Genomic DNA, 72089 nt, shown 5'->3' with positions numbered 1-72089 from the left:
TATGCTTACATTGCCATGCTATGCTCATAGACGTGGATTGGATTTTTGAGAGTATTCATGACAGATGTGAGATTGTTAATTAATGGTTTACTTAAGGTGGAAACTTAAACACACATCTGGGTGGATTGAGGCACCTGGTTATTCCAGGATTGCCTGTCTAGGCACCTGGGTAGACCAGGGTTGCCTGTGTTTTTTATGGACCGCCACCCAGGCTCAAAGGGATCATGAGATTTTTCATACTAGAAACTTCCATGTGCAGCCACAAGCTATTATGGGCTCTAGCATAGTTGATTAAGTCGTGCGAACTCTTATAGGGTAGACTAGCAGATGTAGGGGAAAGTAGGTGTAACGGTCTATCCATCGTAAGGTGCTAGCGCTTCTGAAAGACTATGTCTCGGTCATTCGTCTTCTCAAACACCATGTAGTGCGAGAAATCAAACGGAGGCGATCGAGTCTTGTGGGGAAAAGTGCGCAAACCTCTGCAGAGTGTATAAACAATCATGGTTAGCCGTGTCCCCGGTTATGGACATCTTGAGTATCTAGTACTTGGATTATCATGTGAATCTCATCATGTTACTTTAAATTAAGTTTGTTGGGTTTAATGATGATGCTTAATTGGGATTGATAATGCTGTCAACCATTCTCAATGTTCAACAACCACCATGATAGTTAATTAAAATGTATTCTTTTGCAGTAGGGAAAAATTGGCTTTACGCAAAACTATAACCATAGAGCTTTTCCACCAGCCAAATATGCATGTAGTGATAGCCTTTATTCATCATTCTCTATGGTGTGAATTTGCCAGTACATTCAATGTACTGACCCTTTGTGGCTGCAACGTCTCATGTTGCAGGATTTCTTACGACGAGTAAGTGATACGTTAGGGTTATGATTTCTACACTCAACTTTGTTGTTGGTGTTGATGGGAATCCACAACCTTGTTACTTCCGCTATTTTGGATTGAGGTGATAGTATTTACGTTACTTTATACATGTGATTTAACTCTGTTATAAATCCTCGAGTACTGTGTGTCAGCATACCGATCCAGGGATGACACTTAAGCACAGAGACTTGACCCATTCGGGTCGGGTCGCTACAAGATGGTATCAGAGCACATGTTGACTGTAGGACGTGACCCTAGAAACTGGAAAGCCCATAGGAAAGATTTTCTCTAAAACTTTACTTTTCAAAAGATCTTTTACCTCTCTTCTCTTCTGAGCTTATTCAAAAATTCCCTTTTAGTGAGACCATATCCCTTTTCCCTTTGGATCACTCGAAGATTCGACGGGTGAGACCACTCCAAGAAGTACAAGATATCGGACAACTAAGACCACTTTGGAATGAAGAGGATTTTACCATACATCATGATAAAGGAAGACTACAATAGCTGAAGACTCTGAAGACTAGGAGAATTGGAGGCTCCGAAGAATTTCCAGATTTGTGTGACCTAGGAAGGCTACCCTTATGGAACTTGGCAGACTATGGAAGTTGTCAATACCCGAGGTCAAGGTGTATCGGAGAAAGACCGGAGCATGTAGAGTTAAGAACTCAAAGTTTTGTCAAGAAAACCCTAAGGCAGGAGATATCAACTATGGAAGATAGCTCATGGCAATGACAAGGGCAAAAACACGGTTATCCATGATGTTATTGCCCGCTTATGCTATTGTCACCATGCTGATTTAAGCATGCATATGCATGGAAGGATTTGATGGTAGAAGGCTGATGGAGCATCTATCAGCAAGAGGTGAAGTTTTAACCTTAGCTAAGTGTATCACCAGAATCTGGAGTAGTACATCAAGAAGTTTAGGGTTGATCTGTAGGAAGCTATATTTTGACAAGGAAGCGTTTCGTGAAGAACCCAGGACCCAAAAGTTGAAAGTAGCCAAGCTAGAGGAGCAAAACCTTGAGATACCGAAGATTCGTCAGGAACTGAAGGACAGTAGGACCATGGTTCACGCCAAGGATGTTGAAACCCAGAAGTTTGGAATACAACTCCAGAAAATATTAAAGGACGTCATGATAGACCTTGCGTCAACAGAGTTGATCTGGCAAAAGAACTTGAGAAGACAAGCATGATCGGAAGAAGCCATTGGAGGCATGAACAAGACTTGAAGAGTTAGACGACGTTGAAGATTTATTGACCTTTAGAAGACCAAACCCCTGTTATATACCTACGTTAGATGCGATGTTTGTGAGCTGTCATTTGTTTGATGTTTTTCCCGACAACCACAAATAAAATTTGTCTTTTCAAAACTTTTGTTTGTATTGTGTGTGCCCCTCTCTATCTCTCTTATCTCACCCCAAACCCATGGACCCAATAGAGGATGAATGAAGATGAGCTTGTATTTTCTGGACCGATGAGTCAGTTGGAGACGGACCGATGGATTCAGAACATGGAGGATCACATGAAGAATAACCCTGTAGTCGGAAAGGATATGACCCAGCATGCTCTTCAGTGCTTTGAAAGAGGTGCTGCTACTTGGTGGAGGATGTACCAAACCATCAATGGATGGCAAGGAGTAACCACTTGGAAAGAATTTAAGTTGACTCTACCAAAGTCTCGGCTTGTGTCCCAGAAGTTGAAGCCTTATGGAAAGGACATGAAGAAACCTTGTGCATGCAAGATTTGTGGAGAAATCGGACACACCCATAAAGAACACAAAGATGAATGCCCTAATTGTGAAGGAAGTCACCCAGTTGAAGAATGCTCAACTAGGCAGATTACTTGTTTCTTGTGTGAAGGGACTACCCACTATCCTGCTCAGTGTCACATTTACCCCATGGTACAACGAACCATCCAGCAGAAGAAAGAAGAAATGAAAGGAGCCCTCATTAAAATTTTAGAAGAACCCGTGATGAAGGAAGATGTGGAGGACACACCTAAAGAAGACCTGAGAAAACCCTGCACTAAGTCTTGCTATTCATGTGGAGAAGAAGGACACATCTCCCAAAATTGTTTGAATTGGGATCTAGTAGAATTCCCGACAGAGGAAGTAGAATATGACCCACAGGAAATAGAAGCCCTGATTGGAATGGATAAGTCCAGGAAGAGAAGCAGAGTGGATTCCAGGAAGGATTTGAGTCATATCACATGTTATAGGTGCAAGGAGTCAGGGCACTACCTCAACAGTTGCCCAAAAAGGAAACCTCGATACTTGCCAGCAGTAATATGTTTTAGTTGTAATGGAGCAGGACACTTTGCCAGAGAATGCCCCAAGGAGAAGGAGACTTGTGCTAGATAGTTGAGTTTGCAACAAAAGAAATGGAGTAGTAGAAGTGAGAACATTTTCTTTGAGGTGTTGAGTTGAGACATGTAATGGAAAAGCGAGAGATTGTAATCAATTGAGAGTGAATAAAGTTAGCATCGTTGGTACTGATATGGATTTTATGAGTTATTACTCTATGAAGAAGGAATTTGACCATTTCTGAGGATATGAGAAATATGGCCTAGGGAAGATTTGTGCATTTTAAGGGTGGTAGTACCCTGTAAGAACCATTGACCCATGTAAAAGGTAAGGATATTCCACTGAGTGGATTTCAGACAAAAATGAATACGAGTTTTGTCTCGATAAGTGTGATACCCCAAGAGTGTGTGGGATGAAATTGGAGACCGTCAGTTGTTTGGACCAAATGTGATCAAAGGAGTTAGAAGAGAATGTTAAGTTGATTCGAGATAGACTGAAGGTAGCTCAGTCCAGGCAGAAGAGTTATGCAGACAAAATATAAACGCAAGGAGGTAGTCTATGAAATTGGAGACAGAGCATGTCTTCGTGTGTCCCCTTTGCGAGGAGTTAAACAATTTGGAGTTAAGGGAAAGTTAGCCCCGAGATTTGTAGGACCATACCGACTCTTGGAGCGTATGGGAGAAGTGGCCAACAAGTTGGAGTCACCCGAAGGACTGTCAAGAGTTCATGATGTGTTTCACGTTTCCCAGTTGAAGAAGTGTCATGCAGAGATGGCCAATATTCCCCTGTAAGGACGCTTGACTCTGGAAAGGATAATGATGTTCCACGAAGTGGAATATGGACTCCATAAGTATAAGTTTTTATCTCGGTATGTGGGATATCCCACGAGGATGACGAGATAAATTACTATTGGATATAAAGGAGGTATGATGTCGGAAATATGGATCAATGGAAACTCCATGATGAGCCTGAGTAATCATGTCCTAGTTTGGCGCCAATAGAAGGAAGGAAGACAATACAATTGGATGGATTTAAGAATACTAGGAAGTTGGAAGTTGGAATAATGATCAGTTGCCCGATGATGAGTTCAAGGATTTCAAGTAATGAGATGGGCCATAACCCACAGGCCCCAGGACCTGCCAAGAAGCGAGCACATTCTTGCTGAAGGAAAACCCTCGAGGAAGATACGACGTTTATCGACATACGATCTTATAGGAATCATGCAAAACCTGAGAGTTGTGAAGGAATGATAGATGGTTGTTTGGCTTGCAGAATCTATGGATTTATCCGAACTTGGTTCGTCGATGCTTGTGAGGATGACCGAGTGTTAGAATGCGAGATTCACTAAAGCATATACAGGGTAATGATTTGGGTGCGGGATGGATTGATCACCATACCGACTTACTCTTATTGTTCGCCTTGCTATATGGGATGGTAAATCTGAGTAACTTACCTATAGTAGAGAGACGAAGGTATTAAACCTTGATTGAACCTTAGAATGGTATAGCAATTTTTCCCTTGTACACGGCAATTGTTGCCAACCATAGGTTATACGGTGAGGTTCAACCCAGACCCATTTCCTGTAGGAGAAACCATAATTGGATGACCACCATGAGATATCGATAGTTGTTTAGTTTTGACGCCAGACCCGTCAGCTAAGAAGACCCAGTCATGGAAGAACCTTAGCAAGATGAAAGGACAGAAAAATTGTGGTAAAGGTTATGCCACTACCGGAAGAGCCCGGATAAGGAATTATCCTGAAGATCTAAGAAGACCGACACTGTTAACAATATGGATGAAGTATATGAGTTTCGATGGAACCGTAACGATGTTTCTAAGGGTGGTAGCACCCCAGACCCCGGTGATGATTAATGGATTTTGAGGAGACCCCCAAACCCTAACGTTTTTCTTGCTAGCCTCTCCGAATCTCGAGGACGAGATTCATTTTAAGGGTGGTAGGTTTGTAACATCCCAAAATTCTAAATTTTGGAATGTTATATTAAATAGATAGATTTTATTGATTGTTTGATTGATTGACTGAAAGTGAGTGAATTCGAACTTTTTGAAAGTTAAATGAGAGGGAATAAAAGGACTTTCACAAACTTTCATATTGCTTTTTGATCTCCGTGAATTCAAATTCTTTTCACCACGAAACCCTGGAGAGAAGATGACATGACTTATTCCATTTATTTAAATGACAAGGGGTGTTGAAAATATTTGAATTTCATTTGGACAATATTTCAATTCTGAAACTTTATGCAACTTAATGATTTTCAAGAGAGGAGATAAAATGACTTCTCCAAATTATATGAAATATGAGTTGGGAGTTTCAAAGAAACTCAAATTTAAAATCCAGTTGAAATTATTTTTCAATTTGGGTTATTTGAGTTTTATTCAAATTATTTTTCCCCAAAAATAAAATATATGGAAAATAGGGTAACATGATTCCCTACAATAGAAAATTGGAGGAAAATTAAATTGAAATCATTTTGGTATTTTTAAAATGATTTTTATTGGATTTCATTGGACCTGTAGCACTCTTTGATTTATCTGATTTGTGTGGATTTTATTTGGCACATTAAAAATGTCCATGCTGTAGAAAATCTTTTTCTGAAAATTTTGATATATTATATGCCCATATAATATTTTATTCATTTTTCTTTTATTATTTTTCTTTGTCTGAAAATGTTTTTTTAATTCTTTCCCCGACTGGGCCGGCCCAGCCCAGCAGCGCCGCCCTCCTCCTCCCGTGCGCGTCACGGACTCACCGGAGTCCGGTGCTCCCACGGCGCCCGTCGCCCCCTCGCCAAGTCAGCCGCCCCGCCCCTCCATAAATAGCGCGCCCCGCTGCCGCGCCGCTCTCGCCTCGCCTCGCCTCTCTGCCGCACCGCACCGCCGCCCTTGCGCCGCGTCCCGCTGCTGCCGGCGAGATCTGCCGCCGCCGCCCTGCTCTGTCCCGTCACCGTTGACCGCCGCCGACGCCGCCATTCTCCTCGCCTCGCCGCGCCGCCCCTCCCCGACCCCTTGGCCGCCCTCCTGGACGACCGGAGCCGCCGCCCCGGCCGGACCCGAGCCGCCGCCGCCGTCCTGTCTCGCCGGAGAACGCCATCGCCGCCACCGATTTTCTCTCCGAAAACCGCCAACCCGTCGCGAACCGGTATAAACCGAGTTAACCTACCCCGGTTTTTCTTCGGTTTTTTTATAGATCGGTTTTTTAGAACGGTTTTTTTATATTAGGTTAGTTATTTTGCGAGCGTTCGTTAGCTAGAGTTCGGTAGCGAACGATTTTTGTTCGTCAGCGATCGGTAACGAACGTTCACTATTTAGTTTTTTTCTTTTATTTCTTTAGTTTTCTGTCCAGGGACCTATTTGTAGTAGTTTCTTTCAAAGATTAGTCCATGTACTTCAAACGACCACATCTTTTCACTCGTTAGTCCAAATCCAACGAAACCAACGCTCACGTCTTCATTATGATCCCCTCTATCCATTAAAACAACTCAAACATGTTTTTGAAAGTTTTAAAATTTGAATTAGACCAGATTTGTATTCAAACTTCTTTTGAGCATAACTTGAGTTTCGTAGCTCCGTTTGAGTTGATTCTTTTTGCAAATTGACGCTCTTGACCTAAACTTTCTGATAAGGCCAAATTCACATAATTTTGGTACTGTTAGAAATTGTTTTATGTTGCAAGATTTATTTGCTTGGTTTTGAAGTTTTCCGAATTATCTTCTTCGATCTTTCTGATACTTTGAGTGATTGCTTATGTGTGGTTACTATTGCTTGCTTACGATAGATTGACTGGAGTGTGACGAGTAGAACTATCAAGAGTTTTGAGTGCGAATCATCTTCATCAACATTGCAGGAAAGTTCACACTTTGATCATATCCCTTTCATACCCAGTTTTATGCATTAGTTTCAACCTCAAACATTGCATGAGTAGGATTGATAACATGTGGGTATTGGGAAGTAGTTGATGAGGTAGGAACCTATTACCTGTTTATTATCAAACCCTTGGGAGTTACTATTATGTTATGCTTACATTGCCATGCTATGCTCGTAGACGTGGATTGGGTTTTTGAGAGTATTCATGACATATGTGAGATTGCTAATTAATGGTTTACTTAAGGTGGCAACTTAAACACAAATCTGGGTGGATTGAGGCACCTGGTTATTCCAGGATTGCCTGTCTAGGCACCTGGGTAGACCAGGATTGCCTGTGTTTTTTTATGGACCGCCACCCAGGCTCAAAGGGATCATGAGATTTTTCATACTAGAAACTTCCGTGTGCAGCCACAAGCTATTATGGGCTCTAACATAGTTGATTAAGTCATGCGAACTCTTATAGGGTAGACTAGCAGATGTAGGGGAAAGTAGGTGTAACGGTCTACCCATCGTAAGGTGCTAGCGCTTCTGAAAGACTATGTCTTGGTCATCCATCTTCTCATACACCATGTAGTGCAAGAAATCAAACGGAGGCGATCGAGTCTTGTGGGGAAAAGTGCGCAAACCTCTGCAGAGTGTATAAACTAATCATGGTTAGCCGTGTCCCTGGTTATGGACATCTTGAGTATCTAGTACTTGGATTATCATGTGAATCTCATCATGTTACTTTAAATTAAGTTTGTTGGGTTTAATGATGATGCTTAATTGGGATTGAGAATGCTGTCAACCATTCTCAATGTTCAACAACCACCATGATAGTTAATTAAAATGTATTCTTTTGCAGTAGGGAAAAATTGGCTTTACGCAAAACTATAACCATAGAGCTTTTCCACCAGCCAAATATGCATGTAGTGATAGCCTTTATTCATCATTCTCTATGGTGTGAATTTGCCAGTACATTCAATGTACTGACCCTTTGTGGCTGCAACGTCTCATGTTGCAGGATTTCTTACGACGAGTAAGTGATACGTTAGGGTTATGATTTCTACACTCAACTTTGCCGTTGGTGTTGATGGGAATCCACAACCTTGTTACTTCCGCTATTTTGGATTGAGGTGATAGTATTTACGTTACTTTATACATGTGATTTACCTCTGTTATAAATCCTCGAGTACTGTGTGTCAGCATACCGATCCAGGGATGACACTTAAGCACAGAGACTTGACCCATTCGGGTCGGGTCACTACAAGATGGTATCAGAGCACATGTTGACTGTAGGACGTGACCCTAGAAACTGGCAAGCCCATAGGAAAGATTTTCTCTAAAACTTTACTTTTCAAAAGATCTTTTACCTCTCTTCTCTTCTGAGCTTATTCAAAAATTCTCTTTTAGTGAGACCATATCACTTTTTCCCTTTAATGTTCTACCGACGCAGGGCTTCGCCTAAGCACCGCTACAGTATTATCGAGGTGGACTATGGTGGAGGGAGGCACCGCACATGGCTAAGAGACGATCAACTTGATCAACTTGTGTGTCTAGAGGTGCCCCTGCCCCTGTATATAAAGGAGCAAGGGGGAGGCGGCCGACCTAGGAGGAGGGCGCGCCAAGGGGGGAGTCCTACTCCCACCGGGAGTAGGACTCCTCCTTCCCTTGTTGGAGTAGGAGAGAAGGAAAGAGGGGGAGAGGAACAAGGAAAAGGGGGCTGCACCCCTTGTCCAATTCGGACCAGAGGGGGGGGGGCGTGCGCCTCCTTCCTTTTGGCCTCTCTCCTCTATTCCCGTATGGCCGAAAGGCCCATATACTCCCCGGCGAATTCCCGTAACTCTCCTGTACTCCGAAAAATACCCGAATCACTCGGAACCTTTCCGATGTCCGAATATAGTCGTCCAATATATCGATCTTTACGTCTCGACCATTTCGAGACTCCTCGTCATGTCCCCGATCTCATCTGGGACTCCGAACTCCTTCGGTACATCAAAACTCATAAACTCATAATATAACTGTCATCGAAACCTTAAGCGTGCGGACCCTACGGGTTCAAGAACAATGTAGACATGACCGAGACACGTCTCCGGTCAATAACCAATAGTGGAACCTGGATGCTCATATTGGCTCCCACATATTCTATGAAGATCTTTATCGGTCAAACCGCATAACAACATACGTTGTTCCCTTTGTCATCGGTATGTTACTTGCCTGAGATTCGATCATCGTATCTCAATACCTAGTTCAATCTTGTTACCGGCAAGTCTCTTTATTCGTTCCGTAACACATCATCCCGCAACTAACTCATTAGTTGCAATGCTTGCAAGGCTTTACGTGATGTGCATTACTGAGAGGGCCCAGAGATACCTCTCCGACAATCGGAGTGACAAATCCTAATCTCGAAATACGCCAACCCAACAAGTACCTTCGGAGACACCTGTAGAGCACCTTTATAATCACCCAGTTACGTTGTGACGTTTGGTAGCACACAAAGTGTTCCTCCGGTAAACGGGAGTTGCATAATCTCATAGTCATAGGAACATGTATAAGTCATGAAGAAAGCAATAGCAACAAACTAAACAATCAAGTGCGAAGCTAACGAAATGGGTCAAGTCAATCACATCATTCTCCTAATGATGTGATCCCGTTAATCAAATGACAACTCATGTCTATGGTTAGGAAACATAACCATCTTTGATCAACGAGCTAGTCAAGTAGAGGCATACTAGTGACACTCTGTTTGTCTATGTATTCACACATGTATTATGTTTCCGGTTAATACAATTCTAGCATGAATAATAAACATTTATCATGATATAAGGAAATAAATAATAACTTTATTATTGCCTCTAGGGCATATTTCCTTCACACTTCACCTGACCTTGAAAGATACATTGGGCTTTGCTATGGAAGCGTTTTCTGGACGCTATCTTGGGCTACCGATAGTGGTTGGCAGGACCATAGTGGCATGTTTGACCACATTGGTGAACGTAGCAGAAGAAAAATGGGTGGATGGTTAGAAAGAAACCTTTGCATGTGTAGCAAGGGAAGTGCTATTAAAGTCTAATATCTAGGTCATCCTAACCTTCAGCATGAGCTATTTTCTTTTGGCAAAGAAGGTTTGTAAGGGTTTAACATCAAGCATGGCAAAATATTGGTGGGGGAGCTCTCTTGACAAATGATCTTTGCACTGGCTATCGTGGGAGAAGCTTACTGTACCTAAGATCAAGGGGGGATGGGTTTCAGAGACTTCCAATGCTTCAACGTAGCCATGTTGGGGAAACATGGATGGCGCCTACTCACTCATCCTACCTCCCTGTGCGCTCGAGTTCTGAAGGGAAAATACTTCCCGCACACTAATTTTCTTCATGCTACGGTTCCTGCTCGGCCTTCTACTACATAGCGGGCGATAACAGCAGGAAAGTAAGCTTTACATATGGGTTTGATCCACCGAGTTGGAGATGGCACATCAATATCAACATGGATAGATCCATGGATCCCAGGTACCAGTTCCATGAAACTAATGGGGCACACTAGCTCTGCCCAATTAGACAAGGTCTCGGACCTCATTGACGACTATACTAGAAATTGGAATGTGGATCTTATTCGACAAAATTTTCTACAGCCGGATATGGAGGCAATTCTTAATTTCCCCCTAAACCCAACTGGTGGAGAAGACACTTTAGCATGGTCTTTGGAAAAGTCTGAAAATTATACTGTAAAATCTGCATATCGTTCTCTCATGACTCGCAACGAGCTTGGCTCTTTAGAGGAAGGGGCGACTATGAACACTTCATCGTCAAACAAGCAGTTGTGGTCAGCGCTTTGGAAACTCCATGTGATTCCAAAGGTACGAGTGTTCTGGTGGAGAGTACTTTGCGATATCTTACCAGATGCAGTAACACTCAACTATAGGCATATCAAGCCCATTGGCAGGTGTGATATTTGCCGGGCTATGAACGAAGATCCGATGCATGCTTTGGTTCATTGTACACATGCAAAGAGCTTCTAGGCGGCGGCCAGAGACCACTTTGATCTTTGATTACCAACATTGCGTTCGGATACATGGGCTAGAGACATCTTGCTGAACTCTATGTTCTCTGATGATGATAGACGCAAGATAATCACCATCGAGCACTCGATTTAGTCCTCTCGAAACAGATGGACACACGACGATGAGGGTTACAATCCTATGCAGACAATAAAATGGGTCCATGAGACTCTATCTTTGCTGGAACTCCCATTGAAATGGAGAAGGGGCTTGCCAGGCCAGTGCTGGAGGCTGCCAGAGCCGGGCGGTGACCATCAATACTGATGGTACGATAGCTATGGATGTTCCAAGGGGTGGGGCGGGCGGGGTCGCTTGGTCTCATCTCGCTTTTCTGGGAGCTTGGAGCAAGCCCCTTCAAGGGGTCTCAGATGCTTTCACGGCTGAATTACTTGCTTTCAGAGAAGGTGTGATCTTTGCCCAGCTACGGGGCTTTTCACATGTCGTGATCGAGGTATACTGCATGGAGCTTGTCGACCTCTGGAATTCGCGCAGCAACACACGATCGGTTGCCACACCTATCTTGAAAATTTGGAGGAGTTAGTAGCTAGTTTTGTTTCGTTTTCAGTTACCCATGTTGGGATAGCCTGTAATATTCCCGCTGATCGGTGTGCTAAGCTAGCTTGTACACCAGATGAGACTGATAGTTGGATCTATGCAAGTCTAGATTTCCTAGTAGAGTGCCTTTGAGCAAATTGTAACCGCTTGATTCTGAAGTAAGAAACTCCCTAGTTTGATGAAAAAAGAGCCTCCGATCCCATGATAGTATACAAGCGTGATGATGCGGATCATCCTACGGTCATCTCCATGGACCTACCCACGTCTCCTACAACACCATGTGGACCAATGACTAGAGCTCGAGCAAGGGCTATTGAAACTAAGGTGAACTCGTTCCTCTCCGAACTTACACTTTCTTCATATGAAGCATGGCTACTACCTCAAGCGGAAACCCTATGTGTGATCAGGTACCTAGAGGATAGCCACGGAGCAACTACACCCAACGACAAAGATGGAGAGGACACCAAGTATGAGGACCAAGACAAGAAGCTGCCAGACGTCTATAGCCTCTGGACGACTGGACCATGTCGGATGTCCGATGCCTGGAGCCAGCGAGTCCTACAGCGGCCCGGCGACCGACATGGACTGGACATCCATCAACCCCTATTGCCCGGACGACCGAGCCCCTCCAGACATCCGGTGCCACCCAACAGAATGGAAACTAATAGAAGTCTGAGCCCTCTGGACGACTGAGCCCCGGATGACCGATGCCCTCCAGACATCCGAGGGCGCCTGACCAGCACAGAATCACCGAACGACCGGACCCTCGCGAGCCTCTGAACGTACGGAACCCGTCGGACGTCCAACACCTGTCTGCGCACAGTGACTAGGGCCGAGGCCCATGTACCCATGCTTCCCTCTAGACTATATATACTCCTCCTCCTCCCTCTTTCTAGGGTTAGCATTGGTTTAGCTCATACTAGAGATAGAGCATTGCTCATCCACTTGATACTACTCCCTTTGGAGACTGAGGCCTCCTAGGAGAAGATCCCCCAAGTGGATTCAAGACCCTCTTGTGGGAAGACCCCCTAGTGGATTCAAGACCTCCTTCTAGGAGAAGAACTTGCTACCATTTGTATCCCCCTTTGTTGGATCTGAATCATGTATCTCTCTTTGTTTTCATGGATCTAGCACATGTGTGATCGTTTCTCGTTGATTTGAGTGATTCCTCTTGTTTCCCCTTGTGTGTTCATCGTGTTCTGCGGGAATCCCCTTCCAAATCGTGAAAGATCGGCCCGTGGGGTTCCACCCTACATCGTCCTGGTATCATGAGCCAAGGTTGATCACGAATTTGGAGTCCCTACCCCGTTTTCTAGCCTAATTTTGTGTGTTTTGTCCATTTTCAAAAATCCCCACAAAAATAGCCCTCCCAATTTTTTTTGTGATTTGTTGGTATGATGAAGTTTCGTTGGATCTGATCCATGGGTTTGCTTTGCCACGAGTGGATCTAGCCTTCCCCCGTCTTTTTCATCCATTCCATCCACAAAATCCATCCAATTTTTCCCTAATTTTTCTCCTTCACCACGAATCCTAGCTTATACCGCAACCCGAAATTGCCTAGGCTCCGGCCATCCGACAGCTTCCGGACGTCCGACGAGCACCAGTCATCCAACCCATACCGAACGTCCGACTGAACCTGACGAAACTGAAATTTCCTTCGATTTTTTTCATCCTCCACTACTTCTTCCGCACCACCACTCCGATAACCCCTCATTTCATTGCCGCATACCACCACCGCTTTCACAACCATCATCGCTTACCCGCTTCCAACTCCGACAATTTTGAAATGCTTTGTTTTGAGAATTTGAGTTGTGGTTCTCCGTTTCCTAGGGTGTTTCGGCTAAATAGTATCGGTTCAACCTCGACATCACCACCGCTCATCTTCGCCACGGACTCGTCAACGACATCGACAACCTCACCGTTTTGACACCATCCTCCGTAAGCAAGGGATGGTAACTCCGATGACACCTTCGTGTATTCCCCTTGCCATTGCATTGATAACCATGATAGCCCATTTTTGTGTCACTTTCCTATCGAGACTAGCCATTGAGTATTGCTGGCAATGTTACTTGTGCACATTAGTGATCATAGTTCCCATTGCATACATACCATATCATCTTGGTACACGTATCTTGATATCATCTTTTGTGTCACAAGGTTGTCATTGCGTGAAATTTTGCATAAGTGTCCAAAGAAAGATTCAAAACAAAAAGAGCCAACAAGCTTTTAAGCAAAAGAGAAAGATAAGCAAAGAGCTATTTAGCAAGAACCATAGCATCATACTACATCAAGATTGTCATACTCAATCATCTTGGATCATATCACCGGGACATCATACATATAGCATACTTGGGATAGAAGTCGTTGCATTTTTGCTTTGTAGGTTGTGCACAAGTCTCGTATCCGCCTATTGAGCAATCATGCTAGCGTCTCCCTAGTGTTGTGCAACAAGAGCATTTTCCGTGATTCCACATTTTGAGCTCAATCCTTGGTTGCACGGCCCCACTTATCTATCCGTGCATGTGTTTCCGTGTGCCACATATTGCTATTGGTCTACTTGTTGCATTTGTGAATTTGTGAATATTTTTCAACATTATTGAGTCTTGTTAACATTTGCATCAAATTTTGTGCCACCGTCCTAACCAAGCTCCACCAAAGGCTTTATTTGTGCAGGTGTGAGAATTGACGAGATCTGGTACCAATGGTGCTATTTCCTTATTACACTATTGAGCGATCATTGATCCATTTTCAACATCGGGTAAGGTACAGTTGGTCTAGTTCTTTTCTTTCTTCCACTCACATTTGCTTGAGATGATGGATAGGCCAACTAATTCTTTGAACCCACTCTTCATCTAGCAAGATGAGGATCCGAACATGTACATCACCAAGAACCGCCTCTTCAGCACACAAAGAGCTTTGCATCAAGAGAATGGAGCATTGGGCGACCGCATCGATCTACTTGTTATTGACTTGCGACACTCCGAGCAAAGTAATAGAGACTACTTCAACAACAAGCTCGCCGCACAAAAGGAGGAGAACAATGCAAGGATGGACGAAAAATGTGCCTTGTCGATCAACCATCCTTCTACATCTTCGTCCTATTCAAGACGGAGCCACTCAAGTCGTAATTCTTCGCAATCTTCTTCAGATGCAAGTCCTCCACAAGCTCGTCCACAACATCGCCAAGATCATGAAGTTCATCAAGCTCCACAAAATCCATTTCATGGCAATGGGTTACAAGCACGTATAACACCCCGAGACCGACGCTCCAGATGCCTTCCATTTATTGTCGTTGTCGTCGTGTGTTTTATTTATTTGTTGCATTTTATCATCGCATCATTCACATTGCATTGGCACTCCTTTGCCGTCATTGTTTTTAAAACTCGCAGTTATTCGTAGTTGTCGCTTCTCTCTTTGTCTTCTTTGACTTCTCAGATCAACCAGACCGCTCTCTTCTCTGAGCCCATCAAACCCCCTTGTCTCCATGGCCTTTTGTCAAACCCTCGCGCGTGTCCGAAGCTGTCCCGAACCCGACCCGGGCAGTCATGACCGATGGGTCCGGATCATCTCCAAACATCCCTAAAACGTCTTGGGTTTCTCATTTGAACTTCCCATATCATTTTATATCGACCGTCTGATTATGATTGGATGATCCAAACTCCCCTCCTTCCCTATATATATAGTCCACCCACATGCCTATCTAGACAAACCCTAGACGAAATCCCTACAATTCCTCCACACCGCCGCTAGCCGACCAACCCCCTTCTTCCTCTCGATCCATCCCGCATCCACCTCGCCTTCAGCCACCCACCAACCAGAGCAGCGCCCGACCTTCCCGTCCCATCCGTCCAATCGATCCATCTCCACCCAACCAGCATCGCCCCGGGCCTCCAGCCACCTGCTTCGCACGCCCCTGCGTCAGCTAGCATTTGAGGCCGCAACCTCCTCCTCATCCAGGACCACTGAGGGAGTCCTGGACTAAGGGGTCCTCGGGCGTCCGGCTTATTAGCCATCGGCCGGACTGATGGGTTGTGAAGATACGAAGACCGAAGACTACACCTGAGTCCGGATGGGACTCTCCTTGGCATGGAAGGCAAGCTTGACGACCAGATATGTAGATTCCCTTCTTTGTAACCGATCTTGTGTAACCCTAGATCCTCCCGGTGTCTATATAAACCGGAGGACTTAGTCCGGATAGGACACTAATTATCATAGCCATACACGCTAGACCCCTAGGGTTTAGCCATTACGATCTCGAGGTAGATCAACTCTTGTAACACTCATATTCATCAATATCAATCAAGCAGGATGTAGGGTATTACCTCCATAGAGAGGGCCCGAACCTGGGTAAACATCGTGTCCCTTGTCTCCTGCTACCATCAACCTTAGACGCACAGTTCGGGACCCCCTACCCGAGATCTTCCGGTTTTGACACAGACAACCACCTCACCTTGCCTGAGTCCAGCCGCTGGACCAGCAGCTCCGTCGTGCCCCTGCATCTTTCCTTTGACTCCCTCGCCCTCTCCCTGCTCTCCTTCCCTTTCTTCCCCATCTCTCTCTCCTAAGATCCGCCGGTTTTGACACTGACATTGAGAGTTCCTCTGTGCTGTCGCCAAAAGGTTCAATGGCCCCTTCGATCATCAATAATGATGCTGTCCAAGAAGAAACCTTCCTCCCTGGACAGATCTTCGTGTTCGGCGACTTCGCACTCCGGGCCAACTCATTTGGCCATCTGGAGCAGATTGAAAGCTACACCCCTAGCCATCAGGTCAGATTCAGGAGCTTGAACTACGTTGCGGACATCCGCGGAGACTTGATCTTCGCCGGATTTGAGACCGCGACGTCCGCTCCCGGTCACCCAGATGATCATGACCTAAATATGTCATCTGGCCGCATCCAGGAGATTGCTCCTATAACTGCTCTTGCCCTAGATCCGGAGCAAGCTGCGCCATCCAAGGACGGGAGGATTGATCCCACTACGAAGGACACAGATTCCACGGCGTTGGAGCCGCACATAGACTCAACCTCTCATGATGTCTTGGTCACTGGAACTCCGGACTCGTCTCCGGCCGTAAGTTCCAAACCACGTGAGCCCGCGGACACCGAGCTTGATCGTTTATCGATCTTCGAATTCACCGCCGCGGACATCTTGCAGCACTCGCCTTTGGGCGATGTGCTAAACTCGTTAAAGAACCTGTCCTTGACAGAGGACTCACAGCCGAACTATATCCGGCTTGAACCAGGGGCTGGCGGCGGAGAATTTTGCTTCCCACCCACCACCCACTTCATAGCCACGGTCAAGGATTCAACCGGTACACTTGCTTGCGTCTCCGAGAACATTGACGGTATGGACGACGATGCCGAAGACAGCGAAGACCCCGTTGATACAGCTAATGACCAGGATGAACGGGAAGATGGGCAGGTTAGCCCTGGTAAGCAGGCCAAGTACGAAGATTCGGAGGACTACAATTACCTTCCGCTCTATGAGGATGAGGTGAGCCTCGGCACCGAGGACTTTATCGTGCCCGAGGAACCTCTTGAGCAGGAGCGCTTCAAGTGCCAACTAATAGCCACTGCAAGGAGCCTGAAAAAGAAGCAGCAGCAACTTCAAGCCGACCAAGATCTGCTCAATGATAGATGGACCGAAGTCCTAGCCGCCGAAGAATACGGCCTTAGTGGCCCAGCCAAAAGCTACCCGAAGAGTAGATTGCTACCCCAGGGTGACGACAGGGCGCTTGAGCCCGCGCCATTATCGCACAGGATGTCAGGTCAACCACAACTTGGTCCGGGTAAAGCAGCAACCAAGCCGAACACCAGACCGCCCCACCTCGCGGTAAAGGCAAGAACAAAATAGCTCGGGATTGTGCACACGACCGTCACCAGGCCCCAGGTAGCAGAGCAGGACACCCAAGAGCGACCTACGGATCGCGAGGATATACCTCGACACGCGACGACGGCCTCCTATCCGGACGTGACAAACCTAGCCACGCCCGGGCCGAAAACCGCAAACGGACTCCATCAGAGGTACATCGCATTGTGGCCCAACATAGAGGCACCGCACACCCTCTTTGCTTCATAGACGAAGTAATGGAGCATCAATTCCCAGACGGGTTCAAACCTATGAATATTGAATCATACGATGGAACAACAGATCCCACGATACGGATCGAGGACTTCCTCCTCCATATCCACATGGCCCATGGGGACGACCTTCATGCCATCAAATACCTACCACTAAAACTCAAAGGACTATCTCGGTACTGGTTAAACAGTCTGCCCGAAAATTCTATTGGCAGTTGGGAGGATTTGGAGGACGCCTTTTGCGAAACCTTCCAAGGAACATATGTCCGGCCACCAGACGCTGATGACTTAAGTCAGATTGTCTAGCAGCCAGGAGAGTCAGCCAGGCAGCTCTGGACTAGGTTCTTAGTTAAAAAGAACCAAATCATTAACTGTTCGGACGCGGAAGCCCTTGCGGCCTTTAAACACACCGTCCAGGATGAATGGCTTGCACGCCACCTTGGTCAAGAAAGACCTAGATCCATGACATCCCTTACTGCTCTAATGACTCGCTGTTGCGCGGGAGAAGACAACTGGCTCGCTCGTAGAAGCAATAGCGCCAGTGACCCGGGCACTTCCGAAATCCGAGACGGCAACGGCAAGCCATGACAAAGTAAACACAACAGTCACAATGATAATGAAAGATCACGCGACACAGCGGTCAATGCCGGATTCAGCAATCCTAAGCCTGCTCAATGGAAAAAGCCATTCAAGGCGAACAGAGACGGACCATCCAACCTAGACAGGATACTGGACTGACCCTGCTAGATTCACGGCCACCCCAATAAAACAGCTAACGCCAAACACAAGGGAAGGGGGCCGCCAGGCAATAGGGACGACGGAACGGTTTACTAGCCAAGTGCCGAAGGCTAGAAGCAATTTCCCCCCAAAGATCGATCAAATCCGAAGCAGAAATAGCAGTTCAGCTTCCGTTGCCCATCTCATATACCCGTTAAAACTATACCGCGCATACATAACTATGCGCTTAAGATACCATGGGCATTGGCGAAAGCATAATACGGACAAGTCTGCAAGCACTCCGGTAACATTTTTTATCTACTTTCCTTTTTTTCTTCATTACCTCTTAAAAACAGGTGGCGCAAAGGAGAAACATCTAAAACCGACTCTATCAGATTTCGGATCCGTACACTCACCTACGGGGCTACTTCCTTCAAGGATTGCCCTCGTCGATGACAGGTGGCGTAGACGTGCGACACGAGGTCCAAAATAACTTTTTGTAGACCGCACTCTTTTTCGAGCCTGTAACATGCCTTTTTCCTCTGCCTTCGACCCAGGGCATATCAAATAGCCGGGGTCGTGGCCTTTATATATATATCAAGTAATCTTTGGCATATCGCTCAGGTCCCAGTTCACATTACCAGTATTATTTATCCGCGTCTTTCTGCAATTGAACACACCTCCTATGGTTGTTTTATAGATATACCCTGGCTTAAACTTGCCAGGGGCTCGGTACAGGAACAATTGAGTTGCCAACAAAGTCCGAACAGCTTTTGTAGCATACTTCGGCGTCGCGAGTTTGGCCTTATATGCATCAGCTCCGAATCATGTCTTGGGTCAATAGTTGGGTTGCCCGACTCCTGTGCTTGCTATCCTACGTTCCGCTCTATCGGCCAGGGTAGTAAAGGGAGAACTACTGCGATTGTGCTTCCGGTTCACCTGGCTCAGCACCTCAGTAGAGAAAGCCAAAAACTGACTGTCATGATGCGGCGAGAGATGGTCAACCACTCGATGACTTATCGGAATCTCTAGTGATTCCTCCGTTTCACACGAAGGACCTATTTTCGGTCAAATATGTACACGCATTGTATGAATAAGCCGCATACATACCAGGGGCTATGTCGTAGACCCACCATAAAACTCATATGGCTAAGTGAAAGTGTTAACACCCTATAGTCTGGTTGCCTGGTTCGCCGCATTGACACCTCCTTCACGGACCAAGACGTGGTCAAGAGTGATCAAATGCTTTTCCGAACACCCCCGTACTTCCCACGAGGGGGCTGAAGTTGACGACTGGAAAACTTTCAGATTATATTAAAACGGCCGCACAGTAGGAACACAAACTTTCAAGCAATATATAAAAACAGATTAACTATAAAATTATCTCGTACAATTCTCATACACCTCACTCAAACATTATGTCTTTCGAGCACTGGCCCTCTATCAAGCGGGCAGCCACTAGGACGTCTTCAAAATAATGCTCCGGTTCTTGGTGGTCCTTGCCCTTGGGTGGACTCTTCACTGCAACATCGATGGCCTTCATCTTCCCCCAGAATGTCTTGACTCGGGCAAGGGCCATCCGTGCACCCTCGATGCGCACCAACCGCTTCACAGCGTCGATACGTGGCACCACGTCAACAAGCCATTGCACCAAGCCGAAGTAACTATTCGGAACATGCTCAGTTGGCCATAACCGGGTTATGACGTTCTTCATGGTAGTGCCAGATATCCTATGAAGCTCGGCCCACTGGGACATCTGCTTATTTAGCAATAGGGGGCGCTTCGACGCGCTGAATTGTGACCAAAAAAGCTTCTCCATTTCATACCCCTCTCGCGCCTGGTAAAACTGCGCCGCATCGGAAGAACTCTTCAGCAAGTCTAAAAACTTGTCCGGAGAACTCCATAATTGATTAAGCTGAGCATAGTTCGGATCACCAAACTTAGTCTATAGCAAAAATGGCTCACCAGCCGCAATCTCCTGAGCTTGCCGGATCTCCTCACGGGCGGCTCTGGATTCAGACCGCGCTTCCCTCGCCTCTCGTAAGGCCTTGTCAACTTCATCCATTTTGGCTTCATTCTCCTTCTCAAGGAGTTCACAGCGGCTAGCAGCATTTTTTAGTTCAAGCTCCATCGTGGATATCTTCTCCTCGTCTTGACGCCGAGCAACTCGTTCGGCCTTTAAATCAGCCGATGCCTTTTTGGCAGCCGCATTACCACACCAGGCCTGCTCCTTGGCCTGGGCCAGCTCCGCCCGAAGAATTTCAACGGCGGCAACACCATCTGCAGCCATGCATATTACAGTATATAAATTTCAGCATTATGCTTATATCACAAACATGTATGTGAAGGGACTGCCCTGAACACATACCTTGTGATTCGTCAAGACGTACATTGATTAACGCAATGTCATCCCTGGCCATATCAAGCTTTCGTTGCAGCTCGGCAATATCCGTAGTCTGGAAAGTAGCCAGGGGGAAGTGGCCTGTGTTCAAGTCAATCATATTAGTCCTTGAATGTTTCTTCTTGATCCTCCGTTCGCCTCCCATGGGAAGCCAACCTGAGTCTCAGGGGCTACTATCTATACACAGGTGTATTGTGCGAATGAAACGCAATTGCACATATTACAGTACAAACCTCGAAGCCTCTTAGTGGGCTCGCAAAGGCCTCATCCAATCCGCTCTTCACGGACAGGACCTTTTCAACCACCGTGCCCATTAAGGTATGATGTTCCTCTGAGACGGACGCCTGCCGCAGCATGTTCGTCAAGATATCCGGCGCCTCTGGGTCTCCGGAGGCTTCCGTAGGAGTACGACCACCCTTTGAAGGGATCCGTTCATTCGTATCCGACTGTATATCGGACTTTCTGGGGCCCTCATTGTTGTCCCCTGGACCGTGGGCCACCGAAGTATTACCTTCGGGCAATGTCTTCATCATCCCTTGCACCACTTGTTGGTCGGGGGAGACCCTCCGCGACGACACCTCCAAGCCGTCTACCCTATTGGACGGGGAATCCGGTGGGGGCGTCTCGCTTTCCATCATCTCTAGGAGAAGGTCCCCCGAGGAAAAGGATTGTTGAGGAAGACTGCATGCTGAACTGCAAAAACAATGAATATACATTCCGGGCATTATAAGAAAGGAACGTGACATGTTTAAAACAGCCTTGATTCACTTAGGATTTGGCCTGAGGCTTGTCCTCGTCATGAGACTGCGCTTCGACGTCCTCCAAGCCCGAGCCGGCCTCCTGAGGCATCTTGCCTCGCTTAAAAGCCCGCTTCTCCCCATCTTTGGAGGTGACCCTTCTCTTCCTAGGAGGAAGGGAGACAGTGGCCCCCCCTTCACTTTTGTCTTCGGATAGGGGGACTTTGATTCCTCTAGACACAATGTCCGATGCACCCTTGGAATAGGGGCCATCTTTGGTTCTCTCACTCTCCACCTCGCCCTCCTTCATAGGCATCTGGTATGGTGCCAGGGCCAGCATCCTTGTTAGAACAAGATTCGCTGGGCCCTCGGGCAGAGGGGCCAAACACATAATTATTTCCACCTTCTTTGTCCAGCCCTGGAAGAAGATAGCTTGCTCAGTACCACATTACGGTATGCATAATTACAAAGTGTTCGGGATCAAAATGCTTACCGGGGTATCCGGACGGTTGCAGTTAAGGCCAACATCTTCGGTGGTGTCCGACCAACGTTTTCGCTTCCTGAAAAATAACTTCCACATCCCTTTGTGTGTGGTGCCGAAGAAGTGTTGAAGGGTCTCAGTGTCAAAACCGGTAGATCTCGGGTAGGGGGTCCCGAACTGTGCGTCTAGGATCGATGGTAACAGGAGACAGGGGACACGATGTTTACCCAGGTTCGGGCCCTCTCTATGGAGGTAATACCCTACTTCCTGCTTGATTGAACTTGATGAATATGAGTATTACAAGAGTTGATCTACCACGACATCTTAATGGCTAAACCCTAGAATTCTAGCCTAATAATATGGTAATGAGTATATGTGGTGTCCTTTCCGGACTATCCCCTTCGGTTTATATAGACATCGAGGGGATCTAGGGTTTACATGGAGTCGGTTACATAAAAAGGAATCTTCGGTCGCCAAGATTGCCTTCCACGCCAAGTAGAGTCCCATCCGGACATGGTGTAGTCTTAGATCTTCATGTCTTCATAGCCCATCAGCACGGCCCATGGATAACAGGCCGGACGTCCGAGGACCCCTTAGTCTAGGACTCCCTCAGTAGCCCCTGAACCTGGCTTCAATGACGAGGAGTCCAGCGCGCAGATTTGTCTTCGGCATTGCAAGGCGGGTTCCCTCCTTCTGAACTCCAGAATAGTCTTCGGACGAAGGAAATATATTCGGACCTGTGTATATAATGGCAGAGAATATAATAACTCACAAGCCCAACTCGTTGATAACTGTTCATGACATCATATCATGCCTGCCCGGTTGCTATTTCCAACCGTCAGCTAGCGAGCCGCCCCATGTCTCGGGGTGCGGTTTTACTAGCATGTCTCGTCAGGGCAGAGATCGTGTCCCTTTATTTACCTGATTTTCATTAATGCAGGCATGGGTAACCCAACCGTCCACTAGGTACAACTCCTTGGTAATAGGTAAGTTTATAGACCCTGGGAGAGACGCCCTATATCCGGGGCCTTTTTATAGAGAGCCTGTCTCTTCTTCTCCCCTTGCGCTTGCTCCTTCCTCAACCCTAGCCACCCCAAGTTCCAACCCTCGGGTTCCAATCACCACCAGCCTTAGACATGTCCGGATCCAACCGTCAGGGCCAGTGGGTGGCTTCTTCTGTCACAGAGGAGGACATTGCGGAGCTTCGCGTAGCGAGGTACCTGACCTCGGAAATCTTTCATCGGCTTCCGGCACAAGGGAAAGTCATACCGACCCCCAGATCTGGCGAGAGGGTTGTATTTATGTCTCACTTCCTTCACGGGTTAGGGTTTGCGCTTAAACCCTTCGTCCAGGGATCATGTTTTACTATGGGCTAGATTTTCACGATCTAACCCCGGACCCTATTCTCCTCATCTCGACATTTATCGTCATGTGTGAGGCCTTGCTCCGCACTCCTCCGCACTTCGGTTTGTGGCTCAAGACCTTTGATGTGAGGCCGCATGTGGCAGAGGAGGAGCAGGCAGAGTGCGGCAGCGTCATAATAGGCAAACTGGCCGGTGCGGTTTGGCCCGAAGGGTCTTTCGCCAAATCTTCAGACCTGTGGCAGCAGGGGTGGTTTTATGTCAACGAGCTGTGGAGCTCCAAGTGGGCGGCTACACCTGCATTCCGACCCGGCCCTCCAGTTCAGCTCGCTTCATGGGTCAATACGGGATTGGACTGGGGATCCATCAATGAAGTGCAGACTTTGCAAAGTCGCATCCGAAGCCTTATCGAGAAGGGCATCGATCTTGTGAACATCGTTCAAATAATGCTAGTCCGCCGGATCCTGCCATGTCAGCGGCGGCCTCTTTGTATGTGGGAGTATGACCCAGAAGGGCGGCAGACCCTACAACACTTCTTCGGCACTACGCACGAAGGAATGTGGAAATTATATTTCGGGGAACGAGAGCAATGGCCGGACACCACCGAAGACGTTGGCCTTGACTGCAATCATCCGAACACTTTGGTAAGTATTCGTATCCAAGCACCTTCCATTCAGGCATCTCTTAACAAGATATTGAACAATCCGTCCCTGTACAGGACTGGATAAAGAAAGCGGTGCTGATCTGGTGTCCGGCGCCTCTTCCCGAAGGCCCTGCGACCGACCTGCTGACGAGGATGCTGGTTTCGACACCATTCCAGGTGGCCGCATTCGGGGAAATCAGAACCCTTTTACCCAAGGGAAAAAGTGCAAAGGGGGCCTTCCAGGGCAAGAAGAGGGCCGCCTCCGAAAGTCAGGAGGGGAATCCTTCCAAGAAGGGAAAAACACCGTCATCGAGCGGCTTGGGCCGAGCGAACGATGACGAGGACGAACCTCACGGCAAAACATAAACATGGCTGGGGTACCTCATTCTTTTCCTATTAGTGAAGTAACCATCTGATATATGTTCATCCACGCAGGTTAACGCCTGGTGCTTCTCAATCGTTCTCCTCCTCGGGAGATCTTCTTCTGGAGATGATGGAGAGTGATACGCCTTCTCTGGCCCCATCGCCCGATAGGGGGGATGATACCGAGGTATCATCCCGAAGGGCTCCTCCCGAACACCAAGTGGTACAAGAAACGGAGAAGGTGTTACCTAAAGGCGGCGCCTCTCTCACTCGAGGTTCCGGGATCAAGACTGGAGTCCCCGAACCGTCTGGTTTACAGCCGGAGACGATTCTGGAGGTAAGTAGGCGAGTTCCTTCACAGGAAGGCCGTACTTCAGTGGCGGTTTCCAAAGACCCAAGGGTGTCAGAGCCGCTGATGGACTTGCTACGACGAGCATCCCTTTCATAAGAGCACCGTACTTTGATGGCTACGGTGGTTAAAAGGATTCTATCCGCGAAGAGTGGATTGAACGAGGCTTTTACGAGCCTTCTACGAGGTTTTGAGGTTTGTGATGTAGTTTTGTTAATTAAATTTTATTGACAGAATGCACCTGTTGTATATGCAGTAGCCCCTGAGACTCGGATTGTCTTCCGAAGGAAGCGGTCGAAGGATCAAAGAGATATGCTCAGGTATTAACCTTGGTTTAATTTGAAATACAGGCTGCTGCCCCTCCTGTGGCTGCCCGGAATACGGAAGTGGCCGAACTCCAGCAAAAGCTGGATATCGCAGAGGATGACATTGCATTGATCAACAGGCATCTTGACGACTCGCAAGGTATGTATTTCGAGCATTCTTTACACTAGTGTGCTTGAAGCAGGAAAGAGCTTTATATGAAATGTGCATGAAATGCAGATGGTGTTGTCGTCGTGGAGGTTCTTCGGGTGGAGCTAGTCTGGGCCAAGGAGCGGGTTCGGCTTAGTGATGCTGCTGATAAAGAGGCATCGATTGAACTGAAGGCCGAACAAGCTGCGTGATGCCATGTCGAGGAGAAGGTATCCACAATGACACTTGCTTTGGAGAATGCCACTGGCCGGTACGAAATTCTTGAGAAGGAGAAGGAAGCCTTAACGGCTGAACTGGACAAGGCCCGACAGGAGGCAAGAGAAGCACGATCAGAGTCTAGAGCACTCTGTGAGGAGGTTCGGCAGGTGAAAGAGATAATGGCTGGAAAGCCTTTTCTGCTGCAGACTAAGTTCGGCGACCCGGACTATGCTCATCTGAACCAAGTGTGAAGTTCTCCGGACGAGTATTTGGACTTGTCGAAGAGTTCTTCCGATGCAGCGTGCTATTACCAAGCGCGAGCCTGATATGCAACGAAGAAGCTTTTTTGGTCACAGTTCGGTGTGTCTAAGCGCCCGCTGCTACTTAATGAGCAGATGTCCCAATGGGCCGAACTTCATAGGGTATCTGGCGTTGCCATGAAGGATGTTATAATCCGGCTATGGCCAACCGAGCCTGCGTCGAATATTTATTTTGGTTTGGTGCAGAAGCTTGTCGATGTGGTGCCGCGAATCGATGCTGCGAAGCGATCGGCGTGCATTGAAGGTGCACGGATGGCCCTTGCCCGAGTCAAGACATTTTGGGGAAAGATGAAGGTCGTCGACGTTTCTACGAAGGGTCCGCCCGGGGGCAGGGACCGTTCGGAACCGGAGAGTTACTTTGAAGATGTCCTGGAGGCCGCCCGCTTGATAGAGGGTCAATGTTCGAAAAACATAATGTTCGAGTGAGGTGTATGATGATTGTAAAAGACAACTTTATAGTTAATCTATTTGTGTTTTGCTCGAAAGCTTGAATTCCTCCTGTGTGGTTGTTTGAATATAATCTGAAAGTTTTCCAGTCGTCGGCTTCAGCCCTCGCATAGGAAGTACGGGGGTGTTCAGAAAAGCATTTAATCACTCTTTATCCAACGTCTTGGTCCATGAAGGAAGTGATAATGGGGCGAACCAGGCAATCGGACTATAAGGCGTTAACACTTCCACTTAACCATAGGAGTTTTTATGGTGGGGCTACGACATAGCCCCTCTTGTGTATGCGGCATGTGGTGCCTTGCATATCTGATCTGAAAAAGATCCTTCGTGTTACACGGAGAATCACTAAGGATTCCAACAAGTCGTCAAGTGGTTGACCAGCTCTCGCCGCATCATGACAGTCAGTTTTTGGCTTTCTCTACTGAGGTGCTCATCCGGTCTAGGCCAGGGCACAATCGCAGTAGTTCTCCCTTTACTACCCTAGCCGATAGGGCGGAACGTAGGGTAGCAAACACAGGAGCCGGGGAACCCAACTATTGACCCAAGACAATGATTCAGAGCTGATGCATATAAGGCCAAACTTGCGGTGCCGAAATACGCTATAGAGCTGTTCGGACTTTTACTGGCAGCTCATTCATTCCCATGCCGAGCCCCTGGCAGGGTATGCCGAGGTGTATCTGCAGAGCAGCCATTAAGGACGTACTTAATTAAGAGAGTATGGAAGATTAGTTCGGATGAGACTTACTGAGAACGGAGCGATGTGCCAATAATAAATTTGTATATATATAATAATAATAATAAAAAGGAAAAGACCGCGGACCCGGCTATTTGATATGCACGGGGTCGGGATTAGAGGAAAGAGGGCATAGTACAGGCTCAGAATAAAGAGTCCGGTCCACGAAAAATTATTTTTGGACCTCCTATCGCATGTCTGCGTCGCCTGTCCTCGGGGAGGGGAATCCTTAACGGAAGTAGCCCCTTAGGTGAGCGTACGGATCCGGACTCCGATAGAGTCCATTGTAGATGCTGTCCGGCTGGTCGCTTGTTATTTTGGGATGATACACAAAAATAACGTAAGCAGATAGAAAATGTTACGGGAATGCTTGCAGGGTGTCCGTATTATGCTTTCGCCGATGCCCATGGTATCCTGAGTGCGTAGTGATGTGCGCTTGGTGCAAGTTTTGCTAGTACAGTACGTAGGTGGCGGAAGACAGACTGCTATTTGCGTTCTCGGAGTAGTCAAACATCGGAGGGAAACTATTTCTGGCCCCTGGCGTTCTACTGGCGAGCTGATCCATCGTCTTTATCACCTGGTGGCCTCCTCCCCTTGTGATCAACGTTAAGCTTGCCTGCATGCTTGAAGACCCAATAGTTTCGGTTGGTATGGTTAGTTGGCATATTAGGTTGACCGTGAATCTGACAAGGTCGGTCCAATATCCCGTCGAGGGTGCATGGTCCATCCTGGTTTGCCTTTAGTGGCTTCTTCCGTTAACCGGGCTTCGGATTGTGAAATCCGGCATTCACCGCTGTGTCGCGTATATTTCTGTGACTGTTGTTTTTGCTCATGGCTTGCCGTTGCCATCTCGGATTTCGGAGGTGCCCGGGCTGCTGGCATCGTTGCTTTTACGAGCCAACCAGTTGTCTTCTCCCGCGCAGAAGCGGGTCATTAGAGCGGTAAGGGCTGCCATGGATTTGGGTCCTTCCTGGCCGAGGTGACGTGCTAGCCATTCATCCTGGCCGCTGTGTCTGAAGGCCGCAAGGGCTTCTGTGTCCGGACAGTCGACAATTTGGTTCTTTTTGACTAAGAACCTGGTCCAGAGCTCCCTAGCTGACTCGCCGGGCTCCTAGACAATGTGACTTAAGTCCTCGGCGTATAATGGCCAGACATATGTCCCTGGAAATTGCCTCGAAAGGCGTCTTCCAAATCTTCCCAGTTGCCAATGGAATTTTCTGGCAAACTATTTAGCCAGTACCGAGCTGGCCCTTTAAGCTTGAGAGGTAGGTATTTTATGGTGTGGGGGTCGTCTCCACGGGCCATGTGAATATGAAGGACGTAATCCTCGATCCATACCGCGGGATCTGTTGTTGCATCGTATGATTCGATGTTGATGGGTTTAAACCTGTCTGGGAGTTCATGCTCCATTACTTCATTAGTGAAGCAGAGATGGTGTGCGACTCCTCTATGTTGGGCCACACTATGAAGCACCTCCGGCAGGTTCCGTTTACGGTGTATGGCCCGGGCATGGTCGGCTTTGTAGCGTCCGAATAGGCGACCATCATCGTCGGTCGGGATATATCTTCGTGATCTGTATGTCGATCGTGTACGTCCTGCTCTACCCTCGGTGTATTGGTTGATATCGCAGGTATTCCTTCGAGCTATTTTGTTTTGATGGTCGGATGGGTTGGTATGGTGCTCTGCTTGGGCTGCTGCTTTGACTGGACCGAACTGTGGTTGGCCTGCCTCATTATTCAATGGTGGTATGGGCTCCATCACCCTGCCATCGTATTGAGAGGGCCACCTATTCTTTGGGTGGCTTTTGAATGGGCTGCTCAAGCCGTGTTCTTCGGCGGCCAAGACCTCGGTCCATCTATCATTGAGGAAATCTTGGCTTGCTTGAAGCTGCAGCTGCTTCTTTCTTAGGCTCCTTGCAGTGGCTATAAGCTGGCGTTTAAAGCACTACTGCTCAAGAGGTTCCTTGGGCATGATAAAGTCTTTGTCGCCGAGGATCTCCTCTTCCTCGGAGGGTGGGAGATAATTGCTGTCCTCCGAGTCCCCATATGTGGTCTGTTCATCAGAGTTGTCCCGCCTGCCTTCCTGTTCGTCCTGCTCGGATTCCACCTCAGCAGGGTCTTTGTTGTCCGGGGTGTCGTCTTCTCTAGTGTTGGTAGTGTTTTCTCTTGGGTGATGTGGCCTAGGGTGCCGGTTTCCGGGCTGTGTACCAGGTGGTTTGTTCTTGACCGGATCCTTCTTGTCATCCTCGAGAGCGTCGTGAGGTGTGTCTTTCATACACATGTCATACCAGGAAGTGGTCTTCCCGTGTCGAACGGGTAATAAGCTCTGGCCTTACCCCTCATCGTCGTCAAAACCGTCGATGTCTTCGGGTAGGGTCGGGCGTGTTGGTTAGGTCTTCAACAGTGGATCAATGTCGGTGTCAAACCGACGGATCTCGGGTAGGGGGTCCCGAACTATGCGTCTAGGATCGATGGTAACAGGAGACAGGGGACACGATGTTTACCCAGGTTCGGGCCCTCTCTATGGAGGTAGTACCCTACTTCCTGCTTGATTGATCTTGATGAATATGAGTATTACAAGAGTTGATCTACCACGAGATCGTAATGGCTAAACCCTAGAAGTCTAGCCTAAGAATATGGTAATGAGTATATGTGGTGTCCTTTCCGGACTATCCCCTTCGGTTTGTATAGACACCGAGGGGATCTAGGGTTTACATGGAGTCGGTTACATAAAAAGGAATCTTCGGTCGCCAAGCTTGCCTTCCACGCCAAGTAGAGTCCCATCCGGAAACGGTGCAGTCTTCGATCTTCATGTCTTCACAGCCCATCAGTCCGGCCCATGGATAACAGGCCGGGCGTCCGAGGACCCCTTAGTCCAGGACTCCCTCAAAGGGTTTGTGGTCCTTCTGGATTAAACTCCCACATGCGGCGAGACCTGCACTGGCACGACAAGATTCGGCAAACTAACATCACTTGGATCACGTTGACAAGATCGATGTCTCTCTCAAGGAGGGTTCGGATGCGGTTCTGTAAAATCTGCACTTCATCAACTGATCCCCAGTCCAGCCCCTTGTTGACCCATGATGCAAGCTATAACGGTGGGCCAGGACGGAATGTGGGTGCAGCTACCCACTTGGTGCTGCGGGGCTCCGTAATGTAAAACCACTCCCGCTGCGAGTGATTGGAAGTTTCGGTAAAAGAACCTTTTGGCCAAGGAGTGCTGGTGAATTGGCTGATCGTAGCACCGCCACACTCCACCTGTTCCCCGTCGACTACCTTCGGCTTCACACTGAAGGTCTTGAGCCATAAGCCAAAGTGTGGGGGGATTTGGAGGAAGGCCTCGCATGTAATGATAAACGCCGAGATGTGGAGGATAGAGTCCGGGGCTAGGTCATGAAAATCTAGTCCGTAATAAAACATTAGCCCCCGGACGAAGGGGTGAAGAGCAAACCCTAGCCCCCGGAGGAAGTGGGACATGAATACGACCCTCTCACCAGATCTGGGGGTCGAAATAATCTGTCCTTGAGCAGGAAGCCTGTGGTGCACCTCCGCGGTCAAATATCTGGCCGCCCGAAGCTTTGCGATATCCTCCTCCGTGACAGAGGAAGCCACTCATCGGCCTTGGGAGCTGGGTCCGGACATGATGGGAGGCTTGAAACGATGAAGTCGAACCTTGGGTGCTAGAACTCGAGGTCAGGAAGGCTGAGGAAAGGTTTGGCATAAAAGACGACCCTTGGTTCCTTTATAAAGGCAGCGGGTATTAAACGCCTCCTCCCAAGCCTAAGAGCCTGCATATTCCTAAGGAATCTTTCCCGTAGAACGGTTGGGTTACCCATGCTTGTATTGATGAAAATCCGGCAATTAGGGGACATGATCTCTGCTTCGACAAGACGTGTCAATGACAACCATGCCCCGAAAAGTGGGACGGCGGGACAGGAAACGGTTCGAAATAATGACCGAGAAGCATGACGTCACATTACTAAAAGTTGTCAACAAATTGGATTCATAGAATACTATACGCTCTATGGCTGTATGTTACAGGTCCGGACACAATCAATTCGCCCGAAGACTATTTTGGAGTTCAGAAGGAGGAACCTGTCTTGCAATGCCGAAGACAGCACTACGTGCTAGATACCTTGTCATTGAAGCCAGGTTCAGGGGCTACTGAGGGAGTCCTGGACTAAGGGGTCCTCGGGCGTTCGGCCTGTTAGCCATGGGCAAGACTGATGGGCTGTGAAGATACAAAGACCGAAGACTGCACCCGAGTCCGGATGGGACTCTCCTTGGCGTGGAAGGCAAGCTTGACAGCCGGATATGTAGATTCCCTTCTTTGTAACCGACCTTGTGTAACCCTAGATCCTCCCGGTGTCTATATAAACTGGAGGACTTAGCCCGGATAGGACACTCATTATGATAGCCATACACGCTAGACCCCTAGGGTTTAGCCATTACGACCTCGAGGTAGGTCAACTCTTGTAACACTCATATTCATCAATATCAATCAAGCAGGATGTAGGGTATTACCTCCATAGAGAGGGCCCGAACCTGGGTAAACATCGTGTCCCTTGTCTCCTGTTACCATTGACCTTAGACGCACAGTTCGGGACCCCCTACCCGAGATCCGCCGGTTTTGACACCGATATCCACCTCACCTTGCCTGAGTCCAGCCGCCGGACCAGCAGCTCCGCCGTGCCCCTGCATCTTTCCTTTGACTCCCTCGCCCTCTCCCTGCTCTCCTTCCCTTTCTTCCCCATCTCTCTCTCCCGTGTTTCACCTTCTCTTTGTCTTGTTGAAACAGAGACTCCCGTAGGTTCCCATCGCCAACGGCTGCCATGGATGACTCCCGAGCTCCAGTTTGCCTCACGGCCGCCAGGAACTGGTGTCCCGTGGCCGGATCCGTTAAGCTTCGCCCCTCGCCGGGCCTCGCTCGCTCGCCACTGTCGCGACAAGTCCGCCTTCGTCCTCTGCTTCCCCTACAACAAGCAGTAGCCACTGTCGGCCTTCAACGCCGTCCACGCTCTTCCCCGCCTCAGATCTGGCTGGATCCGCCTCCACCTCCAGCCACGACCCTTCCTGGCCGGATCCCGCCGCCGCGCTGGCGTTCCTTGCCCACAGCTCCGCCCAGCTACCGTCGTCCTGCTTCTTCCTGGCGGGTTCGAGTGGGTGGTCGACGACCGTGCCCTTTGACTTTGCCCGAGCCACTGCCTCGCTTGTCGCGGCCCAGGTTCTAGTGTGCCCTAGACGGCCTCCTTCCCACCGAACTAGGCCTTGCCCATGGTGAGCTGCCTAGCGCCCCTCCTTTTTCCCCTCCTGTTGGGTTAGCCTGGCAGTTTCGGCCCGCATATGTTTTTTTTCAGCGTCTGTGAATTTGTCTAATTATCCAGAGAAAAACTGTTTTACAAAAAAGTCCCTCATGTTCATGCATTTAATATCTCACGAATCGTGCATTGGATTAAAACAAACTATATATGTAAAATGCTTAGAATTTCATCTAGTTTCATAATATGCGAGTTTCATCCATGTTTAAAATGTTTAAACTTTCTGTTTGATTAATTTGCATAAATGACATGCTAAAATGGTTTAATTCATAACTAAATAACCGTAGCTCCAAATTAAATAAACTTCATATGTAAATGCGGTATAAAAATGTATAGATTAACTTGATGCACTTTATTTTCTATTTAAAAACTTTAAAATATGGTTTAGGTCAGAACAGTAGTAAACTCGAAATATGCACATGGGGTTTTTCCGTACTTGCTGTTTGTTGTTTCCGACCTCATTTAAACTTGCCTAAATAGTTAGTTTACTTATGCTTCACCTCTTGCCATGTTAATCAACAATTAATCTTGTCTTGTACATAAATGAGAGCTAACTAAATACTTGAATGTGGTGTTTCATTAATATGCAACTCGTTGCATACTGAGCTCCACTTAATTTGTAGTTTTGTTTGTTGCACTTTGCCATGCCATGCCTTATTAAAATGGACATGCATCATACTTGATTGTTGATACGTCTCCAAGGTAACTATAATTTTTGATTGTTCCATGCTATTATATTATCATTCTTGGATGTTTTACAATCATTTTGTAGCAACTTTATATCATTTTTTGGGACTAACCTATTGACATAGTGCCTAGTGCCACTTGCAGTTTTTTGCTTGTTTTTTACTTCGCAGAAAATCAATACCAAACGGAGCCCAAACATAGCAAAACTTTTTGGAGATTTTTTCTGGACCAGAAGACACTTGTTGGGCCAAAGAACTATTAGAAGGGGCTCCAAGGGGAACACAACCCACCAGGAGGGCGCGCCTAGGGGCCCAGACGCGCCCAAGTGGGTTGTGCCCACCTCGGTGGCCTCCCGCAACACCTATTTGCACTATAAATACCCCCAATATTATAGAAACCCTAAGGGAGTCGACGAAAATCAATTACAGCCGCCGCAAGTTCCAGAAACCACATATCCAATCTAGACACCATCACAGAGGGGTTCATCATCCTCATTGGTGCCTCTCTGATGATGCGTGAGTAGTTAATTGTAGACCTACGGGTCCGTAGTTAGTAGCTAGATGGCTTCCTCTCTCTCTCTCTCTCTCTCTCTTGATTCTCAATAAAATGGTCTCTTGGAGATCTGTTTGATGTAACTCTTTTTGTGGTGTGTTTGTTGGGATCCGATGAACTTTGAGTTTATGACAAGATCTATGTTTTTAACCATGAAAGTTATTTGAGTCTTTTGATCTCTTATATGCATGATTACTTATAGCCTCGTATTTCTTCTTCGAATCTTTGGTTTAGTTAGGCCGACTAGATTGATTTTTCTTGCCCTGGGAACAGGTGCTTTGTGATGTGTTCGATCTTACGGTGCTTGATCCCAATGACAGAAGGGGAAACGACACGTATGTATCGTTGCCATTAAGGATAACAAGATGGGGTCTATTTCTAAAAAAATAGATCTTGTCTACATCATGTCATCATTCTTATTGCATTACTCTGTTTCTCCATGAACTTAATACACTAGATGCATGCTGGATAGCGGTCGATGTGTGGACTAATAGTAGTAGATGCAGGCAGGAGTCGGTCTACTAATATTGGACGTGATGCCTATATAATGATCATTTCCTGGATATCTTCATGATTATTTGAAGTTCTATCAATTACCCAACAGTAATTTGTCTACCAACCGTATGCTATTTTTCTCTAGAGAAGCCACTAGTCAAATCTACGGCCCCCGGGTCTCTTCTTTATTATATTTGCCTTCGAGATCAATTTTTATTTGCTTTTATTTTCAGATCTATTAATCCAAAAAAACCAAAATACCTTGTTGCACTTTATTTTACTTTGCATTTATTCGCGATCTATTTATCCAATATATCATATTTTTATCCCGCCAACTCGACAATTTCTGGCACCGTTACCCGAAAGGGATTGACAACACCTTTAAAACGTCGGGTTGCAAGTATTTGTTCTTTGTGTGCAGATACTGTTTACGTAGTGTTGCGTGATTCTCCTACTGGTTCGATAACCTTGGTCTCATCACTAAGGGAAATACCTACCATCGCTGTGATGCATCATCCCTTCCTCTTTGGGGAAATGCCGACGTAGTTCCAGCCGCAATCAAGAGGAATTTCTAGCACCGTTGCCGGGGAGACATCATCAACATGTACCAGGTCCCTAATCACAAATCTCATCTCCTTGAAATTTACATTATTTGCCATTTTCCTCTCGTTTTCATCTCCCCGACTTCACAAAATTTGCCGTTTTAGTCGCCCTATGTTTCATTCGCCGTTTTTTCGTCAGATCTGTTTTTGAGTGCAATCTGGTTGTGTCGTCACAATGACTCAAGAGAACACCAAGTCATGTGATTTCTCCAATACCAACAACAATGATTTATTAGCACTCCGATTTCTCCTCCCACCACTAGTGCGGAGTCTTGTGATATTAATGCCGCTTTGTTGAATCTTGTCATGAAAGATCAATTTTCTGGTACTCCTAATGAGGATGTTGCGTCCCATCTTAACACATTCGTGGAATTATGCGATATGCAAAAGAAAAAAGATGTGGACAATGATATTGTGAAGTTAAAATTATTCCTGTTTTCTTTGTGAGATCGTGCAAAAATTTGGTTTTCTTCTTTGCCTCGCAATAGTATAGATTCTTGGGATAAGTGCAAAGATGTTTTCATTACTAAGTATTTTCTGCCTGCGAAAATTATTTCCCTTAGAACACAAATCATGAATTTTAAGCAACTTGAGCATGAACATGTTGCACAATCTTGGGAAAGAATGAAATTGATGCTTAGAAATTGTCCTACTAATGGTTTAAATCTTTTGATGATCATACAAAAAATTTATGCGGGCTTGAATTTTGTTTCTAGAAATCTTTTAGATTCCTCCGCGGGTGGTACTTTTATGGAAATTACTTTGGGTGAAGCTACTAAATTGGTTGATAATATTATGGAAAATTATTCACAATGGCATACCGAAAGTTAATTAGGTAGAAGAAATAAATTCTTTGAGTGAAAAAGTTGATGCTCTTATGAAGTTCGTTTGTAATAAACATGCTCCTATTGATCTTAATGATGTGCCTTTGTCTACCTTGATTGAGCAAAATAGTGATGCCGTAGATGTGAATTTTCTCTCGTGAAATAATTTTAATAACAATGCTTATAGAGGTAATTTTAATCCTAGATATTTTCTGGGAAATTCCTCTAATAATTATGGTAATTCCTATGATAATCCTTCTTATAATAATAATAGTAACACCTCTGATCTTGAGAATAATATTAAAGAATTTACCAATGCTCAAAATAATTTTAATACTATGATAGAAGAAAAGTTAAGTAAGATTGATGATATGTCTAGAAGCATTGATAGAATTTCTCATGATGTGGAAAATATCAAGATGAAATTTTTTGTGCCTAAGGTCGAAGAATCAATTAAAGCTCTATATGTTTCTATGTATGAAAGTAAGAAAAGAACGGCTATGCTTAGAGCTAAAAGAGAATTTTTAGAAAAGGCGTTTTCTAGTGATTGCTTTCATAAAAATGATGAAGATCTTAACATGATTTGCGTTTCTTCTATTGATTCCTTGTTTACTAGAATTAAAATTGATGATAAAGGGACTGAAGAGAGTCAACTTTAGCTAGAAGGCATTACGATAATTTGAAGGATGAAAATCTTGTTGAGAAAATTGATAAAAGTGGGTTTGGAGAGGTCAAAACTTTAACTAGTGATGTGCCCACTCTTTTGGATTACAAAGACTTTAATTATGATAGTTAATCTTTGATTGATTGTATTTATTTGTTGCAATCCATGATTAATTCACCCCATGCTTATGAACAAAATAAAGCTTTTACTAAACATATCGTTGATGCTATCATGAAAGCTTTGGAAGAAAAGTTGGAATTAGAGATTTAAATTCCTAGAAAATTACATGATGAATGGGAACCTACTATCAAAGTCAAGATTAAAAATTATGAGTGTTTTGCTTTATGTGACTTGGGTGCTAGTGTTTCCACAATTCCGAAATCTTTATGTGATGTGCTTGGTCTTACCGATATTGAAAAATGTTCTTTAAATTTGCACTTGGTAGATTCTATTATTAAAAAGCCTTTGGGAAGAATTAATGATGTTCTTATTCTTGCAAATAGGAATTATGTGCCCATATATTTTATTGTTCTTGATATTGATTGCAATCCGTCTTGCCCAATTATTCTTGGTGGACCATTTTTACGTACTATTGGTGTCGTGATTGATATGAAAGAAGGCAATATTAAATTTCAATTTCTACTAAGGAAGGGTATGGAACACTTCCATAGAACGAGAATTAAGCCACCATACGAATCAATCATGAGGGCATCTTATGGATCTCGAACTAAAGACGACAATACTTGAATCTTTGCATTATGCCTAGCTAGCTAGGGGCATAAAACGATTGTGCTTGTTGGGAGGCAACCCAGAATAAAATTTATTTTTATCTTTTCTTTCTATTATTGAGTGTTTTCACAATTATGATACTGTTATGATTGTGTTTTTATGTTTTCATTAGTGTTTGTGCCAAGCAAAGCCTTTGGGATCATGTTGGGTGATAGTTGATTTGATCTTGCTGAAAAACAGAAACTTTTGTGGCCAGAAAAATAATTATCATTTTTAGCATAAGCGTGATAAAATACTGATTCTTTTTGCGGAAGCTTAATATACAAATTTCCCACGTTTTCATAATTTTTCAGAATTTTTGGAGTTACAGATTATTCGAAGTTTTCAGATTGCTATAGACTGTTCTGTTTTTGACAGATTCTGTTTTCTTTGCATTGTGTCCTTATTTCGATGAATCTATGGTTTGTATTGGAGGGTATAAGCTATAGCAAAGTTGGAATACAGTATATGTAATGCAAAAATAAAATATGGATGGGTTTTCAATAGTACTAATAGTAGTGATTTGTTTTGTTATACTAACAGATCTCACGAAGGTTTTGTTGAGTTTTGTGTGATTGAACTTTTCAAGTTTTGGGTGAGATCATGATGGATGAAGGAATAAGGAGTAAGAAGAGCCTAAGCTTGGGGATGCCCCTATTATCTAAAAGAGAAGCAATCAACTAAGCTTGGGGATGCCCGAGTGGCATACCCTCTTTCTTCTAATGACCATCGGTATTTTACTTGGAGCTATATTTTTATTCGTCACATATCATGAGTTTTACTTGGAGCGTCTTGTATGATATGAGTCTTTGCATGTTTTGCTTCTTATTTTAAGTCTTCTATCCTTGCTAGACACAACTATTAGAGAGAGCCAAAATTATGCTATGACTTGTTAGAATTTCTCTCTATGCTTCTGAAAGTGCTAGTAGTCTTATCTTGATTCGGCAGCATCGTGGGATGAAGCGGCCCGGACCGACCTTACACGTACGCCTACGTGAGACTGGTTCCACCGATTGACATGCACTAGTTGCATAAGGTGGCTGGCGGGTGTCTGTCTCTCCCACTTTAGTCGGATCGGATTCGATGAAAAGGGTCCTTATGAAGGGTAAATAGAAATTGGCATATCACGTTGTGGTTTTGGCGTAGGTAAGAAACGTTCTTGCTAGAAACCTATAGCAGCCACGTAAAAACTTGCAACAACAATTAGAGGACGTCTAACTTGTTTTTGCAGCATGTGCCGTGTGATGTGATATGGCCAAAAGGATGTGATGAATGATATATGTGATGTATGAGATTGATCATGTTCTTGTAATAGGAATCACGACTTGCATGTCGATGAGTATGACAACCGGCAGGAGCCATAGGAGTTGTCTTTATTTATTTATGACCTGCGTGTCAACATAAACGTCATGTAATTACTTTACTTTATTGCTAAAGCGTTAGCCATAGTAGTAGAAGTAATAGATGACGAGACAACTTCAAGAAGACACGATGATGGAGATCATGATGATGGAGATCATGGTGTCATGTCGGTGACAACGATGATCATGGAGCCCCAAAGATGGAGATCAAAAGGAGCAAATGATATTGGCCATATCATGTCACTATTTGATTGCATGTGATGTTTATCATGTTTTACATCTTATTTGCTTAGAACGACGGTAGCTTAAATAAGATGATCCCTCGTAATAATTTCAAGAAAGTGTTCCCCCTAACTATGCACCGTTGCGAAGGTTCGTTGTTTCGAAGCACCACGTGATGATCGGGTGTGATAGATTCTAACGTTCGAATACAACGGGTGTAAGCCAGATTTACACACGCAATACACTTATGTTGACTTGACGAGCCTAGAATGTACAGACATGGCCTCGGAACACGGAAGACCGAAAGGTCGAGCATGTGTCGTATAGAAGATACGATCAACATGAAGATGTTCACCGATGTTGACTAGTCCGTCTCACGTGATGACTAGAGGGATGTCTATCTGAGTGGGAGTTCATCGAATAATTTGATTAGATGAACTTAATTATCATGAACTTAGTCTAAAATCTTTACAATATGTCTTGTAGATCAAATGGCCCACGCTAATGTTTCCCTCAACTTCAACGCGTTCCTAGAGAAAACCAAGCTGAAAGATGATGGCAGCAACTATACGGACTGGGTCCGGAACCTTAGGATCATCCTCATAGCTGCCAAGAAAGATTATGTCCTAGAAGCACCGCTAGGTGACGCACCCATCCCAGAGAACCAAGACGTTATGAACGCTTGGCAGTCATGTGCTGATGATCACTCCCTCGTTCAGTGCGGCATGCTTTACAGCTTAGAACCGGGGCTCCAAAAGCGTTTTGAGCGACACGGAGCATATGAGATGTTCGAAGAGCTGAAAATGGTTTTCCAAGCTCATGCCCGGGTCGAGAGATATGAAGTCTCCGACAAGTTCTTCAGTTGTAAAGTGGAGGAAAATAGTTCTGTCAGTGAGCACATACTCAAAATGTCTGGGTTGCATAACCGCTTGACTCAGCTGGGAGTTAATCTCCCGGATGACGCGATCATTGACAGAATCCTTTAGTCACTTCCACCGAGCTACAAGAGCTTTGTGATGAAATTCAATATGCAGGGGATGGAAAAGACCATTCCTGAGGTATATTCAATGCTGAAATCAGCAGAGGTAGAAGTCAAAAAGGAACATCAAGTGTTGATGGTGAATAAAACCACTAAGTTCAAGAAAGGCAAGGGTAAGAAGAACTTCAAGAAGGACGGCAAGGGAGTTGCCGTGCCCGATAAGCAAGCTGCCGGGAAGAAGCCAAAGAATGGACCCAAGCCCGAGACTGAGTGCTTTTATTGCAAGGGAAGTGGTCACTGGAAGCGGAACTGCTCCAAATACTTAGCGGACAAGAAGGCCGGCAAAACTAAAGGTATATGTGATATACATGTAATTGATGTGTACCTTACCAGTACTCGTAGTAGCTCCTGGGTATTTGATACCGGTGCGGTTGCTCACATTTGTAACTCAAAGCAGGAGCTGCGGAATAAGCGGAAACTGGCGAAGGACGAGGTGACGATGCGCGTCGGGAATGGTTCCAAGGTCGATGTGATCGCCGTCGGCACGCTGCCTCTACATTTACCTACGGGATTAGTTTTAAACCTCAATAATTGTTATTTAGTGCCAGCTTTGAGCATGAACATTGTATCAGGATCTCGTTTAATTCGAGATGGCTACTCATTTAAATCCGAGAATAATGGTTGTTCTATTTATATGAGAGATATGTTTTATGGTCATGCTCCGCTGGTGAATGGTTTATTCTTAATGAATCTCGAGCGTAATGTTACACATATTCATAGTGTGAATACCAAAAGATGTAAGGTTGATAATGATAGTCCCACATACTTGTGGCACTGCCGCCTTGGTCACATAGGTGTCAAACGCATGAAGAAGCTCCATGCAGATGGACTTTTGGAGTCTCTTGATTACGAATCATTTGACACGTGTGAACCATGCCTCATGGGTAAAATGACCAAGACTCCGTTCTCAGGAACAATGGAGCGAGCAACCAACTTATGGGAAATCATACATACTGATGTGTGCGATCCAATGAGTGTTGAGGCTCGCGGTGGCTATCGTTATGTTCTCACCCTCACTGATGACTTGAGTAGATATGGGTATGTCTACTTAATGAAACACAAGTATGAGACCTTTCAAAAGTTCAAGGAATTTCAGAGTGAGGTTGAGAATCAATGTGACAAGAAAATCAAGTTCTTGCGATCAGATCGTGGGGGAGAATACTTGAGTCACGAATTTGGCACACACTTAAGAAAATGTGGAATAGTTTCACAACTCACGCCGCCTGGAACACCTCAGCGTAATGGTGTGTCCGAACGTCGTAATCGCACTCTATTGGATATGGTGCGATCTATGATGTCTCTTACCGATCTACTGCTGTCATTTTGGGGCTATGCTTTAGAGACTGCCGCATTCACTTTAAATAGGGCTCCGTCGAAATCCGTTGAGATGACACCGTATGAATTATGGTTTGGGAAGTAACCTAAGCTATCGTTTCTGAAAGTTTGGGGATGCGATGCTTATGTCAAGAAACTTCAACCTGAAAAGCTCGAACCCAAATCGGAAAAATGCGTCTTCATAGGATACCCTAAAGAAACTATTGGGTATACCTTCTACCTCAGATCCGAAGGCAAGATCTTTGTTGCCAAGAATGGATCCTTTCTAGAGAAAGAGTTTCTCTTGACAGAAGTAAGTGGGAGGAAAGTAGAACTCGATGACGTATTACCTCTTGAACCGGTAAGTGGCGCAACTCAAGAAAATGTTCCTGAGGTGCCTGCACCGACTAGAGAGGAAGTTAATGATGATGATCATGAAACTTCAGATCAAGTTGCTACTGAACTTCGTAGGTCCACAAGGACATGTTCCGCACCAGAGTGGTACGGCAACCCTGTCTTGGAAATCATGTTGTTAGACAATGGTGAACCTTCGAACTATGAAGAAGCGATGGCGGGCCTAGATTCCGACAAATGGCTGGAAGCCATGAAATCCGAGATAGGATCCATGTATGAAAACGAAGTATGGACTTTGACTGACTTGCCCGATGATCGACGAGCCATAGAAAATAAATGGATCTTTAAGAAGAAGACAGACGCGGATGGTAATGTAACCATCTATAAATCTCGGCTTATCGCTAAGGGTTATCGACAAGTTCAAGGGGTTGACTATGATGAGACTTTCTCACCCGTAGCGAAGCTGAAGTCCGTCCGAATCATGTTAGCAATTGCCGCATTCTATGATTATGAGATATGGCAAATGGACGTCAAAACGACATTCCTTAATGGTTTCCTTAAGGAAGAATTGTATATGATGCAGCCAGAAGGTTTTGTCGATCCTAAGAATGCTGACAAGGTGTGCAAGCTCCAACACTCGATCTATGGGCTGGTGCAAGCATCTCGGAGTTGGAACATTCGTTTTGATGAGATGATCAAAGCATTTGGGTTTACGCAGACTTATGGAGAAGCCTGCATTTACAAGAAAGTGAGTGGGAGCTCTGTAGCATTTCTCATATTGTATGTGAATGACATACTGTTGATGGGAAATGATATAGAATTCTTGGAAAGCATAAAGGCCTACTTGAACAAGTGTTTTTCAATGAAGGATCTTGGAGAAGCTGCTTACATATTTGGCATCAAGATCTATAGAGATAGATCAAGACACCTCATTGGTCTTTCACAGAGTACGTACCTTGACAAGATATTGAAGAAGTTCAATATGGAACAGTCAAAGAAGGGGTTCTTGCCTGTGTTGCAAGGTATGAGATTGAGCACGACTCAATGCCCGACCACGGCAGAAGATAGAGAAAAGATGAGTGTCGTCCCCTATGCCTCGGCCATAGGGTCTATCATGTATGCTATGCTGTGTACCAGACCTGATGTAAACCTTGCCTAAGTTTGGTAGGAAGGTACCAAAGTAATCCCGGCATGGAACACTGGACAATGGTCAAGAATATCCTGAAGTACCTAAAGAGGACTAAGGATATGTTTCTCATTTATGGAGGTGACGAAGAGCTCGTCATAAAGGGTTACGTCGATGCTAGCTTCGACACAGATCTGGATGACTCTAAGTCACAAACCGGATACATGTATATTTTGAATGGTGGGGCAGTAAGCTGATGCAGTTGCAAGCAAAGCGTTGTGGCGGGATCTACATGTGAAGCGGAGTACATGGCAGCCTCGGAGGCAGCACAAGAAGCAATCTGGGTGAAGGAGTTCATTACCGACCTAGGAGTCATTCCCAATGCGTCGGGCCCGATGACTCTCTTCTGTGATAACACTGGAGCTATTACCCTTGCCAAGGAGCTCAGGTTTCACAGGAAGACCAGGCATATGAAGCGTTGCTTCAACTCCATTCGTGAAAGTGTTAAAAATGGAGACATAGATATTTGTAAAGTACATACGGACCTGAATGTAGCAGATCCATTGACTAAACCTCTCCCTAGAGCAAAACATGATCAACACCAGAACTCTATGGGTGTTCGATTCATCACAATGTAACTAGATTATTGACTCTAGTGCAAGTGGGAGACTATTGGAAATATGCCCTAGAGGCAATAATAAAATGGTTATTATTATATTTCCTTGTTCATGATAATTGTCTATTGTTCATGCTATAATTGTGTTATCTGGAAATCGTAATACATGTGTGAATACATAGACCACAACACGTCCTTAGTGAGCCTCTAGTTGACTAGCTCGTTGATCAAAAGATAGTCATGGTTTCCTGACTATGGACATGGGATGTCATTGATAACGGGATCACATCATTAGGAGAATGATGTGATGGACAAGACCCAATCCTAAGCATAGCTTAAAGATCGTGTAGTTCGTTTGCTAGAGCTTTTCCAAATGTCAAGTATCATTTCCTTATACCATGAGATTGTGCAACTCCCGGATACCGTAGGAGTGCTTTGGGTGTACCAAACGTCACAACGTAACTGGGTGACTATAAAGGTGCACTACGGGTATCTCCGAAAGTGTCTGTTGGGTTGGCATGAATCGAGACTGGGATTTGTCACTCCGTATGACGGAGAGGTATCTCTGGGCCCACTCGGTAATGCATCATCATAATGAGCTCAATGTGACCAAGTGGTTGATCATGGGATCATGCATTACGGTATGAGTAAAGTGACTTGCCGGTAATGAGACTGAACAAGGTATTCGGATACCGACGATCGAGTCTCGGGCAAGTAACATACCGATTGACAAAGGGAATTGTATACAGGATTGATTGAATCCTCGACATCGTGGTTCATCCGATGAGATCATCGAGGAGCATGTGGGAGCCAACATGGGTATCCAGATCCCGCTGTTGGTTATTGACCGGAGAGTCATCTCGGTCATGTCTGCGTGTCTCCCGAACCCGTAGGGTCTACACACTTAAGGTTCGGTGACGCTAGGGTTGTTGAGATATTAGTATACGGTAACCCGAAAGTTGTTCGGAGTCCCGGATGAGATCCCGGACGTCACGAGGAGTTCCGAAATGGTCTGGAGGTGAAGATTTATATATAGGAAGTCAAGTTTCGGCCATCGGGAAAGTTTCGGGGGTAATCGGTATTGTACCGGGACCACCGGAAGGGTCCCGGGGGTCCACCGGGTGGGGGCACCTATCCCGGAGGGCCCCATGGGATGAAGTGGGAGGGGAACCAGCCCCTAGTGGGCTGGTGCACCCCCCATGGGCCTCCCCCTGTGCCTAGGGTTAGAAACCCTAGGGGTGGGGGGCGCCCCACTTGGCTTGGGGGGCACTCCAGCCCACTTGGCCGCCGCCCCCCTTGGAGATTGCATCTCCTAGGGCCGCCGCCCCCTAGGGGTCCTATATATAGTGGGGGGGGGGAGGGCAGCCGCACCCTAGCCCCTGGCGCCTCCCTCTCCCTCCCGTGACACCTCTCCCTCTCCCTGAGCTTGGCGAAGCCCTGCCGAGATCACCGTTGCTTCCACCACCACGCCGTCGTGCTGCTGGATCTCCATCAACCTCTCCTTCCCCCTTGCTGGATCAAGTTGGAGGAGATGTCTTCCCAACCGTACGTGTGTTGAACGCGGAGGTGCCGTCCGTTCGGCGCTTGGTCATCGTGATTTGGATCACGACGAGTACGACTCCATCAACCCCGTTCTCTTGAACGCTTCCGCAAGTGATCTACAAGGGTATGTAGATGCACTCCCTTCTCCCACGTTGCTAGATGACTCCATAGATTGATCTTGGTGATGCGTAAAAATTTTAAAATTCTGCTACGTTCCCCAACACCAAGTGGCCCCGTTCAGTAGCGGTTACCACGCTCTATTAGGGCGGGAGGCGTTTACAATCTTCCAAGCCATACCCCATTACGGGTACATGAAGCTCAAAATGCCCGGGCCCAACGGAATCATCACTCTTGCTAGTGATCCGGACATAACACTCCGCGCCGAAAATAAGACAGTCGCACTAGCCCTCGAGGCACTATCCGAAGCCCTAGCGGCCGAGGAACTGACTGCGCTACGCTCCACGGTGAACAAGGATGACGTGATACTCGATAAAAGATCCAAGTCCACCTCCTTTAAACCGGCGGACGAAATAGTCAAATTCCAAGTCCATCCAACAGACCCCACAAAAACAGCTTCCATCGGGGCACAATTAAACCCTGATGTAGACGCTGCACTATGAGAGTTCCTACACGAAAATTGGGACATTTTTGCCTGGCACCCTTCAGACATGCCAGGAATCCCACGCAGGCTGGCCGAGCACAGTCTAAATATCCTAAAAGGATTCAAGCTAGTCAAGTAGGCTCTTCGGCGTTTCTCCGAACCTAAGAGATAAGCCATGGGAGAGGAACTAGCCAAGCTATTGGAGGCCGGATTCATCAGAGACATAAAACATCCAGACTGGCTAGCAAACCTGGTGATGGTACCAAAGAAGGACAAATCCTGGCGCCTATGCGTCGATTTTAAGGACCTCAACAAGGCTTGCCCAAAGGATCCCTTCCCCCTCCCCCGCATCGATCAAATTATCGATGCTACCGCAGGACACGATTCATTGTGTTTCCTCGACGCATACTCCGGCTACCATCAAATTAAGATGGCAGAGCCAGACCAAGCCGCAACGGCATTCATCACACCATACGACCCATTCTGCTTCAACACAATGCCCTTCGAGCTCAAAAACACCGGCGCAACATATCAGCGCATGATTCAGACATGTCTGGCAAACCAGATCGGCAAAACAGTGGAGGCATACGTAGATGACGTGGTCGTCAAAACCAAGCATGTCGAATCCCTAGTAGACGACTTGAGGCACACATTCGATAACCTCCGAACATACGACATCAAGCTCAACCCGGAAAAATGCGTTTTTGGCGTACCAGCCGGAAAGCTCTTGCGCTTCATTGTATCCGATAGAGGAATTGAAGCAAATCTAGCCAAGATCCGAGCTCTGTCACAATTGGACATCCCAAAGGACCTTAAACAAATACAAAAATTGACCGGATGCGTGGCGGCTCTAAGCCGCTTTATCTCCCCCTTAGGAGAAAAGGCATTACCCCTTTATCGCCTCCTCCGGCGCACCGAACACTTCGAGTGGACGGAGGCCGCCACGGCCGGACTCGAAGAAATAAAAGCCATATTGGCAACAAACCCAGTCCTGGCCGCGCCAAACATTGGCGAACCAATGCTATTATACATTGCGGCAACTCATCAAGTTGTAAGCGCAGTGCTCGTCGTCGAACGAGAGACGGAAGGACACAAATCCCCCCTTCAAAAGCCGGTTTACTATGTGTCTACTGTCCTTACTCCATGCAAGTCACGGTACCCGCATTATCAAAAGATAGCGTACGCGGTATTTATGGCATCCCGGAAGCTGCGACACTACTTTCAAGAGTGTTCAATAACGCTAGCCTTGGAAGTACCACTTAATGATATTATAAACAACCGCGACACGACGGGCCGGATTGCCAAATGGGCCATTGAGCTCCTCCCGTTCGACATAACTTATAAGCCACAGCGAGCTATTAAGTCACAAGTTTTGGCCGACTTTGTCGCCGAATGGACGGAAGCCGAACTCCCTAAAGAGTACGGCACATATTCCAACTGGATCATGCACTTGGATGGCTCCAAAATGTTGGCTGGACTGGGGGCTGGCGTCGTTTTGACGTCCCCAACAGGAGATACAGTTCAATACGTACTCCAGATAATGTATACGGACTCCAACAACGCAGCCGAATATGAGGCCCTTCTACATGGTCTCCGGATGGCAGTATCCATGGGCATTCAACGCCTAGAGGTGCGCGGGGACTCGAACCTCGCGATATCCCAAATAAATGGAGACTTTGATGCCAAGGATCCGAAAATGGCAGCTTATCGCAATGCCGTCCTAAAAATGTCAGCTCGGTTCGAGGGGCTCAAATTTCACCATATAGCCTGGGAAAACAATCAGGCAGCAGATGTCCTGGCACGCATCGGCGCAAAACGCGACGCCGTCCCCCCCAACATCTTCTTGGAGAGGCTGTTCAAACCATCCGTAGTATGGGAGGGGGAACCCAGAAATAACAGCCCGGACCCAACCGCACTACCCGACACCGAACGTTCTGACATAATTGGAGGTTCTGCCAACGAAATAACATCTTCAGCCCACGTAATAATGGCAGTCATCGCCCCGTGGACATAACCATTCCTAGCCTACCTAACTAGGCAGGAACTTCCTGAGGACCAAAACGAGGCACGCTGCATAGTGCGGCGACCTAAAGCCTATAAAGTCCATGAGGGAGAGCTTTATAAGAAAAGCACCACTGGAGTCCTTCAAAGGTGCATCTCCGAAGAGGAAGGGCGGAATCTTCTGGCGGAAATTCATGCCGGACTCGGCGGTCACCATGCTGCAGCTCGGGCCCTTGTAATCAAGGCCTTCCGTACATGTTTTTATTGGCCGACAGCCCGAGAAAACGCTCAGGACTTAGTCCAACGTTGTGCTGGTTGCCAGCTTTTTGCAAACCAAAGCCATATGCCACCCACCGCCCTCCGTACTATCCCCATCACCTGGCCCTTCGCGGTCTGGGGGCTTGACATGGTTGGACCCCTTAAAGGAGGAACCCACAAGCAAAAGTACTTACTGGTCATGGTGGATAAATTCACCAAATGGATAGAAGCTGATGAGGACATCAATACCATTGTTACACCCACAGCCCCTACTGTTAGATATACTGGACCAATTACTAGAGCTCGCGCACGCCAATTAAATTACCAGGTACTTTCGTTTCTTGGTAATGATTCTAATGTTCATGAGATTATGATGCTGCCTAAATTGGATACATTTGTTTTGCTTACAAATGAAGGGCCTAGCTTGGAGAAGGATGAACATTGGAGCAAGAACACGCATGGAGTTGATGGCATGCGCAAGGGGATCAAGAACGGAGTTACAAGTGATGATTTCAGGACTTTGAAGCCGCCATAAGGAGTGCATGAAGCCTTGGACGAAATATACAAGATGCCACTTCATAATATTCGTCCATAGGCTATTCTAGGTGCTGCGTCACCTTATTAATGGGCCAGGCCCATGTAATTTCGAAATACTTAAGTATAGGCTATTTTTAGAGTCTGTATGTGTGGGGAAACAAGAGTTAGGGTTGGTTTCGGACCCCACCCTCAAGGGCCACGAAATTCCCCCCTCTTCCTCCATATATACAACCCTTAGGGCGTCGTTTAGACTTTGGGTTTTGTTTAGATTAAAAGTTCGCCATAGCTGCAACTTCGCGTACTTCGTTTGTGTCCAACGACCAGACCAAGACATCACAGAACCCCACCTTGATCAATAAAGCTTTCATCTTATATTCGCAATATCCAGATTGCAATCTCAGTTTCTTGCTTGTTCTTCGTTTGCTCGCAGGAAACAGACCCTCGTGGTCAGGTTGATCGTGCTCCGGCGTGGTCAATAACCCTCGGAAGTTGGTTTAGCGATTGCTAAGGCGCGACGTCTCGCACGTTCGTAGTCGGATCGTCAAGGTCGACTCCCACAGAAAAAGATAGCCACCATCTCATCGAAACATCGGGACACCTTAGCCTCTATCAAGTGGTATCAGATTTCTAGGTTGCTCGGTGAGATTTTACAATTTTTCGTAGATTAGATCGAGTCTGTTCTTCATACCTACAGTCCACGAAAAAGCCACAAATTTTTTTTAGGGTTAGTTCATCATATCCGAACCAATCTGAGCCTTTGCATAATCTTTTTAGGGTTTTTGCTTTGTTGAATTTGAGGTTGCATCGTCGTGTCAAGTTGCTGGTCTTAGAGTCTAGTCTTTTAGAGTTTCGAGTTCTGGTCATAAGTTGTCACGCCGCCGCCGCACCATCATCATCGCCCATCTACCACTTTTGCTTATCTGCCACCGCTCTGAATCCATATCCATATACCACCACCAATCCGTATCCATATACCACCACCAATCTGTATCCATATACCACCACCGCTACCATATACCACCACCGCTGCCATATACCACAACCATATATCCACCACCAATCCGAGTTCTTCTCATATTAGGTTTGTTCTTGAGATCAATCTAAATTCCGATTCGTGTTTCCTTGCCTGCGTAGGTCTCGAGAAAAAACGAGTCTGGAGACCCCCGGGCAGTTTTTAGGCCAAAATTTTCACGGGCAATTTTTTTTCCCTATCCTATTTTTAGGCTTTTATGAGTCTTTTGAGCCACGTGCCATCATAGTGATTTTTTGTCGCACTTTTTCGTCGTCGCTGCCCTGATTTCCGAAAAAAAGTGAAAAAAAAATTCGTGCCCATCCTATCAGTTTGACGAGGGAAGAGTTTTGAGACACTCGCCATTATAGTGATTTTTCGCAAAAAAAAGAGGAGCGCAAAAAAAAGGAGCGCAAAAAAAAGAGCGAAAAAAAAGAGTTCCAGAGTGTGCTTTTCCCTTATTTACGTGCAGCGCCGTGATTTTGTTAGTGTTCTAGGCTCGCGTCTCTAGCACGGTCTAGCCTAGGACCAGCACAGTACCGTCGTTGAGCGTTTATTCAACTTTGCATCTCTGAATTGATTATTGCTGACCCTTTTTGCTACCATACTATAAGCCTTCCCAGCTCCACATACATCTACGTCGTGCGTTTGACTCTCCCTGGCAATCGCTCTATCCAAGCTTTTGAGAGTTTTGACTATAACGGTTGCCGATCACCGCCTGCTGCTGGGTAAGAACTGGTAAGAATTTGAGATTTGCTTGACGGATTTGTGACACCTGCCACCACCACCACTTGTTAGTAGTCTGTAGGATCATATTCTTGTGTGTTTCTATTGCTGCTAACCATGCCAGGATCACAATCCGACGAGACTGACTGGGAGAACTTGACGAACAAGGAGCTTCATGATACGTTTCAGCAAATGATGAGTGTACAGGTGCAAGATGTGATAAACAGATTCGAAGAGGCCATGGAGAAGATAGATGGCATGGAGAAGACGTTTGAAACAAAGCTCGATAACAAGTTTGCTGAATTGCTTTCGCGTTTTCCACCACCACCACCGGCTGCTCCTGCCGCACCTCTGCAACAACAGCAACAACATCGACTACCTCCACGTCGGGAAACAGCCCTCCGCCGAGCGAGCCGTGTCCCTCTTCAGTCGGGCCAAACTGCTGGTGCTGCTGTTGATACTTCTGTGGCTCCTACTGCTGATGTGGAGGAGGATAATTATGTGGGAGATTATGAGGATGAGGTTGATCAAAATCAGAACTACGTGCCACCACCAGCACAGCAACCACCAGGTCGTCCACATGCAAATAATGGCAATGGTAGGGCTCACCCTCAGGTACGAGATCATGACCATCTCCCTAAACTAAAATTGAATATTCCACCATTTGAGGGTAGATATGTTCCTGATATATATCTTACTTGGGAGTTAGAAACTGAACAACGATTTACATGTTTACAATATCCCGAGGAGAGACGTGTTCCTGCTGCTGTTTGTGCATTCACTAGTTTTGCATGTGTTTGGTGGTCTGAGCATTGTAGATTATATCCTATTCCGGCTACTTGGGATGCTTTGAAAACTGCTATGCGTACTCGATGGGTTCCACCATATTATCAACATGAATTACTTCAAAAATTGCAGCGCTTAAGACAGGGAAAAAATTCTGTAGAAGAATATTTTCAGGAATTACAAACTGGCATGATTAGATGTGGTATTGTTGAGGAGAATGAAGCTATGCTTGCACGTTTTATGGGTGGATTAAATAGAGAGATTCAGACGATTCTAGAGTATAAGGAGTATACTAATATCACTCGTTTATTCCATCTTGCTTGTAAAGCTGAACGTGAAGTGCAGGATCGACAGGCATTGGCGCGGACTAACTTTTCTGCAGGTCGACCTTCATCATGGACACCACGTGCATCATCTACTTCCACACGTTCTGCTACACCAGCGCCTCCGTCGGCTGCCACCTCCAACCGTGATACAATAAAGCAGGCACAATCACCACTATCTGCCAAGAGCACACCTTCTGGGCCTGCAAAGAGCTCTTCTTCATCCATGGCATCAACAGGGCAAACACATGATATTATTTGTCGACGTTGCAAGGGTGGAGGTCATTATGCGAGATAATGCCCATCTAAGCGTGTGACGATTGTTACTGAGGATGGTGGGTATGAGTCCGCTAGTGACTATGATGAGGAGACTTTGGCTCTTATTACACGTGACGAACACGGTGGAGACGATTCTGATCATGAGACGCAATACATGGCTCCTGAAGATGCTGACAGGTATGAATGTTTAGTTGCTCAACGTGTTTTGAGTGTGCAGGTTACACAAGCTGAGCAAAATGGCATAATTTGTTCCATACAAAGGGAGTTGTGAAGGAACGTTCTGTTCGCGTGATCATAGATGGAGGGAGCTGCAATAACTTGGCTAGCATGGAAATGGTGGAGAAGCTATCTCTGACCACAAGACCACATCCACATCCTTACTACATCCAATGGTTCAACAACAGCGGCAAGGTTAAGGTAACACGTACTGTTCGTGTGCATTTTAGTATCTCTACATATGCTGATTATGTTGATTGTGATGTGGTACCTATGCAAGCATGTTCCTTATTACTTGGTAGACCATGGCAATTTGATAAAAATTCTGTGCACCATGGTAGAAACAATCAGTATACTCTTGTTCATAACGATAAAAATATTACTTTGCTTCCTATGACTCCTGATTCCATTTTGAAAGATGATATTAATAGAGCTAATAAGGCAAAACAGGAGACAAATAAGAGTGAAAATCAGATTGTGGCAAAAGAATTTGAGCACCAAATGAAGCCTAATAATAAACCATCTACTATTGTTTCTGAAATTAAATTGAAAAGTGCATGTTTACTTGCCACCAAATCTGATATTGATGAGCTAGATTTCAGCAAATCTGTTTGCTATGCTTTTGTGTGCAAAGAGGCATTATTTTCATTCGAGGACGTGCCTTCCTCTTTGCCCCTGCTGTCACTAACATTTTGCAGGAGTTCGCTGACGTCTTTCCACAAGACATGCCACCGGGATTACCACCTATTCGAGGGATTGAGCATCAAATTGACTTAATTCCCGGTGCTTCGCTACCCAACCGTGCACCATACCGTACCAATCCAGAGGAGACGAAGGAGATTATGCGTCAAGTACAAGAACTACTCGACAAAGGTTATATACGCGAATCCCTTAGTCCTTGTGCTGTTCCTATCATTTTAGTGCCGAAAAAGGATGGTACGTCGCGTATGTGCTTTGATTGTAGAGGCATAAATAATATTACTATTCATTATCGTCATCCTATTCCTAGGCTAGATGATATGCTTGATGAATTGAGTGGCTCTACAATATTCTCCAAAGTTGATTTGCGTAGTGGATACCATCAAATTCGTATGAAATTGGGAGATGAATGGAAAACAACATTTAAAACTAAGTTTGGATTATATGAGTGGTTAGTCATGCCTTTTGGGTTAACTAATGCACCTAGTACTTTCATGAGGTTAATGAACGAAGTTTTACGTGCTTTCATTGGACGATTTGTGGTAGTTTACTTTGATGACATATTGATTTATAGCAAATCTTTGGAGGAACATTTGGAACATTTACGTGCTGTTTTTATTGCTCTACGTGATGCACGTTTGTTTGGAAACCTTGGAAAGTGCACCTTTTGCACCGACCGAGTATCTTTTCTTGGCTATGTTGTTACTCCACAGGGAATTGAAGTTGATAAAGCCAAGATTGAAGCTATTGAGAGTTGGCCGCAGCCCAAAACGGTCACACAAGTGAGGAGTTTCCTTGGCCTCGCTGGTTTCTATAGGCGTTTTGTGAGAGATTTCAGCACCATTGCTGCACCTCTCAACGAGCTTACAAAGAAGGATGTGCCTTTTGTTTGGGGTATCGCACAGGAAGAAGCCTTCACAGTATTGAAAGATAAGTTGACACATGCTCCTTTACTCCAACTTCCTAATTTCAATAAGACTTTTGAGCTTGAATGTGATGCTAGTGGAATTGGATTAGGAGGTGTGTTATTACAAGATGGAAAACCTGTTGCATACTTTTCTGAAAAATTGAGTGGGCCTAGTCTGAACTATTCTACTTATGATAAAGAATTATATGCTCTTGTTCGGACCTTAGAAACATGGCAACATTATTTATGGCCCAAGGAATTTGTTATACATTCTGAACATGAATCTTTGAAACACATTAAAAGTCAAGCAAAACTGAACCATAGACATGCTAAATGGGTTGAATTCATTGAGACTTTCCCTTATGTCATTAAACACAAGAAGGGTAAAGAAAATGTTATTGCTGATGCCTTGTCTCATCGTTATACTATGCTTTCACAACTTGACTTTAAAATATTTGGTTTGGAGACCATCAAAGATCAATATGTTGATGATGCTGAATTTAAAGATGTATTGCAGAATTGTAAGGAAGGGAGAACTTGGAACAAGTTCGTTCTTAACGATGGATTTGTGTTTCGTGCTAACAAGCTATGCATTCCAGCTAGCTCCGTTCGTCTTTTGTTGTTGCAGGAGGCGCATGGAGGAGGATTAATGGGACACTTTGGCGTCAAGAAGACGGAGGATATACTTGCTACACATTTCTTTTGGCCAAAGATGAGACGGGATGTTGAGTGTTTTGTTGCTCGCTGCACTACATGTCAAAGAGCTAAGTCACGACTCAATCCTCATGGTTTATATACGCCTTTGCCTGTACCTAGTGTTCCTTGGGAGGATATATCTATGGACTTTGTTTTAGGTTTACCCCTAACAAAGAAGGGGAGGGATAGCATATTTGTTGTCGTGGATAGGTTCTCGAAAATGGCACACTTTATACCATGTCATAAAAGCGATGATGCTGTTAATGTTGCTAATTTGTTCTTTCGTGAAATTATTCGCTTACATGGTGTGCCAACTACTATTGTTTCAGATCATGATACTAAATTTCTTAGCCACTTTTGGAGATGTTTATGGGCTAAGTTGGGGACTAAGCTGCTTTTTATTACTACTTGTCACCCCCAAACTGATGGACAAACTAAAGTAGTCAATAGAACATTGTCTACTATGCTTAGGGCTGTTTTGAAGAATAACAAGAAAACGTGGGAATATTTCTTGCCTCATATTGAATTTGCTTATAATCGTTCATTGCATTCTACTACTAAGATGTGCCCTTTTGAAATTGTGTATGGTTTCCTACCTCGTGCACCTATTGATTTGTTGCCTCTTCCATCTTCAGAGAAGGTTAATTTTGATGCTAAAGAACGTTCTGAATTGATTTTAAAAATGCATGAGTTAACTAAGGAAAACATTGAGCATATGAATGCTAAATATAAACTTGCTGGAGATAAGGGTAGAAAACATGTTGTGTTTGCGCCTGGAGATCTTGTCTGGTTACATTTGCGTAAAGATAGATTTCCTAATCTGCGCAAATCAAAGCTAATGCCACGTGCTGATGGTCCTTTTAAGGTGTTAGAGAAAATAAATGATAATGCATATAAACTTGAGCTACCTGTAGATTTTGGGATTAGTCCCACTTTTAACATTGCAGATTTGAAGCCTTATTTGGGTGAGGAAGATGCGCTTCCGTCGAGGACGACTTCATTTCAAGAAGGGGAGGATGATGAGGACATCAATACCATCGTTACACCCACAGCCCCTACTGTTAGATATACTGGACCAATTACTAGAGCTCGCGCACGCCAATTAAATTACCAGATACTTTCGTTTCTTGGTAATGATTCTAATGTTCATGAGATTATGATGCTGCCTAAATTGGATACATTTGTTTTGCTTACAAATGAAGGGCCTAGCTTGGAGAAGGATGAACATTGGAGCAAGAACACACATGGAGTTGATGGCATGCGCAAGGGGATCAAGAATGGAGTTACAAGTGATGATTTCAGGACTTTAAAGCCGCCATAAGGAGTGCATGAAGCCTTGGACGAAATATACAAGATGCCACTTCATAATATTCGTCCATAGGCTATTCTAGGTGCTGCGTCACCTTATTAATGGGCCAGGCCCATGTAATTTCGAAATACTTAAGTATAGGCTATTTTTAGAGTCCGTATGTGGGGAAACAAGAGTTAGGGTTGGTTTCGGACCCCACCCTCAAGGGCCACGAAATTCCCCCCTCTTCCTCCATATATACAGCCCTTAGGGCGTCGTTTAGACTTTGGGTTTTGTTTAGATTAAAAGTTCGCCATAGCTGCAACTTCGCGTACTTCGTTTGTGTCCAACGACCAGACCAAGACGTCACAGAACCCCACCTTGATCAATAAAGCTTTCATCTTATATTCGCAATATCCAGATTGCAATCTTAGTTTCTTGCTTGTTCTTTGTTTGCTCGCAGGAAACAGACCCTCGTGGTCAGGTTGATCGTGCTCCGGCGTGGTCAATAACCCTCGGAAGTTGGTTTAGCGATTGCTAAGGCGCGACGTCTCGCACGTTCATAGTCGGATCGTCAAGGTCGACTCCCACAGAAAACGATAGCCACCATCTCATCGAAACATCGGGACACCTTAGCCTCTATCAGAAGCCAAGCCTGTTAAGACGGCCGAATCCGGACCGGTGATAGACTTCATATCCGGGGTCGTACACCATTACGGCGTCCCTCACAACATCAATTTCACGGCCCACGAGGTAAAACTCTGGTGCAAAAACATGGGCATCAAGCTCGATTATGCTTCCGTCTATCACCCACAAACCAACGGTCAGGTCGAGTGAGCAAATGGTCTTATCATGAGCGGCATCAAACCCAGATTAGTGCGGTCCCTCAAGGAATCTAACACACATTGGGTAGAGGAGCTCGACTCCGTACTCTGGGGGCTGCGGACCATGCCGAATCGCACTACCGGATACCTCGAGTGCGCATGTACGAAGAAAGAGAAGCCAAGCTCGATCGGCAGGACAGTTTGGACACCTTGGAGGAGGAGCGTGACGTGGCAAAAGCCCGTTCCGCATTCTATCAACAGTAGGCTCGAAGATACCAAAGCAGAGAAGTACGGGCCAAAACCTACAACGTAGGCGAGTTAGTTCTATGTCTGCCGGACAAGAAAAAGGACAAACTCAAGCCCAAATGGGAAGGTCCATTCATCATTGACCAAGTCCTGACTGGTGGAGCGTACCGTCTGTGGGATGCATTGGATAACCGACTCAAGCCGAACCCATGGAACGCAGCCCGACTCCGAAGATTCTACGCCTAACGACGGACTCTGTGTTCGTCTCCTTCCTCTTTCCATTTTTTATACACTATATGTCTTCTATTTTTCTCCTTCTCCCTTTCTTTTCTCTCACAACCTTTAGGGACCCATTCGTGCCTTGTTTGCACGCAATTGACGCGCTACCCGCGCTCATTATACCTGGGGGCTTCTTTAACAGAAGCTTATGCATACGGGCTTTATGCCCAACACATGTGTTATCCTTCCACATCTACCCTTTATTCACCATTATATGCATCGATATGACTTAAGTTTTGGCCAAGCTGGGTTACCTGACTCTTGTATTTATGCCCTACGTTCCCGTTAATTCGGCTAGGGCATAAGGGGAGCACCTCTATGATTGTTACTGCCGGGTCAGCCGGATGTGTACCTCAGACTGGGTGAAGCCGAAAGCTAGCGTTCTTAAGGGAATACTCGGCCGGTGAACTAAAGATGACTTTTCACTTATTTACTTATCCGCCCCCAGATGTTTTTTCTGCGTCTCCTCTCGCAGTCCGGACATGCACTTTAGGGCATGCCTCCCAGGGAAAGGAACCCCTAACGGAACTATTCTCCCTGGAAGATGTTTCTTACTAACCATGTAATATAACATAACTAGTTGGGCACTTGTCTGTTAAATCACTAATGACCCCTACACCTGGTCTCCATGCATGCCCCGGTTCTTCCATAACCGAGAGGGTATTCGGATACACTCCGGACCGTCGGGTCCCGAGGTTGAAGCGAAAAGGTCTGCCACGACAAACGATCTACAATCTGGCTAGAAGGAATTATACATGTCACTTTAAAATTACATAGTCAATTTGACTGGTTGAATTCCTCTTCAATACCATCCAATAGGCTGTCTAGTCTACATTCCTATTGGGAATACTTTGCGGCCAATTCTACTTGGCCGTACACTAAGCTCACAGGGATCTCCTTCCCATCGGGCCCCACAGGTCCGACCTCAGCCATGTGGTTTGGGTCAGCCTTCGTGTACCGCGTCTTCACCATGGCCCATGCTTCCCTGGCGCCCTGACGGCAGGCCGATATCTTCCATAATCGGAAGCACCGCCGCGCTCCCTTCAGCTTCTCTGCAAATTCTCCAAGGCCTTTGGGCATGGAGACGGATGGCCACAAGGCCTGGGCGACGCCTTGCATCACCTGCCAAAATTGTTCGTGCAGTTGTGAGAGCTCGGGAAGAAGGTCACCCGTAGAACCGGGCATTTCCTCTGCAGGACGACCTGTTAGCATACCTACAGACATAACTCTATCAGCCAGCTTCCTCGCCGAACTCTTTTTCAAAGTTCGTTCAAGCACTTACTAAATATGCCGCGTCGAAGCCACCGATTCTCCTTAACAGAGTCCGACAGTTTGGCATGAACGTCTGTTAATTCCACGCCCAGCTTGGTGTTGGCATCTAGGAGATCATTCTTCTCCTGCCTCACCCTCGTAAGCACGCTCTCACCGGCCTTTAGCTGGCGTAGGAGCTGTTGCTTATCCAGATTTACTCCAGCGTCATCTGCAATTTTACCGTCAGATCTGCATATACGCCGAACTTTATATGATACTTATCATTTGACGGATATATTACCAGAGGGGGTCTCTTTGGGCTCCCCTGCCGCGGCTAGTGCGGCCTGAAGTTGGGTTTTGCACCCTTCCAGCTCCTGGGACAGTTGGGTATTCTTTTCTGTAAGAACCTGTATAACAAATGATCCTTAAATCAGTTATTCTATCTGTTTCAAGTCTCAGGGGCTACTGATATATATAATCACCAAATTTTCTCACCCGTATGTCTTTTACATACTGCTCCTTGGCTCTGGCTAGACCATTTTGAGCGGCACGGAGGTACACATCTCCCGAGTTGAAGGCATCCAATGCCTCTTGGGAGAAACAAACGCCACGAAGAACAGTCCGGCGACGCCTGTGGTTCATGGCACTTTCCACCTCGGAATGGGTGACGGACAGTCTATCCGCATCCTCTGTCAGAGGAGCGCCCGGCGCACGCCTCGTATTCGTTCACGCCTCCGAATCCTGCGTTGGAGCCTGGCTGGTGGAGGCGCGATTAGTAGCCTCTCCGGATATAGTCCGGCGAGTGCTCTTTTTCCTAAAAAGAAGGCATGGGTGTTAGTATGCCTCCGAGAATAATGCCTTGGAATAAAAACGGCGCGCCGTACCGCTGCGCCGGTGCCTCAATCCGGACCGCATGTCTCTTCAGCCTGCCTGACCTCGTGGCCCCTTGTTGGCTAGTCGCCACAGGCTCGACCTTCCGCCTCGAGGACCTCCCCTGCAAAACACGGTTGTTATACGGTAATCAAAAACACGCAAGGACGGATCCCTTTTCAAAGTACTGGGACTTTGGTCTCAGTTACCTATGAGGCTGGAAGTAGCCCAGGGTAATCGGCCGTAATGGCCACCAAGGCGTTGTCATTACTCAATTGGTAAAACACCCCATCAGTCAGCTTCACAGATATGTCCGGATCCTCTTGGGAGGCCGGGTCAAGGGACCATTCCAGGTCCTCGGGTTGTGGAGGAGGGCTGTTCATCTCCCTTACAACCTGGCGCAGCTCCTGCATTGAAATCGCTAGACTGAATACTTAACTATGGGAATGTGAAACGGATGGGTGAGAAAAAGAGTCTGCTTACCTAGCTCGGAGGATTGTACATAGAAAATCCGCCCTGCGGGTTGACACGGAGGAATTCCTCCTCTTCTCCCCTGTACAAAGTGGATAAGATCTTTATTAGATCAGCAACCGATTTCGGCCCTTTACAGCCGTAGCGGGTGGCGTCATCCTCCCCGTTGAAATCCCACATGGGGTGGCCTCTATACTGAAGCGGCTGCACCCCCGACATGATACATGTGGCCATGACCTCGATCATGGTTAGTCCGGATCGAGCTAACAAACTTATCCAGCTCATCGGGTAAAGAATGTCCCTGTCATCTTCCTTCCGGGGGCTCCGTGGACGCTAGCTCCGGTGCTTCTTTAAAGGGGCGTTGTTGAACTCAAGGAGGCCGATCCGAAAAGGGTCCGGGAGGGGGACGTCTTCTATATAAAACCATTCTGAAGGCCAGTCTTCGGACGTCTTCTTTGGGGATCCGGATAGATATCTGGTCCCGGCAATACGCCACACTCCGGCTCCGCCCACTTGATATATTGACCCCTCCTGAGAACGGGGCACCAGGCAGAACAACTTCTTCCACAGCGCGAAATGAGCCTCACAGCCCAAAAATAGCTCGCAAAGGGCTACGAAGCCCGCGATATGTAATATGGAGGTAGACGTGAGGTTGTGCAACTGGAGGCCGTAGAACTCGAGGAGCCCCCGGAGAAACGGATGAATTGGAAACCCGAGCCCTCTTACCAAATGAGGGACAAGGCATACCCGCTCTCCCTTGGAGGGATTGGGAAGGCTCTCCGCTTGCTCTCCGCCATTATAGGTGGCGAGCCCGGCTCGAACCGGGACCATGTATGCTGGGGGAAGAAATCCCTTGGCCTGAAGCATCACTAATTTGTCGTGCGGGATGGAACATCTCTCCCAATCTCCGGGCTTGGGGCTAGGGGAGCGAGAGGAGGAGCAGCGTCGACCGGCCATGTTGAAATGGATCTCTGTCGAATGCGCTTCGATGAAGGCTCGCTGAGGGAGGATGGTGTGATTTGGATCTGAATCCTCGCCTCTTCAAATAGGCAGCTCGTTTGCGCAGCTAGGGGGGTAAAAGTAAAAACACCCTGGCTCTTCACATTTACTCGACACGTGGAAAGTGGCCATTATTGGGCGTGGAAGCCAAGGAGCGCAACATTCACAAGAAGCCGGACACTATTTAAAACAGGTACACGGAATTTGGAGAGGAAGCCACCTTGCAATGCCGAAGACAATCTGCGCGCCGGACTCATCATCATTGAAGCCTGGTTCGGGGGCTACTGAGGGAGTCCTGGATTAGGGGGTGTCTGGATAGCCGGACTATAACCTTTGGCCGGACTGTTAGACTATGAAGATACAAGATTGAAGACCTCGTCCCGTGTCCGGATGGGACTCTACTTGGCGTGGAAGGCAAGCTAGGCAATACGGATATGGATATCTCCTCCTTTGTAACCGATCTTGTGTAACCCTAACCCTCTCCGGTGTCTATATAAACCAGAGGGTTTTAGTCCGTAGAACAACAACTACGACATACAATCAAACCATAGGCTAGCTTCTAGGGTTTAGCCTCTCTGATCTCGTGGTAGATCTACTCTTGTACTACACATATCATCAATATTAATCAAGCAGGACGTAGGGTTTTACCTCCATCAAGAGGGCCCGAACCTGGGTAAAACATCGTGTCACCTGCCTCCTGTTACCATCCGGCCTAGACGCACAGTTCGGGACCCCCTACCTGAGATCCGCCGGTTTTGACACCGACACCAGTCTTACTGACGTGATTCAGGTGATGCTTTTCTACTGGACCCTCCCCTGCTAGTGCCGGCCTCTCCATATGTGGGAGTTCAATCTGGTAGGGCCGCAGACCCTCAGTGATTCTTCGGCACAATGCACAAAGAGATCTAGAATCTGCTCTTCAAGGCCCAGAAGACGTGGCCGAAGAAGACCGATGACATCGGCCTCGACAGTGTGAATCCGGCCACTCTGGTAATTTTTTTCCGAACATACCTTCGGTTCACCAATCGAAGGGTATACTAATTTTTTCATTCCTCATTCAGGGCTGGACAACGAAGGCAGAGCAGATCAAGTGTCCGGCTCTGCTACCTGAAGACCCAGCCACTCCTCTGCTAACGAGGATGCTGGTCCCGGCGCCGTATCAGGTGCCATAAAAGAAGGCCAAGAAGAAGAGCAAGGAGGCCAAGGGTGGCCTCCGCCGTAAAGGTACTTCAGACGCAGTGTCCCGAGATACTGAAGCTCTCTCCTCCCACGAGGGATATGAAGACGAAGAGGAGGAGGATGTAGAAAGCGATTCTCCCCTTAAGGGGAGGAAGAAGAAAAGGTCCGCCTCCATAGACCCGGAGGCGGGGGCGTCCAAGAGGGGGAAGATAACCCTCTCGGATGATTCGGACATAGATGCCGAACACTCCCCCAAGAGGTGCCCCAAGGAAAAGCCCCTGGACACATCATAAGTGTCAAAGGATACATTACAGATATCCGGTCTTTTATGATTGTAATGTAACATATTATATTGTGTGTCCCAGTAAGGCCCGTGACCTCCCCCAACCATCGTCATTTGAGGGGAACTCACTGGCACCAGAGGTGGTGGAGAGAGAGATGCCTCCGCGAGCCTCTCTGCCAACCATCATGGATGAAATCGAGATGTTGTCCTGAAGGGCCTCTCCGGGCCATGGAGAGCTGCGGGAGGTCGCCAAGACGGCGCCAGGGGGTAATGCCTCGACTAACGAGAACATGGGGGGCGCAACCCCCATGGAGATTGACGACGGGGGCCCTGACCAATCCGGCCCCTAGCCAAACACTATTCTGGAGACCCAAGTGGCTCCGGAATCGAGCGAGCAACCCCCTTCGAAAGAGGGGGGAGCATTGTCGGCGTCCTGGGAACGGGGGTCTCCAGACTTGCTTGCTCGCGGCCCGTGGCGTGGCTGAGCCAGCAGGCCGTACGGCCCATATTCACCAAGAAAGCACCCAAGACCCTCGCGTGGGGCCAAGCCTCGCGAGGCAGACGACGCAAGATCTCCTCTGGAGTGGCCTAGCTAGGCAGGCTCACGAGGAGCGGAGATATCAAGGCGAGGTGAACCTCATGAGGTTCTCATGACGTGAGCCGTGACGATCGACACCAGGCTGGCGCCAGGCGGGCGCCAGCGCGCATAGCGTCCTTGTCTCCTCTTTGGTGCAAAGGGGGCAAGCGCAGCCGCGGAGTACCGAGGCCTCAAGCAAAGGTTTCCATTTCAGTGCAACAAGACCAAGACCATGGACTGCAAGATGGAGGTCATCGTGGAGCCCAGAACAACGTCACCACCAGAACTTTGTGCAGGCGAAGACTAATTTTGTCAGGATAGCTTGTGCTAGCTGTCCCCCTTCAAATTAGCCCGCCATTGTTGGCTCCCTTCCCGCTCGATATTTGGGAAGAGGACCAGGGCCTCTATAAATAGGACTAGACACCACAGTGGAGAGAGAGGTCGGATCTGAGTGAGAGAAGGGACAGACTGACCTTAGTTTGAGAGAGACCACCCCACACACACAAGATCACCGAGCTCAAGAACGCCTCAACCTCAGGAGGCCGTTATTCCTTTGTATTGTTCATCATCAGCCCAAGAGGCAATCCACCACCACCACACTAGAGTAGGGTATTACACCACAATGGTGGCCTGAACCAGTATAAACCCTGTGTCCATCTGTGTTACGATTCCGTCGAGTTCGTCCGCGAGATCCTAGCAAGCTAGAGCGTAGATCGGTTGAAGGGAAAGACTTCACGCGCAACCCAGTGTTCGAACCTTAAGGGTTTGCCGGGACCCCATACCCCGACATTTGGCATGCCAGGTAGGGGTGCGCCGGAGCATTTTCTCCGCCGATCAGCTCTCCGATGTTCACCGGCTATGATGTCTGGCGACACAAGAGCCGGGTCCGACCACTGGGCAGCCTGGCCGGCCCGGACGGCACCGCCTGCCCATGAAGATCTCGACCCCACACCCCAGGTGGCGCGGGCGTCACCAAGCTCCGCCGGGCGTGGAGAACACGGCCAGGCATCATCCATCCTCACCCCGCGGCAAGCACGAGCCATGGTGAGAGCAGCAAGTCATGCCGCTGCAACAGCGCCGCACTCACGGCGGGAGCAAGCGTACATGCGGGCGGCACTCACAGTGGCAAGGGAGCTGCTGCGATGCAGGCTGATGGAGAGCGGCTGGGACACGCTGCTTGAGCGTGTTGCTGAGCTCCTGGACACAGCGGCGTCGTGAGCGCCACCCTTCAGCTATCGACTCCCCCAGGCCAATGCAAGGTCGCGCGGCGAGCCTCACCACATCTGCGCGCCGTCAACTATGCCCGGGGGCTTCGCCAACACCAGCACGACTGGCGGCGTAGGGGGCTCCAATCCCCCCATGCCGCCCTCGAGAAGCACGAGCACAAGCGTCATCCCCCATGGCCCCAGACCGATGCCGTATTATCATCCCCAGGACGCCTTCATGGGCGGAGCAACATGGAGTGTGGGGCACCACGGCGAGGTGTTCGGGGTGTCGGCCCCGGAAGCCTACGTGCCCTGCATGATCGACCAAGGGTACGCACCAGAGGATGACATCGGCTCATTCGTTGGAGAAGACTGGGGAGAAGGGGCGCTAGGAGTTGAAGCCTTCCAAGAGCCAGCGGAGAACCACAGCGAACATGCCGGCGACGGCAACTACAGGGTACCGCTAACCTCTCAGGAACAGTCTTATGCTAACCATGGGCTACCGATGAATCAGGTTGCAGCACCGATTGACGACCCCGGCACGGCGGCACCCATCTCAACAAGGGAGACACGCTGGGGGCCGCCGAGAGTGAGCCAGGATCAAGGCCCCTCCCCAAGGCACGCGAAACTAGGGGACACCTGGAGGTAGGCCCTCTGCCGGGGTGGCTTCAACGACCCTTCCTCCGGCAGAGGACCCGTGGTCGCCGAGGGAACCGCTGGCATCCTCTTTCCGTCCTTTGTGTCGTCCTGGTCTCCGGCCGGCTCAAAGGAGGTCGAGAGTGGCGCAAGGCGGGGCCCTCGTCTGGCGGTATGAAGCAAGGCCAGTACCTGTGAAGAAGGCCCGGTGCCTGTGAAGCTCTCCACTCGTGACACTCTCACGTAATAATGAGTTGGGGCTGTACACGCCTCCGAGTCTCAGGAGCGCCGGCCTCAGGCCCTGGGGCTCCCTCCCACGCCTAGTGGACAACACTTAGCTCCGCGCTGGTGAGAAGACTTGAAGACCCGAAGACTAGACTAGGTGCTGGATGAGGCCTTTTGCTTTGGATCTCTCTTTCTGTGGCTTTGCTTTCTGATTTTGGACTTAAGTTGAAGCTGAATTTTTATCGATGCGTGCGGGGGGTGCCTTTTCTCATTCGAGCCGTTTCTCGCCTTTTGGATCTTGTTTGGTTTGGGACTCACGCCCGTCGCCTGTCCCTCGCAAAGCTCCTCGCGAGCCAGACCGCGCAGAGCACGTGCTAGCACTACGCCTGGTGCTCACCCTTTCCGGGACCCCCCTTCAAACATGGCGATAGGCTCCGCAGGATTCTCAGGAACTCGTCGCCTCATGACCCAGCCCTAAGCGGGCGCTGACTAAGGTAATCCACGTTTGGAAACTCACCCCCACCTTCACGAGCTCGCGAGGACACATACCCGCATTGCATAGGAAAGTAAAAACCGCGATTTGCTTACACGAGGGGCTCCCCCTCTCAAAATGCTCTCACAATTTTTCCAAGGGCCACGCCCGAGTTATGCGTGCAGAATAAAACAACAAGAGAATACGGGATCGGCCAGAGATATCGCTCGCTGCATCGTCCAGGGACGCGTCGCTCGCATCGTCATCACCTTCGTCGGAATCGTCGCCGCTGTCGGCGATGCCCCCGTCGCCGTCATTGAACACGTCACCTTCGTCTGCGATGACCACCACCCCATCGTTCTCCGAGGTGAAGGCCCTGACCAACGCGTCAACATGATCCTCTACCCAACGCGCCAAGTCGCCCCGGACGGCGATGGGCACAGGAGCAATGGCGGCATCAAAGTCGAAGTTGGGGTCGGCGTTCAGGAGGTGGTTGAAGACACGGGAGAAGGCGCGCTGAAGCAGGCCACGACCCCTCTCCTCCACAAGCTGCCGAGCTCTGGCAGATTGAGCCTCCAGGCGCGTCACCACCTTGGTGAAGAAGGTCAGGTGGCTGGCGTAGTCACTCGAGTGAGGGGTCGGGGCATTCTCATCGCAGATATAGCCCAGGGCGGTGTTGGCCTTGTTCCGAAGGTCTTGGAGCATAGGGCCATGCACGCGCTCCAGCGTTCGGCGTTGGAGAACTTCTTCTTTGTTTTGCTGAGCGACGGCCCCGACATCATCAATTCGCCTCCGGAGGGAAAGCAGCTCGGTGCGGGCGGAAGCCAGGTCCGCCTACACCGTAACCAGGGCGGCGGTTGTGGCCTCAGCATGCCTCTCGGCCTCGTCCAACCTGGGCCTGAGGGCGGCGGCCCTGCTCGCGCCCTCCTGTCCAGCGAGCTCCAACCTCAAGCCGTACCTTCCCTCCAGATCGGCGCGAACCACGGCTACCCGGCGATTGATCTCTTCTTCGACTGTGGCCTCGTGGGCCCCGACGACATCTTCAGCTTGAGCGACTTGACGCTCCCTCGTCTCCAGCCGCTCGAGCTCAAGGCTGCGCTCCACGGCCTCTAGGGCTAGCGCCTCCTCACGCCGCCAAATATCCTCTTCCTCCGTAGGAGCCCCCCTCATCGACGCGAGGGCGGCCCCGCGCGCCTCGACTTGCTGCTCAAGGGACGCGCTCCAGGCCTGGAGCTCCCACGCGCGCTCCTCCGCAGCCTCGCGGCGGCGATCGGCCTCGTGAGCTTCCTCCAAAGCTCGCGAGCAGGCCTCATTGGAAATCTTGAGGGACGCCTCAGCCTTCGCGTTCTCGAGGTCGCGATGATAATGGCCAAGGTTGATGGCCACTCGCAGCTTGCGCCGCTCCTCCACCAACCAAAGACCTTCGGCCTCAAGACGCGAGTCGACGCCAGCAAGCTCTTCACCAAGGCGGTTCATCGTGCCCATCGCCTCCTGGAAGAGCTCGTGGCGTACCATGCTGCGCCCGCGCTCGAGCTCGAACACTCGCCCCATCTCGTCCTCCGCCTCGGGGGCTGCGGGTGGAGCATCAAGTGGCGCGCCATCTCCCGGTTGGGGGCTGGGGCTGGCACGGCCCCAGGCGCCGGCTGACCCTCGCGAGGGGCCCGGACCGAGCAAGGCCCGCTGCTTGAAGGAGGCTCCAGCATCGAGGCTAGCCATCCACCGACCGTGACCAAGGGAGGAGTCCTTGGCATGCCTGCTGCCCTCCAAGCAAGGCCGCGTAGGAAGGACGGCGAAGTCACAAGCTCGGGGCGCCTTGACGACGGACCAGCTCCCGAGGCTGACCCCACGCCGTGGGCAGTATCTGAGCCTGAAGCACTGGAGCTTGGCGAGTACGATGGGACGAGAGGGAGCTGCTTCTCTGAAGGTTTCGCGGCCTTAGCAGAAGGGGACCTGAGGGGGCAACCGTCAAGAAGGGAAGGCGGCACATAGAAGATCACCAAGGAGAGGTACTTACTCGTCAATGGCGATGTACTTCTGTCGTTTCAACGGTCCGAAGACGCTGCCACTGCTAGGGGATCCCTTCCTCTTTAGGAGCTCCTTGAAGTCCACGCAAAGGTGGCCGAAGCGCTGGACGTGCAGGCCGGAGTGCGGCGGACCCGAAGAAGAACCAAGAGGAATGGCTTCAAGGGAGCCCGGCTGCGGCGAACAGCCCAGCTCTCTCTCGCTGTGACCTCCCGAGGCCCCTGAAGCCTCGGCCTCGGGAGCCGCATGCCGCACCTCATCAGCAACTGGCGCCTCAGGAGAGGCGTCATAAGCTCCCGAGGATGATGCCCCTGGATCACTGCTCGACACGTGCTCCTCAACACTTGAGCAGCCGGCCCCCGTCGCAGCTCGCTCCCCCGCACCATCACCTGGGGCGTGCTCGTCACCAGCGGCGAAGAATGGGACCACGATGACGGGATTCTCGCGGGGTTCCTCCAAGCCAATTGGGCGTAGCCCCCATTGATCAAAGGAAGGCATGGTCGCGACAAAGGTAACCTTGTTCTCACTGCAGTACAACATGCAGCTCTTCCTAGGCATCTTGTCCGGCAGAGGGACACCAGATAGCACTATGAGCACAGTTTGCCGTGCAGCAAGAGGAAGCCCCTCCTCCTGAAACCTCATGTTGTCCCGACTGCTGAGCAAGTCCCACATCGAGCGAGAATGACGCTAAAGCGGGGCAACTCGACGCCTGACGAACTCCCTCACCACCATGGGCGCAGTCACACCAAGGTCCTTCAACCACCGCAGCCTGGCCTAGACGGGGGCAAGGCAGGGGCTCGTGAGCCTCTGGTGACCCCAGCCGGAGTTTGGAATGGCAGGCCCCACCGGAGCTTGGAGCAGAGGGTTGAGCACGCCGGCATCAACAAACACCCATCGTGTGCGGAACTCGCTCGCGGATGAAGGAAGCTTGAAGCGATCCCCATGCTTGCCGTCGCTGCCACCGCCTAAAAGCCCATGCACCCTGAGCTCTGCCGGGCACCGATGAGATGTAGCGAGAAGAAGTGGCGGAGGAGCGCCACAGAGGGGGTGATGCCCACCATGGCCTCACACACGAAGGCAAAGATGGCAAGAAGGGTCACGGATTGAGGGTCGAGATGAAGCATATGGATCTGATAGTGCTCGAGCACCGCATTGAAGAAGGCGGAGAAGGATGGAAGCAGGCCATCCCAGAGGGCGTCAATGAAGATTGGGACCTCGGTGACTGCCTGAGCCATGCTGGAGCGCTCTCCCCACTCGTTGAAGCTGGAGGCGAGCATGGGGCACACCTTGCCCATGGCCTCGTTGTTGAGCACCTGAGGCCAGCTGAGTGCCGGCTCAAAGGATGGAGGCGCAGTTGGCGAGGACAGAGTTTTCTTCCCCTTGTCGGCTTGTTTCGGTGCCATGGCGGCAAAGTGGGCGGAACACTAGTTGGACTGGGAAGGCGGAACAGGGCGTCGAGGAAGCAGGGAGATTGGAAGATTGGAAAGCCAGGCATGGAGGGGGAGGAATAACTGTGCAAGAAGCGGGGCCGCATAGCCAGGCAGATTCAAAGGCAGCATGGGGAAGTGGAGACACCCACGTCCAATCAACCGCCACGCGTCAATCGAGGCCGCAGGCTTTTAGGGCCCGCGACGCTTCGAGTTTGACCCTTGGCTTCACCGCGAAGCCAAGCACGAGCGCACCTTGGGCCCGGGGGCTACTGTCGGCGTCCTGGGAACGGGGGTCCCCAGACTTGCCTGCTTGCGGCCCGCGGCGTGGCTGAGCCAGCAGGCCGTACGGCCCATCTTCACCAACAAAGCACCCAAGACCCTCGCGAGGGGCCAAGCCTCGCGAGGCGGACGACGCAAGATCTCCTCTAGAGTGGCCTCGCTAGCTAGGCTCACGAGGAGCGGAGATATCAAGGCGAGGCGAACCTCACGAGGTTCTCGTGACGTGAGCGTGACGATCGACACCAGGCGGGCGCCAGCGCGCACAGCGTCCTTGTTTCCTCTTTGGTGCAAAGGGGGCAAGCGCAGCCGCGGAGTACCGAGGCCTCAGGCAAAGGTTGCCATTTCGGTGCAACAAGACAAATACCATGGACTGTAAGACGGAGGTCATCGTGGAGCCCAGAACAGCGTCACCACCAGAACTTTGTGCAGGCGAAGACTACTTTTGTCAGGATAGCTTGTACTAGCTGTCCCCCTTCAAATTAGCCCGCCATTGTTGGCTCCCTTCCTGCTCGATATTTGGGAAGAGGACCAGGGCCTCTATAAATAGGACTAGCCACCATAGTGGAGAGAGAGGTCGGATCTGAATGAGAGAAGGGACGGACAGACCTTAGTTTGAAGAGACCACCCCCCCCCCCCCCCACACACAAGCTCACCGAGCTCAAGAACGCCTCAACCTCAGGAGGCCGTTCTTCCCTTGTATTGTTCATCATCAGCCCAAGAGGCAATCCACCACCACCACACTGGAGTAGGGTATTACACCACAACGGTGGCCCGAACTAGTATAAACCCTGTGTCCATCTGTGTTGCGAGTCTATCGAGTTCGTCCGCGAGATCCTAGCAAGCTAGAGCATAGATTGGTTGAAGGGAAAGACTTCGCGCGCACCCCAGTGTTCGAACCTTAAGGGTTTGCCAGGACCCCATACCCCGAAAAGCGCCAACTCCGGCGGCGACCTCTACTAGTCCGGAGGCGCCAAACACCCTGGTGGAGGCACTGCAATGTGCTTCCGTCATGGAGGAGCACCGCTCCCTGAAGGGTGAGGTGGTTGAGAAGGTTCAGTCCGCCAAGAGCGGGCTGAACGAAGCCTTCACCAGCCTGCTAACAGGCTTCGAGGTATGCGATGTAATATTCTTAGCTGCTTTTCATATGAAAAAAATATGCCTGTGTATAGATAGTAGCCCCTGAGACTCTGTTTGGTTTTGAAAGATGGTCGAATAGAGGATCAAGTAATAATCACAGGAGGTAATGTACTTGTCTATTGGATAAACATGCTTCCCTATTGGCGGCGACCGCCCACGCCGCTGAAGTTTCTGAACTCAAGCGGAAGCTGAAGGTGGCCAATGATGATATCGACCGCATTAATAAGCGGTTCAATGAGGCGCAAGGTATATTTTCAAAGATTTTTTTACGCGCCTGAAGTGATTACAGGTAGCACGGCTGAGGTTGAGACCCTCAAGAGAGCCCTTGCGCAAGCCAAAGAGCAGGCGAGGACAAGCAAAGCGGCCGCTGATAAAGCGGTTGCGGATTTGAAGGCCGAGTAGGTCGCCTGCCGCCAGTATGAGGAGAGGGTGACCGAGGTGGAGCAAGAGCTCACGGATACCACCGGCAAGTGCGAGGCTCTGGCGGAGAAGAATACGACACAAGCGGTGGATCTCGCCAAGGCTGTCCAGGAGGCCAAGGAGGCGCGGACCGAGTCCCGGGCAGCTCGTAAGGAGATCCAGCAGGCCGAACAGATAGCAGTTGGTAAGCCCTTTCTTTTGCAGAGTATATTTGGCGGTCAAAAATATGCCTTGCTCACTCGGCTGTGGAGTTCTCCAGACACATTTGCGGATCTTCCGAAGAGTGCTGCCGATGCCGCGCAATTATTCCGAGCCCAGCAGGGACACACGACGGAGAAGCTCTTGTGGTCACAATTCCTGGAGCCGGAGCGTCCAGTGTTGTTGAACAACCAGATGATGCAATGGGCGGAGCTGCATAGGATGTCCTGATTGGCCATGAAGGACGTCATAGTCTAGCCATGGCCAACCAAACACATTCCGAGCAGCTACTTCGGCCTGGTGAAGCGACTCGCCGACGCACTGCCCCGAGTGGAAGCTGTCAAGTGCTCGGCGTGCATATAGGGTCCGTGGATGGCCTTCGCCCATGTCAAGATGCACTGGCCGAAGATGAAGGCCACCATCGTGGTGACCGAGGGCCCGCCCGAAGGCAAGGACCACCGCAAGCCGGAGCGTTATTTTGACGATGTCCTGGAGGGTGCCCGAATAGTAGAGGGCCAATGCTCAAATAATATCATCTTTGAGTAAATGTAATATAGTTATCCAGACTTTGTGTTATGAACCAGGGCATGTAATATGTGTATGCTTTTGTCTGAAATTACTTTCCTCCTGTGCTGCCGTATTTTATTATTCTGATAGTTTGCCATTCGTCGGCTTCAGCCCCCACATAGATGCTATGGGGGTGTTCAGTAGAATGCATGATCACGCTTGACCCAACGTCTTGGTCCGTAAAGGAGGTGTCTGCATAGCGAATCCGGCAATCAGACTATGCGGCTTTATTACTTTCATTTAGCCATAGGAGTTTGACAGTGGGGCTAGTACTAGCCCCTGGTGCATATGCAGCTATCCAAACTGGGATGCCTTAGACGCGTGACCGGATGAAGCCTAATCCTTCGTATAATACGGAAGAAATCGCAAAAGATTTATCACAACTCGCCAAACCACCGACCAGCTCTCGCCTTATCATGACAGTCAGTTTTCGGCTTTCTCTACTGAGGTTTTTGACCAGGCGATCTAGAAACACAATCATAGTAGTTCTCCCTTTACTACCCTAGTCGAACAAGCGGAACGTAAGGTAGTAACCACAGGAGCCGGGCAACCCAACTATTTACCAAAGACATGATTCGGAGTTGATGCATATAATGCAATGTTCGGGATGCCGAAGTGTACTATAGAAGTGTTCGGACTTTTTTTTAAAATATATGTGGCTGAATAGAGCCCCTGGAACTTAGGCTGTACCAGAGTATTCATGGCAATCTGACGCAAAGGGGGAATACGGATTGTGAAATAAACCAATACCGAACAAGGGTTGGTAAAAAACTAATCCGATTAATACGTCAAAACATGCTATTACAGATAATGCCATGAACATCAAGGGTATTTTACATGCCGAGAATTTGTGAACAAGGGAAAGCTGCATACAGGGCCTAAAAGAGAAAGGTTGTTTTGAAGATCCCCTAGACACCCTGCCGCACGTCTGCGCCGCTTTTCGCCTTGGTGCAAGATCCTTTGAGAGGAGCAATCGACGATTGTTAAGAAAAAGGGGCCTGGAAAAGGGCCCTTGTACGACCGTGAAGTTATTAGGTCTTAACGAACCTATGATATGAGAGGAGAAAGAAGAAAAAAAGAGAAGGAGGAAAAAATGTTTAAGGTCCGAATAGGGTCGAGCCACACTCTAAACCTCGTCCGCAATGTGCCTCCGCCATTTCCCAAGGTATTTTAAGTGCGTAGTTATGCGCACGTGGTACATATGTCGTGGTTAGATAGGGCGATTGACGGAGGCGGAACTGCTAGTCCAGCACCGGATTGACCAAGTTGTCATTCTGCAGGGTAGGCTGGACTCGTTTAACAATTTTGGAGGCTTGAAGGTCGATGAAGTGTTCGTCTTGATGAGGCCACTCTGTACCTTGGCTGCAAGGGCCACGGTGTGGTCCTCAGTACGGAGTGAGTGCTCCATGCTTCCATTGACTATGATAACGCCGCGGGGTCCATGCATTTTGAGCTTTAAGTAAGCATAATGTGGGACTGCATTGAAGCGGGTGAAGGCGTCACGTCTGAGCAATGCATGATTGTCGGCATTCTGGGAATGGGGGTCCCCAGGCTTGCCTGCCTGCGGCCTGTGGCGTGGCTCAAAAGGGGGCCCAGCGCGGCCCATCTTCACCAACACAAACCCAAGACCCTCGCGAGGGGCCAAGCCTCACGGGGCGGATGACGCGGAGCTTCCTCAGGCACGGCCTCGTCAGGCTGGCTCACGAGGAGGCGGAGAGATCAAGGCGGGGTACCTCACGAGGCGCCC

This window comes from Triticum urartu, chromosome 5 (genome assembly GCF_003073215.2).
Source record: "Triticum urartu cultivar G1812 chromosome 5, Tu2.1, whole genome shotgun sequence".
NCBI classification, from domain to species: domain Eukaryota; kingdom Viridiplantae; phylum Streptophyta; class Magnoliopsida; order Poales; family Poaceae; genus Triticum; species Triticum urartu.
This window is presented reverse-complemented; position numbering follows the sequence as displayed.